The sequence below is a fragment of the Trichoplax adhaerens genome, genomic scaffold, assembly GCF_000150275.1.
Source record: "Trichoplax adhaerens TRIADscaffold_1 genomic scaffold, whole genome shotgun sequence".
Classification (NCBI taxonomy): domain Eukaryota; kingdom Metazoa; phylum Placozoa; class Uniplacotomia; order Trichoplacea; family Trichoplacidae; genus Trichoplax; species Trichoplax adhaerens.
In genome coordinates this window covers 5,986,490-6,058,578 of record NW_002060943.1, presented here as the reverse complement: position 1 = coordinate 6,058,578, position 72,089 = coordinate 5,986,490, and the positions used below count along the sequence as shown (strand labels likewise).

The following is a 72,089-nucleotide window of genomic DNA, read 5'->3' as shown; positions in this document are numbered from 1 at the left end:
ATTTATCTAACGTTTTCTCTCCTTATTGACATGAAGTAAATCGCATATATTTCACTAACAGCTACTAATAATCTTCCACATAGTCAGCGATTTCTACTACATGCAGTTTAGTACTGTACTGGATGTTATGCAGCATCTTCATTTTAAAATGCTAACTTTGGTCAATACTAATCTAATAATCCTAAATATATTGATATTTTCTTTCTAGCCAAAGCTGAATTCGTTGCCTTTGGTATTCAAAAATGTGTAAAAATTCTATTTTTACTCTTTAAAATTCAATATGATAATAGATAAACGTATTTACTAAATGTTTTTAATTATTTAACTTCGCACTGTTCATAATAGCCCAATAATTATATGGCTTGATTAATTTCGCAACATACGTGTCCCGATAGTAAGTTAACATAGTTTCTATTAATAGATTCTATTCACATCATACTTGATGTACGCTTTCGTACATGTCGATCATGTTTTCGATCTCTTTAATAACTGTAACTTCAGTACATGATGGTTGTAGATACCTTAACAATTCTTAATTTAGTAACAGATAGATCAAGATGGTAGCTGCAAAGTAGTTTAACTGGAGTGTATTATTCGACTTTATAGCGGTAAAAGTAAAAGTATAGCCTCTAAGTTGAAATCAAAAATGCGCTAGTACGAAAATCTTATGGATGTTTGGTATAATGTGTTCAGGAGTTAATTATTTATAATGATTAAATTAACAATTTGTCGAAAGAAAGGGATTAGAGAATAGTTTATAACTTTGTGAATATGCGTGTACTTATACTGTAGTTACTATCAGGAATGATACGTAGTATTATATACGATATTTGTGTATGTATATTAGTTGCCTAATGCTTACTTAAGAATTAACTGAATAAGCCATCTAACTATGCACATTTGCACAGTGATGCACAGTAATATACTGTATATTTTTATGTATTACCTGCTTGATATTTACTAAAAATTAAGTAAAGAAGTTATCTAAATCTGTTGTATAACAGTAAACATGATAATTTTCTTCGTAGTTCATATCCAGAAATATGTCATATGTACTCTGAAGCATTTACGCCCATATCGATTTAGTAGGCATTTTTTCTCAACTCTTATTACAGAACTGCATTAATTTATTTTATCGATGATCTGACATCATTTATCCTCTTCAGTTATCTTTGAAGTAGCCTTATTGTTTATAATATTAATATAAAACTATATTTTAAAGTTCGATCTAAAAGGTACATGATTCTAATTGCTAATTGCAGCTATAGAAAAAATTAGATTTCAATTCGTATATTCTAACTTACGAAGCAATGTAGTATCTTTTGCGAAAGTGCAAATAAATGTGATCCGTCAGTTATAATAACATAAAGGTGTAATAAATGTGGCTATAGTTTTAGATAATGATAGCTAATTGTAGCTTAATGTATTATATATATTGTAGTTAAATCTTAGAATTTATGAAATATCATTTATTCACGTCGATATTGATATTGTAAATAATACTTGTATCGTCGAAATGATCTGAAATAGGAGTGGCTATAAAAGTAAATTTAAGTTACAACACGTAATACTAAACATTGCTATAGGCTGGTATGATAGTTTCTCGTAGAATTCCGTACGAAATGATGAATTTAAAGGTAGAAAAATCTTTAGAAATTAGCTAGTAGGGTCAGCAGGGTATACTTTTATTATATGAATTCAAAATATCTTAACAGTAGCAATAAAAAGTAACATACAAATTATAAAAACCTACAAGAAAACGTATCTGTAGGTTACATAATGGTACACTAAGTACAATATATAAACTTAGCTAGAGCAATTATTAGATGTCAACTGACGAAATTGAAAAAAAGCATCGTAGCTAGCGAAATTTAAATCTTGTTAAATTAAAGCAGTTACAAAGAGAGTCTAAGCGATAAAAGCTTGATTGCAGACGAGGCTAAAGATTTAAGTAATGGTTAACCCTTTCAAACCATAAGATAGATTCGTCGATAACGATTGATGAAATAAATAAGTGCAGCATATTGCTATAGATAAAGTAGAAATGAAGGTACAGACTCTCTCAATAATACTTTTTATAGAATATGATCTAAGATATAATAGTATAGTGTCTAGTGATCCAAATTTTTAGTAAGAATGATTAATTTTACAGCCAGATTTTTAACTACAGGATAGTTTTTGTCCAACTTCGATCGAAGAGTTAGCTCAAATACTTGAAAAGAATATTCCAATGTTTGCATCATTGACCGTATCCATTTCGATATCTGGTTTAATATAGATAGAATAAGTTTAATGGATACGAAATACATATCTGTTTCAGTGACTCTATATTCTTGAAAGAACTTACTAGTGGTAGATAGTGCAATCATATTCGATAGATAAAAAACATGGTAAGCTATCATACGTATATAGGTTATAACTTGGTATCATGCTAGAAATAGTTATCTGACGCTGTATCTGTAGTAATCATGGACTAGCGATAGGAATAATAGCTAATTTCTAATTAATTAGAAATAAAATTTAAAACATTATCAATCATGATTACAAAACCAGGAAAAACATACTCTTAAAACGTTGTGCTAGCGATTTCTTGCTTCATGCGATTTCTTCTATCTAATTCAATACAATCCATTACAACATGATCTCTCCTAATATCGAATTTAGATGCAAATAAATAGTGTTGATGATTTTTATCAAATAGCCATCTTAAATCTCCTACTGAATAAGTACATTGACCCTTTCTCCACCAGCCGTAACAATGTGTTGATCCCCAATTAGTTAGGCGAGATTTTGATGAAACAGCTTTAGTTCGATATGATTGATTGAAATGTATTGAACCTGGAACACCGTCGATTCGCTGCAATGTTGCCCAGATATTTTCACTAGGTAGAAAAGTATCATTAAAGTAGTTTAAGATTGCTTTTGCTGTCATATTACTCATAACAAATTGACAAAATTCATACGTAGCCGCGATAAATGATCCGCCTTTATAAATTCTAACATTATTTAACGATATTGGGGATTTAAATCTAGTACTTGGTAAATATTGTCCACTTTTTGATAAATAGTAATGATATTGATATCTCGATTTTAAATGAGCAGCAACTAAAGTTTCAATATCATTTTGGCCATTTAGTGTTTTTAGATATTGGACTAATTCTCGATTTGTCATTAATGGATAATCATCGCCGGATAAATTAATCCAGTATTTCCAATTGTGATGATGAAGAAGAAGTGCTTCCATACAGTATAGATCAGCTTGTATTCGCGAATAGGTCGTTGGTATAACTGAAATTAAATTGAATACAATAATATTACGGAAACATTTAGCATAGTTCATCATTACTTGTGTAAACGCTGGCGATGATTTGTTATCTACATGGATACAGTAATAATTATGAGGCATATAAATACTGCGTAATAATCTTTCAACTTGTTCAGCATTCTTATGGACAGTTAAAGTAAATGCAATTGGATACTCTTTCTCTTCCTGACTTAGTGATATATTTGGATAAGATTGATAAATTGGATTTTGACAATATTGGGTTTCTTTAGCTAAAAGTTCATTCGATAGAAACGTTCTATTTTGATGCAAGCGAAATGCTTCCCGGACATAATTAATTTCTGATGCTGATCGATGAGATAGATCTTGACAATTTGGTTGTCGTTCCATAGTATTAAACATACTGCCATAGTAGGTTGGATTGGTTTGGAGGGGATAAAGTGGTAATTGAGGAATTTTATCTCTCGTCATGGTTTTGACCGTTATACCAGGAGTTGCATGGACATTTCGCCGCTGTCCATTATAGCTTAAGATAGTTAAATTGATTGGAGAAACTTGATGCGATTTATAGATCCAATCTTTAGCTTGGTCTATGAGTTGGCGATCAGTAAACATTTTATGTAATTGCATAAATAACATTAATAACAAAATGCTGCTAAGTATATTGACGGTACGAGATCTTTTGATTGTAAGAATCTTCATTTTTGGCTATCAGCAATTATTATCACCGATGATAGTATACGATAGCTAGGGACTTGAATAATTATTAAATTTTGACAATAGTAATAAAGAAGGCCAGAGTAAAGAGATACTAGTGTATTTAGCATATAGCAATGCTAAAGTTACGATCTTGTATAATAATTTATATCCAGAATAACATTACTGTAGAACCACTGGACGGTGTTTCTAACGTTTTTTTTTACCTTTCTGGGGTCATGTTCAACTCGCTCTTACTTAGGCTTAATTGACCTTATAGAGATTTACTTTTAATCCTTAGGATGACTAGCGTAGCGGATAAAAATCGTTGTACCTTTGTGTACATATACTCGCACATGTACTCTATCTGTTTAAACTTGTAACTTGATTAGTATCATTTTATTTATAGGAAGAAGCGCAACAGCTGGGAATAGATGGCTTTCAAATAAGTAGCGGTTAAATTGTTAACAGCGCCGGTCACTACAGCATGCATACTATTAGATCATGCTTAAACTACTAGGACTCAACAATGTATCCAATTCTGCATTTCAAGTTTCACGGCTTTCTTGAAGAAATAGAAATAGGAAGTTTTGTATGTATTTAATTAAAAATTTTCATAAACAGTGGACACCATGTGGATGACAATTCTGAAGGATTTTCGATATTAATGTGTTCACAATGGCAACTAGGGAGTCTTTTGTTGTTTGTCCTTAGTAATGTCTATTGGTCGGCTGATCTTCTACTTATTTATTAAGAAATGATGGACTACGATATCTATGCCCTAAAATAACTATTAATAAATGATACTATTTTAAGTTAAATAGTAAAATAATTGCTGTCTTATAAGAGCAGTTGCTGTCAATGTCCTTATTTTATTTCCAGCTATGGGCCGTAACCTAGTGTCTGTGCGTAGGAATCTTTTATTGAATAATGATCATTCGTTAATGTAATATCGATTCATGACTAAGAGTAAGCCGTTCGGAAGCTGTCTTTTCTTTGAAGCCTATTGAGTATACTTACTTATAAAAGTGAATAGAGGCTTTAGCCGCTTACTTTTACTTAGAGTACCGTATTTGTTTTAAGATATAATTTGCATGCGTTTAGTATATGTCGTCTAGGTCTCTTTCTACTAATGTATAATATGATGTAGTGGAAACAATACACAAAGGAACATTTTTACTGGCATTTGAATTAATCCAAATGAGCTACTAGATAGGTACAGTATTCAAGAATAAAACGAGGCTTCTAGCTGGTCTACGTGCTTCCAAGTCGTTTGTAGACGACATTTATCCGAGCATTTGGTGATTCTGCTATTACAGCACTAATAGCGCTTATATCGATAACGCTTTGTAAATCATTTGATATTTTAACTATCTGCTTTTACTAAAATAGAGCCTACATGCAATCTCTTTTGATATTTCTTCAATACTCCAAGCTATCATTTAAAGATTTGATATTTTATTTTGTTGGTTGATTATAAAATAAAATATAATATAAATCCCTTGTTTTGGTTCTCTCATACTAAACTGCAGATCAGACCAAACTAGAGCCAGTTTATAGTAAGGAATAGCTTTGTATAAAAACCGACATGATAGGCAGAAATCAGTTTTGAAACAGTTTTCAATGGGACTCTCGTTCATTTAGTTGAAGAGGCCATCGAAAATGTTATTTTCAAGTATGATAACGCTTCAATACCATGATCTAACTCTACCCGTCCTTTCTATGAGAACTGAACAATTGCTACGTAACAGATTGTATAAAATATTGAAATATGGACTATTTTTTCTTAATTTTATGCAGATCGATTGCGTGCCGTTTTTACGCTAGTGGATTATAATTATGTAAAGTAATGCTATAACGGATGTCGCGGTTTCAGCTAGTGACAGAGCTGCTGCATTTTGGACGATACTATTAGTCATCTTCTTACAAGTTTACGTCGCTCCTCTTAAAAGTGCATACTTATTCCTCAGCGCTTTTAAGTCTTCTAGATTGGATTGTTTTACTACTTACTAGTCGGTTCTGTTGTTAGCTACAATATTGATATCCATTGATGCAAATATTTATATTGTAATCATTTCAGTTGATGCAAAATCTCTCATGCAATTTGTTTGTTTACACCGTCATTGACTATGACTGAGTAGAGTTATGCAAGCAGGGTTGAGACCGTGTATGACTAGAATCTTGGATTAGATTATTTTACTACTTACTACTCAGTCCTATAGACAGTTACAATATTGATATCCATTGATGGAGTATCAAATGTCCATAATCGTTTGAGTAGATGGCTAGATGCAAACTCTCTTATGTAATTTGATTGCTTACACCATCGTTGACTGTGACTGAGTAAAGTAACGCAGGCTGAGACTGTGTATAACTATAATCTTGGGTTAGATGGTTTGACTACTTACTAGTCAGTCCTGTAGATAGTTACAGTATTGATATCCATGGATGGAGTATCAAATGTCCATAATCGTTTGAGTAGATGGCTAGATGCAAACTCTCTTATGCAATTTGATTGTTTACACCATCGTTGACTGTGACTGAGTAAAGTAACGCAAGAAGAGACTGTGTATAACTATAATCTTGGGTTAGATGGTTTGACTACTTACTAGTCAGTCCTGCAGATAGTTACAATCCATTGATGGAGTATCAAATGTCCATAATCGTTTGAGTAGATGGCTAGATGCAAAATCTCTCATGCAATTGGTTTGTTTACATTGTCATTGACTATGAGTAGAGTAATGCAAGCATAGACTGTGTACAGTATGACTACAATCTCGGACTGGATTATTTTACTACAGGATTTACTAGTCGGACCTGTAGACAACTACAATATTGATATCCATTGATGAAGTATCAAATGTTCATCATCATTGGAGTAGATGACTAGATGCAAAATCTCTCATGCAATTGGTTAGTTTACACCGTCGTTGACTGTGAGTGAGTAGAGTAATGTAAACAGAGACTGTGTATGACTAGAATCTTGGATTAGATTATTTTACTACAGGACTTACTAGTCGGACCTGTAGACAACTACAATATTGATATCCATTGATGGAGTATCAAATGTCCATAATCGTTTGAGTAAAATGACTAGATGCAAAATCTCTCATGCAATTGGTTCGTTTACACCGTCGTTGATTATGACTGAGTAGATTAATGCAAGCTGCGACTGTGTATGACTAGAATTTCGGATTAGATTATTTTACTACAGTACTTACTAATTGGACCTGTAGACAGCTTCAATATTGATATTCATTGATGGAGTATCAAATGTTCATCATCATTAGAGTAGATGACTAGAAGCAAAATGTCTGATGCAATTGGTTTGTTTACATTATCATTAATTATGAGTAGAGTAATGCAAGCAGATATTCATTGATGGAGTATCAAATGTTCATCATCATTGGAGTAGATGACTAGATGCAAAATCTCTCATGCAATTGGTTCGTTTACACCATCGTTGAATGTGACTGAGTAAAGTAATGCAAGCAGAGACTGTGTATGACTAGAATCTTGGATTAGATTATTTTACTACAGGACTTACTAGTCGGACCTGTAGACAGCTACAATATTGATATCCATTGATGGAGCATCAAATGTTCATCATCATTGGAGTAGATGACTAGAAGCAAAATCTCTCACGCAATTGGTTTGTTTACATTATCATTGACTATGAGTAGAGTAATGCAAGCAGAGGCTGTGCATGATTAGAATCTCGGACTGGATTATTTTACTACAGGATTTACTAGTCGGACCTGTAGACAACTACAATATTGATATCCATTGATGGAGTATCAAATGTTCATCATCATTGGAGTAGATGACTAGATGCAAAATCTGTCATGCAATTGGTTTGTTTACCTTGCTATTGATGAGTCGAGGAATGCCAGCAGAGACTGTGTATGATTAGAATCTCGGACTGGATTATTTTACTACAGGATTTACTAGTCGGACCTGTAGACAACTACAATGTTGATATCCATTGATGGAGTATCAAATGTTCATCATCATTGGAGTAGATGACTAGATGCAAAATCTGTCATGCAATTGGTTTGTTTACCTTGCTATTGATGAGTCGAGGAATGCAAGCAGAGACTGTGTATGATTAGAATCTCGGACTGGATTATTTTACTACAGGATTTACTAGTCGGACCTGTAGACAACTACAATGTTGATATCCATTGATGGAGTATCAAATGTTCATCATCATTGGAGTAGATGACTAGATGCAAAATCTGTCATGCAATTGGTTTGTTTACCTTGCTATTGATGAGTCGAGGAATGCAAGCAGAGACTGTGTATGATTAGAATCTCGGACTGGATTATTTTACTACAGGATTTACTAGTCGGACCTGTAGACAACTACAATGTTGATATCCATTGATGGAGTATCAAATGTTCATCATCATTGGAGTAGATGACTAGAAGCAAAATCTGTCATGCAATTGGTTTGTTTACCTTGCTATTGATGAGTCGAGGAATGCAAGCAAGGTTGAGACAGTGTGTTTCATGCAGATCATTTTGTCCAATGCACGACTATAATCACAACCGGTGTGACAGCGTCACTATCGTCTCGCCAAGGACTGTTTAGTCATTTGGTCATCATAGGAAAATCACGCGCAATGACTCAGTACAATACTTTACAATCAGTCCGGTACTGTAGTTGGAAGAGTACAATGTTCCAAAATCGTCCAAAATTTCATAGCTGTTCAGTAGAAAATGTTCTCGGTCGAATGGATTGTATACTACACTGTACAGTGTACAGTACTTACTATCATACTGTACTGTACTGTCCACTCTGTGTTCAGTATTACTGTATTACTGTATTACTGTGCGCTCACTTGCACCCGGCTAGTCTCCATCAAAGTTTCAAGGATGAAAGCATGGCAACCAACTTGCTAAGTTAATTTCGATCAACGATCACGCATTTCCTTATAGCTTATTGCAACAAGTAGTGGCATTACTCAGAGAGATTGGCAATAGTGGATGATTGCACCTTGACACGGATGTAGGATTGTGATGGTGTATTGTTGTAATAGTAGCCCATCAATTTCAGCAGTATTGTAGAATGATGTAATGGATGCTAGCAGCAGCTTGGCTAAGCGAGATCAATGACCTAATTCATTTTACCACCATTGACCAAACTATTGATATCTTGGTCATATCGACGATTAAACCATTGATTGAAGCTTAATTTCATAGTAACAATCTCTCGTTGATAACAATCATGGCTTCTTCGGTTGGCTACTCTGATTCTGAAAGTTCTGTTGCCAATCCAACAGTAACTACTGATCGTCCAACGCCTTACATACTTTTCGAACAAGGTATGCTAGATGAACTGATGACACCGATTCGCTCGTCAATTCGGACAAAAGTAAGTATTTTACTATTTCATGCCTGTTCAGAACATTGAAATGATGGCATCTCTCTTACGAAGCCTGTTTGTACTTGTACTTAAATAGACCACCTCTCTAGGATAGTGATTATCGTCAACAAAATTACGATCATTAATTCATTTTATTGTCAACTAACTGTACTGTCATTAACCTGCAGGCTACACTGCACACTCGTCGCTACATTTCAATTTGAGTTTTACACTCATGTTGGAACCATCTTGGACTACATCATGACGTCATAAAATGTAATAACCGATAAAAGTCATGATTAGACCAATAGCAACAGCATTAAATTGAACTGAGCCTTTTTCAGATCTAGTCATGATACATTCTTAGAGAATGAAAGGAAATAAAAGTACAGAGTGCACCAAAGCACGGATAATGTCCACTAGTAATAAAAGTATGATGTCATTCCTAAGAAAAAACAGCCCATAATCAATTTATATTACACTGTACTGTATGGATGATTGACCAAATATTCATATAGATGCAATAGCTTCAACAAACGGACAACTTAATTAGCATTACTATCTGTGTGGACGTACGTAAACATAAACTCATTCATTACTTTCGATGGTTATCAATTGTAATGGCAGTGATCATTCTATCAAAGATTTTGTATCATCAGTCCGAAGTACTTCCATTTCTTTCATAATTAAATCTGTAGCAGGCATCATACGGTATAAAGCTAAAGCTTGATGGTATATATACATCCATATACCATTATCGCTTAATGACTTTGTTTGCATAAAAATCAACACGAATAATGATGAAAATAGTATTGATATCTAACTAATCGGATATTATGAGCACAAGCATAAATTCATTTGGCATTATCAATTTGCAGTAGCAATCATTTATTAAATCCACCTTGATTACTTGTTTTTGTCGATTGCGATAGCTTTGCTGTGCCATGATTTAATCTAAATGAATTACAATGAAACTTCATTACGATGCCATTATCGAATGTAAAGCTTAAGTGAGGATAATAGACTCTGAACCAATGTTAACTGATCGTATGTTATTTGATTTACAGTATGTCTGTATGGCTGTTTCACGATGTTATATCATCATGGGATCCAACAATGCAGCACTCTACTGCTTTGGAAGAGCCAATGTACGATTCCGACAACTGCTGACGCATAAAGACATGAAAGGATGTGCATCTGTTGTCAAGATATCAGTTAATGAAGCCTATGCAGCCGTAGGCACCCGGTTAGTACTATAAATCTATTATTTTTAGCTACGACCACAAAGTTAAATTTGTGCAGTGTATTATGAAATTACTTACAGATCAGTGCAATTCATTGTAATATGCAATCGTCTAATTGCAAGTATTTACACATTTTTTGTTATACACATCTACTCTGACGTAATTGTAAGATGGTACAACAATTATTGATCATAAATAACATTTCTTTCCTTGCAGAGATGGCCTGATATACATTTGGCAGCTCAATTTGAACACCAAATTAAAACCAAAGGTAAGACCACAGTCTGGATATAACTCTACTGTATGCTGGTTCAACTTTTGAAGTGATTACATTATTAAAAGAAGACTAGTCTGCTGTGCCATGACTAAGAAATGAATACTATTAAACAAATGCATCCAGTAAGGGATTGAATCTGTCGATCTCTCTTTAATTCCTTTTTCACAACGTTAAAGCTATTATGCATAGAAAAAGAACATCAAGGAGCAACTATTACAGCATTATGCTGGGATCAACAAAGTACACGTGTATTTACTGGGGATGATAAGGGCAAGGTGTCGATTACTAAATTTCCTGTTGGAAAGGTAGGTTACTATAAATAGGCTGTCATAACGTTTAGCGTTAGATATTTACTTCTAATGCCCAGATTTAACTTGTTTCGTTACGATATAATGTCAATATTATTACGCATAAATCATTTCATAACTGATAAAAATATACTTTGAGGTATACGTCAGTTAATAATAAATTTCATCGTAATCTTAATCTAAATAAAATATTTTGCTTGGACATGACATGTAATGCTCCAGGCATCAAGATTATTATCATTAAGTTCCTCCGTGGCTATCATGCGCAACGAAAATTATATAGTCCAGCTAGATTTCCATTCAAATAAACTATTGGTATCCACAATAACTCAGTGCTATATCTGTAACCTTCTTAGGTAAGATCATTAATTCTAGTTTAAAGAGTTATGATCGCTCTAAACGAGGCGATATATTTTGGTAACAATTGCAAATAGGTAATAAATCAAAAGAGCAGCCACTTAAATTATTCGAGCAATCTGTAGGAGATTTGATGAAATAAAATTTCTTAGCTTTATCAAATATTAATTCATACAATCTATCTTACAGTGAACAAGCTGCCCAAGTAGGCAAAAAACCGCGGTAAGTAGTTCTCCAATAATGCATTGGTTTTAGACTCTGCATGATATCAAAATAAAAGTTTCTAGTGTCTACATTTTATATGGAACAATTACTCAATCTAGGAACGGAATGTACGGAGGCTGTTTCTGTCATGGTACTAATGACCGATCGCAAAATGCTACTCCATTTATTTATTGTGCCCGGCCTGGCTCGAGATTATGGAAGGTAGATTCTGCCCTAAAGCTCATACACATTACTGATTGGTAATTTTTATCCTTAGTATACAGATATTATTGTTGATTTTAGGTCGATTTTGAAGGAACGGTCTTATCAACACAGCAATATAAGAACTTATTAGCTGTACCACCATTACCTATCGTAGGCATCAAGTTAGTAGATTTTATCATCATAAATTAAAAGTATTTCAGTCAATTTTCATAAAAGCAACACTGACATTTAACCTATTTTTGCTAGTCGACATTTTCAAATACCAAAAGATTCTTCTAATGGGAATTGGAATCCACAGTCATTGAACTTTGCAAAATTACAACCGATTAGGTGCGAATTTTAGACGAATATACAGTAGCAATTATAACGATCTTACTCATCGATTTTAATTTCGGAATTTTATTATATTCGTCCGTTTGTAAAATTAACTACAATATCTTGCAACGATCAACGGAATTATTTTAGAAATCGTTTCATTATCACTTGGGCTGCTTCTATGCTATACGTCTTTGATCCACAATCTGTCAAAGTTATAGGATGGTATAACGCTTATGAAGGTAAATCCATTTTGTTTACTCATTAAATCTGCATTAAAATCTTAGAATAGAAGTGATTTTGTTAATAGGTATTATCGACGTAATTACTCTCGGCCGTGAAACCTATGTCTTATTATCGGACTCTAGCGAGCAGTTAAGCGTGGTTAAGCTTACCATGATATCAGCAGAAGATAGCATAAGTAAACTTATTGATAACTGTCTTTGGCAGCAGGCTGCTTGGGTAAATTGTTGATATAACAGTTCAGAGATTGAATATCACCAATATCTAAAATATCTATAGACAAGTTGAATTGAAACGCATTCAATTGTTTTATATATAGATTGCTTGCAAGTACAACGATAGGATAATGTTAGAATTCACTAGAGCTGTTTTGCCTGCCTCCAAGTTAGAAAACTTGAAGGATATGGTTAAGGATATAGATCCCTTAATATGTGAACAGCTTGAAGATTTATGTAAACTTGCACAGTCACAGAGCGAAAGGCGAATATTAGGCAGTTATACATCATATTACTCCGAGAGTGAACAAGAAGGCCTATATCCATCTCGTTATTTGGGCTTTAAACAGGAAGATACCGTATCAAACGATGAATCGGATAGTAGCGCAGCTCTACCATCGGAAGAAGAAAGTTTCATGTCAGATTCAAAATCAATTATAAGCGACTTATCATCACGAGCCGATGGGGAGTTTGATTTTGAAAATCGAGTAACTGGAGAATTTAAAAATGCGCTAGTGAGCAATAAAATGAAAGCTATCGGTAACAAGAATTATACTCATCAGGAACTCTTTGTTAGCTCTGCTACGGCTGCTGAGATACCACCTGCTTTAAATGATAGTGATAATGCATCAGTTACTACCCCAAAGCAAGTTATTACTACTGCAGATAATGATCAATCTATTAGCGACACTGGGGTTACAGAAAACTCCGTAACAGATGTTGATGGTGAAGTCAAAAGTTCTCCTAATGCGGTGAAGGACACAGCACCTACTGCGTTCAGTTCGGCAATTTTGGACAAGTCACCCAGTACCGTGTTTGACAATCCATCTGCTACCCCGGCGATTCTACAAACAACTGAAGATACACATAGTGATAAGAATGATAATCCATCCTGTAATACTACTGAAAATGTATTAGTTCTGGTAAAGGACACTCCTGGAGAATTTAGCAATCGAACAAACATTCAGTCTTTAAATGCCGATGATCAATCTGATGTAATTGTAGTCGAGAGGGTAAAACGAAAAGGAAGATCTACTCGCGTGACAATTGCTTCACCGAAGAAACTTACTCCTGTAAAACAAAAACGTCCTGGCAAAAAATCAAGGAATAAAGTAGTAGATGATAATGGTAACATCGAAGAAAATTTAAAGGAAGACCTTGCTCAGATTAATCTAGCCGCTGATAACAGCAGTACTACTATAAGAAAGATTAAGGAAACCGACAGCAACAAGGCTGATAGTAACCCTGAGATTATCGATGAAAATCTAAATGGTAACGCCGAATTGAAAGAGAGTAATAGAGAAACTAACGGATATGATAAAAGCGAACCTACAGTAAAGTTTTCCAATTCTTCTCCCGAAAACCAAAGTATTACCCCTGCTAATGATGTCCCCAGAGACGTTCAGCTCAAAAGAGAAGATAAAGAAAACGTAGACTGTACCGATAATGCTTTATCCCTCTTATCAGAAATCTACCATCCGAGCTCAAAATACCCTGCCGAGATTGCAAAATTTCATAGTCATACTATACAATTAAGGTAATTAGCGTTAGAGTACTGTTTAATGTTCTTAGCTTTAAATGATTGGCCATTGTATCATGACATTGCTCTTTATAATCTTAATCTTATAGGAAAAAATTAAAAAATCGTAATTTGCTATACAATTTTGAGGAAAGTTATTGCCATATTAGCGAATGGCTTACACAATTAGATGAAATCTACGAAATTTATGGGGAATCGTGCACAGACTACCGTCCTAATATGAATGAGTGCACAGTATCTACTAGAATGCCACTGGATCCAACCATTTTTGATTTGAAAGCAATTGAAGACATCAGATATCTAACTACTCTCGCATTTGACACTTGTGTTTACCATCAGCCCTTAGGTAGTCCTGTTAGTGATCAAGGTATCGACAAGAAATCGCTATTTCAGTATGTGTCATCGCCTAATGGTGACTGGAATAATGATAGTATCCAGGATTTTCAAGCTGCAGTGTTTTTATGTCGGTACTTTTATCTCTTGGACTTGAAGCACGTACGGGGCTCATTAGCTTTACGATTTAATCACAAAACCATTACATATCAGGCGCTTATCAATTGTTTGTGTAAAGGTAAGGATAAAATATCGCATCAGATTTATAGTGCTTCATCGTGAGGTAAAATTTTCAGTATTGATTAATCATATTTGTAGGTATAACAGTAAGACAAGAACTTTCGAAACAATTAAGGAACGCAGATGGAGAGGAATTAAACCTACTATATTTGATTTACAGGTGCGTCGCAGAAAAATTGATTATAATTATCAGTCATAGGACTCCTATGCTTGCTTTAAAATACGGATATCTGTAAAATTATCGCTCCATTTATTTTTAGTTTCTTACATATTGCATGTGTTTTTTATTTTTAGAAAAATTAAAGAAGATCCGATGATAATATCTGAACTATTATCTAGTGTACGATCAAATATTGATCTTTGGGAAATTGCTCAGTTATTTATGATGAGAATCTATGAAGTAGAATTTTATTCATTTCAAGAGAAAGAAGAGCAGATATCGACTGTTTACAAAGCATTTTCTCGCTACTGGACGAATATACCATTAAACTTAAAGTTGAGAAAGAAGGCACTTCGACGCTTTTGCAACGATCACGACAGCGTGGTATTCTTTTTCGAGGCGATGCTATACGTGGATGCAAAAAATAGTTCAGAAATTGCTTTGAAATGTCTGTGTAGTCATCCAAGGTCGGTGTTTAAGATTATCTTTAAATTTCATTAATATTATTTGATAATATACATCGCATGCCATTCATTCATAGGAGTGGAGCTCATCTTTACAGCTGGGGAGGACAAGAGTTCATCGATGAAATGTTAGATTTATGTTTAAATGTAATTAAGTCATCCCACACCAAACGAAGTTTACTTAAGGTCTGCAGAACTAGTGGGTAAGTATAGCTGCTAATGACTGCTTTCGAATAATTATTCAAAAATATAGAATTCACTAAGAAAACTTTTAGTCTAACTGGCATTTATTTACTTTATTAGATACTGGATTGGATATATTCGTTTATGCTTACATTTAGAAATGTTAGATGAAGCGGTAGCGTGTGCTACACAATTAGGAGATGCCAATTTGATCTATAATAAAATGGATAAGGCACTATTCAAGGAAGGTTAGAACAATAGATTTTAGAATGCATTTCACATCCGGTATAATTTCCTGTGATACGCAAACAATTAAAGTTCTTTCATGTTTTATAGCAATTTTCTGTACATCTCTAATACGCAAAAACTAAAATAGTTCAAAACTTTGTTGTTAAGATTTTTTAGTTGATAACTTAGAAAGTTGGTCACTATTCCTAAGAAAGTTGATCTTGTATCGAAAGCTCCACTTGCGAAATGAAGATGGGAAAGAAATCAAATCAGTCACATTGCACTGTTTAAGCTGCAATAAGCAGCTGCCAGAGAATATCACTTTGGATAATGGTATTTTTTGGTCTGTTAGTATAACCTGGGAAGATGCCATTTTACGGTTGTTAAATGTGCAAGGTTCACGTACTGCATTACAAATCCTTTCCGAACTGAAACTTGAAGGCAATTACTTGCCTTCTACATTTTTCGCTAAAATAATGGATATAGCCGTACTTGAAAAACAAGAGGAGTAAGCTATAAAAGTATTTTCTGAAATTGTTCATCAATTTTTTGATCTTGCATTTAAAACTGTATGAATCGTTACTACTAGATCTGCAGTTTACGAAATCCTTGAACATGTAGATGCATTTTATTGGCTCCAACAAAGTGAATCTTTACCGCACCATGTAAGCATGACTTACTAGTTTTTAATGACGATTTTATCCTGCCTAATTTATCGTTATTGGAGTAGTCTCATTTTAACCAATTTTTATATGATGATTAAGACTTTCTCAATTTAATAACTTCATACAAAATAGATACTCGCTATAAATGAGGTAGAGAAAGCTAGCAATCTTTCTAAGCAAGATTTAGAAGATCCGAATTTAATGGTTTGTATCGTGCAACTATGTTACTATACTTCGATCACTATTGCAATGTTAAATGTAAGTTGCAGAATAAAGATGATCATCCATATTGCAGGCTTACTACGAGGAAGCGGCAAAAATGTTTCGGTCACCTGAAAATATGGGTATGCGCACTTCTCATTAATTTTAAATTTTCATTCTAATTGCTAAAATATATCACTATTATTTTTAATAAAGCTTGTCAGTGGGGAACAACCGTAGATATACAAAGGTAACACAGCTAATAGAATAAAAAAACTAGTTTATTTCTTATTCATTTATCATCTAATTATAACGATCTTAGAAGAAAGTGAATTTCTGATAACTGTTATTTGCTGTTGCTTTTTGACTTTATATAGTCCCTGTCCTATATGCCAGGTTCCGTTAACTGAGGATGTTTCTACACATATAGAAGGACTAGCTGCCTTTGACTGTGGTATAATTATGCAACATTTCACTTACCTTATTTGATGGTATTGTTTGTAATTGTGCTTGCTCTAATACTTTATGTATAGGTCATGCTTTTCATAAGATATGTGTTCCTGAGTTAGGATGTCGAATTTGTTTGACAAAAAGTCTCTCAAATAAAGTTGGAGGATCTGTCCAAAGGCGAAATAATTTGGGCACTGTAGATATAAGAAAGACTATACTCGCAACAAAAAATAACGTAGGCATAATTGATGCTGAAAGAACCAGAAACACATTGGGAAATTTATAAATTATTTCGCCTTAATAATTTAAAACCTATCTTCTTTTAATGTATATACATACAGATATTCAATTTATTTACATAGATACATTTTATATTTGTAAGATTATAAAATATTGTGATATCTATTTGGCAACATCATGTTACTAACGTGCTAACGAGTTGTACAGTACTGTTTCACACTGATATCATACAGTACCGAGCGTTATTAATTCCTTAGCTATATATAGAGTGTTATTTTGCAAGTGATAGAAATTTATATTCATTCATAGATAGTCGATACGACAACGTTTACAAACTAAATCTGATCTAAAAAACCTTACATAATACGTCTGCAAAGACTTTAAATTTATCGCTTTTGTTTATATAAATATAATACTTGAATACAATTGAACGTAAATCTTGAATATATTTTAAATTCCATTGAAAAATCTATTTTATCATTCTAAATTTATGTATGATCCTTCGTCAATGTTCAATTTTTCTTTTCTGTCTAAATTTTATCGTTGTACCGCAGAATGTTCTTTCGTAGATAGACAATACTTGATATGACGCCAATATATTTTGGACAACTAGGGCTAGATGATGAAATATTTCGGTCATTATAATATTATTCTTTATATATGACCCCATTATATTCGCATATGCAGTTGCGAATATAGCTAGCATTTTCTTTGTAATTGATACTGTGTTTGATTTTTTCTGCTAATTATTGTATTCGCTGTGAATATTTTGGCTACATAATACATGTAGGTATGTTACCGAACCATTATTTGTGCACCCATACTTTTACAGCTTACTTGGTCAGGAAAATAGGTTCGTAAATTGTGTCTCAATTTACAGTCAATAATAATGGTTGAAATTTTTGTGTTGAAGTACTCAAACTGCTTCTTATACACGGCTTCATTTTCATAATTGAGAATCTATTTCAAGATAAGAATGGCTTAGTATCTGAATTACAATGAAATTGCTACCATGATTCGAGTCTATTAAAAACGGTGTCATGAATTTTATCAGATGAATATAGCTTATATATTCAATTTTGATGTACATTATGCAACATCTTGTACTAATTCGTATATGTAGAGTAGTTTTGTAATAAAGATGACTTTCGTAGTTTAATTTATCTGATTAAAGTAAAATATTTAAAACATGACAGATATATCGATACAGGAATAGCAAATTGCGCTACAAATAATCACTTTTATTAATGCGATATTGATTATGGTAATGTATCTGTGAAGGACCGCCATAATCAGCGATCGTACCAGTAAACTAATTTATTATATACGCATAAGAGTGTACCCGTACGTAATCACATCCTTTTGGTACAGTACATATACATATATATAAACAAAGTTCCACCAACGGAACAAAAACTCACTAATATAAAATTTATAAAATATGCAAAAACATATTGAAGTTGAAGAGTACTCTTATACGCGTTTTTTTTAGACGCACGTTAGAGTGAGTTAGAGTTGCCATGAGCGTATACAATTTTATATAACTTTATCCGGTATTAAAAGTTTTCATATTTAATGGAATAGTATCGCCTTTACCGATTAGAAATGGAGTAGCTGATGATTTTGCAATTTCATTTTACGATACAGTATTATACATCTCACTGTCAATCCTCGAGGTTAACTAGGTTTTTATATTTAATGGAGTGATATCGCATATACCGACTAGAAATTGAGTGGCTGATGATTTTGCTAGTCATTTTACAGTTCAGTATGTATATTAACCTATATATCACTATCAACGTACGGCCATATTCAACCCGAGCATGAAGTACTACATTTATGGTCAATGCCCGAAATGATGTTGCAATCTCACAAACTCATTTTCTTTATTTATATCAATCTATGCAGTGAAATGATCAAAATTTAATTTGTAAAAGTAATTATACCAAATTAATATTCAAGATATTCGCTATAATGTCTACTGCAATCCCGCATTGATTTCAAATGTCATTTAACTGAGAAGAAGTGTTGTTCAAGCCATAAGAACTTTCATTTAGTGAAGATCAATGGTGTAACCTGTGCATTAGATACTTTATACTTATATAGTCAGATACTGTCTATACTGTAGATCTACAAGATGCAAGAAAAATCTAAGGTTAGATACTAGGATCTAGTTATAGTATGAAGCTGTAGAACTTCGAGGTCTATGAATATAGTTTTCTACGCCAATGCAGTGGCAGCTAAAGTTGTGACCTGGGAATTTAGGGGAGATGCTGCCGGTTAGGCATGCTATAGCTTGTGACCATAATACAGTTCAGTGCTGTGCAAAATAATATTTATTAAATTATTTTCGTTGGCTCACACTTTCATAATGTTACATTAAAGTTGTCATCAAAATAAACTACAGTACAGTACGGTGCAATAGGGAGAAAATAAGCTTCAAGACAATTTAGTATAGAGCAATGGCTCAAGCTTTAACAGTAAAATAAAATTTTCCCAGCACTATTGATTAAACTGTTTAATTTATACCGTATCTGGCCTATCCTAAGGATGTGAAAACGATTTACAGTATTTATTTATTATTATCAAATTAATTAGTTCAATAATAACTGAATAGCTAGGGGAATTTTCTCAAACTGCACTGGTACAGACGTACAGACGCCACTTTCTTTTTGACACGTCCACTGACTAGAGGCCCTCTACTGTATACCATACTGCACACAGTGCACAGTACACTGTCCAGTATGCCACGTCATCCAAATCTACTGTACCGTTAACATCGACAAGTCGACGACAACTACTGTACAGTACAGTACTGTAAATACTACTACAGTACTGTTGTAGAACGTACTGTACACTGTACAGTACAATACCGTACAGTATTCGATCGCTAGAGTACAGTACATTACACTGTAAACTCAGCACAGTACTGTACCGTACTGTACCGTGGAAAATCTGCCTGCATCATCATCGGTACTGCGCGTGCGTGTAATCAAACGAGCCAATTGCATTTGGATGACGAGAGTAGAACACTTACGTCTATACTGAACTATATGCACAGCAGGGTAGTACAAGTACCTGGGTGAGAGGAATATTAATTGGTTTTAAAGCTCCGACGTTGTCATTTGGAGTTTGATATTCCACCCGTCGTATCATCATCATCGTTGTTAGTTTCGGTGAAGGAAAGACTGCCAAGGATTGATCAGTAAGTGAGCCATAACTGCTTAAAGTGATTATTATAGCATAAAACTTCAATAAAGAGAGATTCATTTTACTGGAAGGAGTTAAGTTAGTGATTAATTGGATTAAAGAGCGTGTAAATTTCGTGTACTACTACTGTAAAAGGAAGGAGAACACGCATAATGATGTCGCCAAGCATTTTTCAAATGATAGTTTAGCAAATCAATGAATCTAGATTTCAATAGTGTCTTCAATCGGATCATTTTTTTTTTACCCTTGATCCATGATATCATCAAAAAATGGATTTATCATTTTAATCCGATTGAATGCTATCAACAATTAAGACTGTACTGTAACGAGTGATCAATAACTTAACCATTCATTCCTGCTAATTTAATGACATTTATTGTATGTTGGGGACAATATCTTTACAGGAGAGATGAAGAAGTTAGTTAGCGTTATCCTATTGATTACGGTTGGACTTGTAATCTTAATCGATGCTGCTCCACCACGATTACCGGTGAAAGCCGATAAAGTTAAAGAAGTGCCTAAAGAAGATGTCACCAATATCGAGAAAACCAAGATAGATGTTGGCGTTGATAAATCCGTACAACTCGATTCAAAGATGGCTCATGATCAACAAAACATGGATCAACACAAGACTGATCAACGAAACATGGATCAACACAAGACTGATCAACAGAATACTGATCATCAAGAGCCAGAAGAAAATTATGACGATACCTTCCAATTTCTAAGAGATCAACCGGATTTAATCAACAAGTTCAAAGGTTTAGATGATGATGTTATTGGTCGAGATTTAGCTAATCCTGCTTTCCGCGATCTCGATGAGAAAATGCTGGATAGATTCGATGACCAAGAATATGATCAAGTCCGTCATCAACGTGATTTAGAACACCAAATTCAGGAAGCTAACGAACGCGAAGAACATCCAGAATCATTTCGCCTGCATCATAGTGATGATAATAGGTACACTATGGAAGAACTGAACGAAAAACTACAGGAGGTAAGTTGATTGCAGATATCTTCAACCGGTTGTAAATTTCAGTGGTCACTTTAGCTACGTTGACTCTTCTCCAATTAATTATTCACACCGGACACCATTCCTTGTACTATATGTTGGTACTGTATCGTCTTAATCGAAAGACTAAATTATAATTTCGCTATACAGGCAAACAAAAAATTACGTGAAACTGATGATGTAAGACACAAGGCATTCCTTCGATATGAATTAGAAAAGGAGTTATTAAGAAAGAAAGAACTAGAGAAAATGAATCCGGACCAAAAGAAAGTTGCCGAAGACAATTATGCAAAGCATTTGCGGGATATGCAAGATCATCCTAAATTGCATCATCCGGTATGATATCATCCTACCAATTAAAGAATAAATTTTAGACAATGTAGTCAGTAATGTTGTTAGTCCTCGCGACTACTAAGAGCATTAATAGACGCTGTTCTAACTTAAACGATATACTTAATGCCTATTTGCTCTAACTCATTATCTGATATTAATATTTTAAACCACCTACTTTACATACAGGGTAGCAAAGAACAACTACAGGAAGTGTGGGAAAAAGAAGATGGCTTCCAAAATCAAGAATTCAACCCTGATGCATTTTTTAGACTTCATGGTAAATAGCTATATATGCGCACCAAGTATTGTTTACACCTTGCACAAAATAGTGGATAAATTAATTACAAATAACCCATGTCCATTTCATCCTTTCAAAGATGCCTTGATATAAATATATCTAGTTAGGAAATAAGTGTATTGCGTGGATACGGCTATATAACTAGTAGAAAATCTCAGCCCTCTCTAATCAACACTTTTCGACATTTTAGATACGAACGGTGACGGACATTTAGATAACGTCGAATTAGAAGCCGTTCTCCGAAAAGAGGTTAGGCATCGTCTTGGTACTAATCTGAGTTCTGATGCTCAATTTATAATTGTTTCAAATCTTCTGAAACCTGATGATTTGTTAAATTAGGTTTCCAAATTAGTTGGTAATCATAAAGATGCATATGATGAAAGAGAATTAAAAGAAGAATTACAACGTATGAGGCAACATGTATCTACTGAGGTATCTAAGTAAACTATCTTTAGTAGTCTTCGTGCATAGGCATTTTAGCAATTTACATGTTATGTTTTCAAGAAGAATTTACAGCATTCCCTATAATAGTATGTGTGAAAGATAATATAATAAGTGTATTTGCTTTGGATATAGATCGATGTAAACAAAGACGGCTTAGTCTCGTTGGACGAATTTATCAAATCTACTAAGAAAGCGGAATTTAAAAAAGATGAAGGTTGGGAAACATTTAACGAAGACAAGGATTTTGAAAGAATGACCCCGGAGGAGTTAGAGGTAAATATTAAAATATGCTATTAATTACTTTATAGGAATTTTTGAGGGGCAAGTCTCAGTTGCGAAATTTTTTTAAGTAAAACATTTTTGATAACCTAAATTTTAGCGATATGAAAGAAAAGTTAGAGATGCTGCCCGTAACCAATTCGACAAAATAAAAATCCGTACCGGTGAAGAAACGGATCCTCGCCGATAATTTTAAATCAACATTTACTAAGTTTCATCATTGCACGCTAAAAATTTTTTACATACTACCAAGCTATGACAGAATATTGTCCCTCACATACAAAATATCCTAAAATAACATTATGATATTTTGCTAAATTGCGTTCTGCTTTTTGCAAATACTGTAATAAGCTACGGTGTGTTATTATGCCATGCCCGTGCAATGTAAAAGGTATTATTTACGAGAAGCGCATCTAATTTTTATCTCACTGTGTACTAAGGATTACACCTGACGTTGGTTTATAATTATATATCTGTAATTTTGAAGCGTTCATAATTTGAACATTGTATCATTTTACTACATCCTTTTAACTGTATTCTCTTTGGCCATCCTTAGAAATTAAGTAATAATCGTGAGCTAAGTGATTAGTGTTACTGTAGGATACTCGTTCGCGTATTCGAAATAAAGGCCAGATTGTACTGATGCGAAAGCCATTACAATTGCACTTTGGGTAATATAAATTCACAATTCAGACCACTATCTGTCGGTAGCTTTAAGAATTCTCTCAATTATAATGTATATGCACTGGTACTGTATGTTGCTTTAAATTGGAGTTATAAAAGTTTGACAGCGTTTAGTACAATCACAAGAAATGCGGGTATATTGCTGAAATGGTCACCAAAATGCAGCTCCTCTTTGATTTCAATAGCCTAAAATTGTTATTTCGGTATTACTGATTTTACACGGTATATCCACTTATCCATGGATAAAAGCAATTTTTTATGGTATCCATTACAATTTCCGTCTTAGTTCAAATTTCAAAATGAATTACTCGAAAGTCTTTTAACTTTTGGAATGCTGAATTGTATAGCAATGAAAGTAAGTATGTACGGATATGTTGATTGGCTAAATTGACTTTCCCATCGACGCTTATCACATTTGGTAGCTCATACGCGTATAAGTTGATTTCTAATTCTAAGTTTAAGCTGAAAATACAATAAGCGCATTTGACTTATTTACATTTATAGAGTCAGCCCTTAAAGCCATTTTTCTTGCTCTCTCATTTAATTAACGGCAACCTTATTATTATCAGCTTAACTATCACATAATAGTGTGAGCTAAATATAACCGATCCTCAAGATTGAGTATGCGATATACAGCACTCGTACATGTGTAAAAAATAAACTACGAGCAAAAAATTTGTCGCAAAATTATGCATAGATACGTGATATAAGACACTTTAATGTATGTCAACTGCATTACAGCTAAGAATAAAGTTAGTAATAGGGATGACGTATTTTTAGTACTTGAACTTCAGTTCTAGACTGCCAATAAAATTAATAAGTACTACAATGTATGCATGTTTAATTAATTATTGAGGCTTTTGATAGAACTTAGTTATTACAAAGTTCGATGTAATAAGCAATTCATGTAAGATCTAATAAAGCCGATTACATTACCAACAGGTTGCCTTATTATACATAAATCCGGATAGATCGTGAGCTAAGAAATAATAAGAATTTAAGACATAGGTTTACGATAATGATAATAATTAGAATTATGTTATTAAAATAGTTGTCAAGGGCAATTTGATGCCGTCGTTCTACTAGTTATCGATCAATCATTATACACGTTTGCAATTGGATCAACAAGAAGAATAAAATATAACAATTGCTTATACGCCTACAAATAGAAACTATTCATGAAAGCGATCACCATGATAAAACAATGAACCGGAGGTGGAATGATGTTATTGCAGTGATTTTGTTCTTAGAACTGACGTATTGCTTTGTCTTAAAAATAATGAATTCAGTTCGGCTAGAGGATTTAACAGTGTAGCCACACAGTGTCTAGCAGCAAAGAATACATAATAATACATTTTATTATATGTTCTTTAATCATGATGCTAGCATTAATTAAAAAGCAAGGTACAAAGATCTAGTAACAAACAGTTGCATATACGAGTATTACTATAACAAATAGTACGGAAAGTTTAGTAATATCATAGAATAGTACCGTAAAACTCTTTGGCAGTATTGGAAAGTTAAATTTCTAACTAAGATGAAAATTGCAACATTTCTTTTAATTAATGCTATATTTCTTGTACTGCCTCTACTAATTGAGTCACGACCACCAGCTAATAGGACTCAAAAGGTAGAACAACTTGCAGTTCAAGAGACGGCCAAATTGTTAAAAGAAGATAAAGAGCTAAGGGAAAAGATTAAATCGAACAAGAATGAAGATCTTGGTAAAGATGGTAAAATTAATCCCAATTTACAAGAGCTTAGTAGAAAAATGATAGATAGATTCGATGATCTTGAACAAGAAAAGATACGTGAACAAAGAAAATTACAAAATCAACTACGAAAAGCTGAGAAGCAACAAGAGAATCCAAATGTACCATTCCAGAATACGGATGGTGAGGATCCACATGAAGTAATTGAGAGAATCAAAGAAAGATTGGGAGAGGTTAGTGGGTAAATTTAAAAAGTGAGGAAATTGTTTTAATCATTTAAATTCAAATGATGAAGAAATAAACTATAAATTTCTTGCTGTCTCAAAGTTATGGCAACTATTTTAGTACTTATGACATCGTAGTTCATAATTTTCTACCGATAAATAAGTGTGTAATACTATATTATAAGAAGCAAAGAGAAGGACTCATAAAAGGATAAAAGTCTATATAATAGCTTTTCCCAATTTGGCAGTAATAAATCGTATCATAGTAGTTCAATTGACAGCTTATTAAGATCCATATATTTATTCAGTTTAGTAAGCTTTTAACATTTTCAGCTTTCTTCAAATCAACTTTCTTTAAATCAACTCTCTTATTATTTAATCTTTAAAAATAAGGTAACAGGTACTTAATTAGTGCATAATAGGGCGTGAATAAGATTAAATTTTAGTACCGTATTAAATAAAATGAATTGGCAACATTAAGCTAGTTTTGTACATATTTATGACTTGTCTCGTTAAAACTTTTTGCTACATCTTAGTAAATATAATATAATTTTAGAGTTTATGAGGGATATTTTTGATATTATTTTTGTGTGTAAACTTAAATACTCTTTAGTTTAGATTAATTTATATCACAATATTTCACCAAAATATGATTGATTGGTTTTAATATGATAAACTTACGATGAAGTTGGTAGGCATTAATAAATATTACTACACTTTTATTAAATTATCATTTATCTAATTTCAAGATCGCTGAAGGAATACGATTAGTTGAAGATGCCAAACATCAGGAGTTCATGCGGTATGAATACGAGAAATTGTTACTTGAAAAAAAAAATATAGAAGAAATGGTTAAAGAGCAATCGAAAGCTGCTGAAGATGACAAAAGTGGACACAGCAATTCTGAGGAAAAGGCGAAACTTCATCATCCGGTGATTATTCCTATCGCGTATATTTTCTATATTAATATAGAAAGTTTCCACTTTTCTTTACCTATCTAACTGGCCATTCTTTTGTTAAAATTTGAAATATTGTCATGGCGATAAGATGTCCTATTTCTCACTGTATTATTGCATTTTTACTTATAGTGATAGCATTTAAAGTTATAATTTTTATTACAACAGGGAAGTAAAGCTCAACTACAAGATGTTTGGGAAAAAGACGATGGCTTTAGTCAAGGAGATTTTTCACCTAGATCATTTTTCGCTGCTCATGGTAAGAGACCGTTGTAATTGCTTACGGGAGTATGTACTATATTTCTCGTAAATAAAAATTAAGCAATTACCCTGTTGAAAATTTAGAACTTATGATATATTTTTCTAAATATATTCGCTATCGTTACGCCCAATTTTACACTGAGTCATTCATCAAGCGGTATGATATTTTATGGTGTGAAGTCTCACTATGTCTATCTTTCCCGTATAGATTTAAATGGTGATGGACAATTAGATTTTGCGGAGTTAGACGCAATCATGCAACGAGAGGTATTATATATTAGTCATTCATAGTATTATTATTAACCGTATTATTGTTGCGAATGAATCTTAAGCAACTTATTTTTAAAACTTTTAAAAAATATTACTCTATCTATAATCTAGTTATAAATCTAGCTATTTCCTGTTATACGTGCACACTATTCATAATGTGATAGTATAATTACAATTAATTGTATAAGTTGAAGGACTTTTTTATAAATATTTTCGATAATGACTCGTATAATTGCTATATGGAATTCATATAAACACATACTTTATAACCACATATATATTGGTATATGAATATATAAATCGCAGTTCTTCATATCAGAGTCTATTACAACAATATATTTAAATTACGTTACAGTCGTTATGCGGTCTATAAACATATCAAAAAATGACTTTAAGCTTATTTTTCAGTCATAAATTTACTTTTCGGAGACTATAACGACTGTTAATAATTAGTTTTTTAAAGACGTATACAACGGATAAGAATTTAATTTATACAATAGAATGGATTAATTTATAAATTAATCAGATTGAGTTAAGTGTATATATAATATACTCAATCAGGAAAATTGTGAGTCAGTGATAAATTATTGTACAGTGGGTACAGTACCAAGCACATGTATTATACGTGAAATATAACGAGCGAGGCATCTACTAGTAATATGTAATAATTGATATTTAAAAAGCACTAAATGATTATACACGTGCCACATGTTACGTTCAGATTAATTATTTTAATGTGCTAAAAAGGAATGAAGCATCGGAATAGTATTGTACTTCCTTAAGTTCAGGTAGTTCAGTGAAGGACCATTAGTCTTTCAACAAATGCTGTGCATTTTCTATGCATCTATCGCAAGTTATACCATTTGGTGTATATTATATTTGCTGTGTAAATTTAAATACTGTAAATTGTATTATTTATGTAGAGCCATAAGCTTACCAAGAATGATGGTAGCAATGATGAAGTGAAAATGAGAAAAATTACAACCGGAATGCGCAATCACTTTGTCCGAGAGGTACCTTAATTATTATCGTCATGAATTAAAGACTGTAATTGTTTACATGGTCTAAAACAATAAATTTCTACGTAATCAGGAATTTTATGATAGCTAGATTTATAGCACCAGTTTTATAGTTTGGTGCTTAATATAGATAGGTTCACTTTTTATTCACAAAGAGAAAAGTGGCATGGTTTATTATTGTGACTCGCTAGTCAAATAATATTACGATGTGAAATTGTTATCTATACGCACAACTTTATTGTTTAGTTAAGCATGTAATTACTATCCAATTCGCATTTATAGCTTAAATGTGTATCTTGCTTACGTTCCATGTAAGCACATTAATCTACATAATGCCATGTTAGGCTAAGGTGCAGCATTGGGCAGCATTACATTTCAATTGCACACATAGATATATATAGAGATATTATAATTAATATACATAAAATACATAGAGAGAGATTTTAAGGGTATTATTTGCGATAGAAATAATAACTAAAAGTTTATGTAGAGTTTATAATTGTAAATCGGAAATAAAGAATATTGATAATAAAGCAATATTCCGATTTAGAAATGGCTGTTAAGATGAGATTTCAGTAAAATTTATAAGTTCGGTGAACTTCAGTACGGCCTGCGAAGGCATAGTATCGTTCAACATGACAGTAACTTCAATATTTCCGTTACGTTAACTAGATCGATACCAATAAAGATGCTTTAATCTCGTTGGATGAGTTTATTAAAGCTAGTGAATCGAAAGAATTCGAACACGATGAAGGATGGGACCCAGAGCGAGAGGATAATGAACATATGGATCCCGAAGAATTTATGGTAATAAAGTATAGTATACGCGTATATCCGAGCATTGATGTGTTAACATTCTCGTATATACGACTATAGCGATGTAAAAATTATGGAGTTGACTGAGCTGATTAATTAAAATTATGAATATACGAATATCATCAGCGACTTGCAGGATAAATTAATTTATTGCACATTGTCATGTCATAAATCATAAGTTAATGATCGTTTTAATGTATAAGAAAACCACATCAAGAGATTTCTCAAGGATCTATTTCACTTTATTATTGATCAATTTAGAGATACGAACAGAGAATTCGCGAGGCTGCGCACTTTGACATGGAAGACCCAGAAAACCGTGAATTTTTAAGGATGTAGTTGTATTTTAATATCTTTCTCAACAATTATTGTATGTGATATGAAGATAATTGCTGGACGTTTTCAGTTATTATCATCAGTCCAATTCAAACGGATTTATTTATTCCACTAGGCGTGTCTACATGATTTCATTTCCTTATTAGGAAGAAGTTGTTCTAGTAATAATGATCACTTGGCACACTGGATATTGTAACAGTATTTTGTATCCCGATGAAATTATCTATTTAATTTTCAGTGTGCTCAACGTCAATAATATATTTATATCAAATAAAATATTACATACACAAGAGATGGTAATAAACATATTTACTGATCTACAGGTGGTATAAATGGATCCATAGGCTACAGTGATATAATGTGATCGTTTTACCGATGTACTTTGTGTATCCCTACATCAAATGCCCAAATTATTAAGTCCTGGTCATCCTACCCGCATAAAGTGGCGGTATCAATCATTATGTTCTGCGCAGTACTGTATTGAAGAGATATTATTAGGTAGTACTTCGAAACCTAGTTAGGTCAGGTCAAATTTAAGCTAATATAGACGTTCAGGTTCCACTTTAATCTCCAATTTTTTCTCTATTGGACGATAAAATTATTCATTTAAATTGCATAGTATTGACTGTCAAAACATGAATATTGTATTCCTGTATGACCCAATGGAAGTAAATACAGTACAAAGGTTTCCAATTTCGATACAATTTCCAGTGTTGACTGGTATTTTAAAGTAGTTAATAACTCAGAATGATCGTTATTGAACAATATGCTGTAGCAATTTGTCACTCTGACCATCTTATATCTTAGTTTTCTTTTATACCCGCTTTGGGAGCATTTGATATGTTGGAAGATAGAAAGTAATGGAATAATTTGCACGACATGGCGTGCTGGGCAATCTCGTTGTTTGATTCCTGAGCTAATGACTACTTACGCAGAACACTCGTACAAGCGCAGTAGTACCGTGTAGCGGCTTATTATTCTATTACGTTTACCATTATTTTTTTCTTAGCATTCCCTCTATGCTTTTACTCAATATTTTATGAGGACATCAGTGGCGATCCATCTTTCCAACTGGCTTCGAAGATAAGAACTAGGGTGATCTCAGTATCAGGTCAACTGATATCCTGTAGCAGATTATCACTATCGGCCACATTTCAATATCAATGCGAAATACATGCCTAGTCAAAATGCCCAAAGTCTCAGAACCGTCTATTCTAGTACATTTTAAAGTGCACATCGTAGTTTTTTCTCCTTTTTTTCAATTGGAAATCATACGAGCTTAAAGGCCAGTAGCCTTACTTCAAACTATCAGTTTGCCTTCGAGACACTTGAACCCTTTCTAGAGGTCATAAAGACAAGGAGGTCATACAGGCAAGGAGGTCATCCAGCCATCCAGGTCACCTCAATACAGAGGGTTTCACAAGGGGCATTTGCTGCATTGTCAAATGATGAAGCAAATACAGTACAATCTACCGTCTACAGTACTGTAAGCTACAGTACTGTATACCGGAGTCTGTACATACAGTACAGTACTGTACACTGTACTGTACTCTGGGATGGTGGTGACAAGTATTTCTCGAGTGCTTGTAGCGCCATGCCATCACGCTCCAGCATGGTGACCTTTCTAGTCAGTGTCGTCATCGACCATAGAAAGAAACGTTTCGAACCAGCACCACAAACGGCTTGAATTCCCTGAGGCAGGGTGAACTCTTCACCGTACAGTACAGTACTGTACAGTACAGTACACTACAGTACTATACACTGTACAGTAGGATCCAGTACTGTACAGTATGATTGATAGCCTAGTGGCGATCGTACCGACTGTGAATGACCTGTTAATGGATGAACATTGTTCGCACACAGTCATACTGCAAACGACTTGAATTCCCTGAGGCAGAGTGAACTCTTCACCGTACAGTACAGTGCGCTACAGTACTATACACTGTACAGTAGGATCCAGCATGATTGATAGCCTAGTGGCGATCGTACCGACTGTGAATGACCTGTTAATGGGTGAACATTGTTCGCACATAGTCATACTGCAGTTATTGCCAATTTGGTAAAATTTGGGGGGGCCGTAGATGTTTATTTTCACCTTGACACCTAAGGCAGCGTTGGAAGGAAAAGATTTCAACATTTTGCATATTGGTGTAGATAGTAATCACTTGGTGTAGGCGAACGACTTTATTTGCAAATTAATTTGCAAACATTGCATTCAATCAGCATCGATCTCTACCTGGCTTGACGACGAGTACTCAGTGAGTCGAGACAAAGAACTTCTTTTTGCGATCAATGATAAAAATTGGACATAATTTCATCATTGTACGTTCCATGTCCTACAAACTGTAGTTTCATTCTAGTTGCTTTAATTAACTTCAATCAGAGTCATCACTTGCATGACAAGATACGCGTATCCAAATTCAATTTAGGCTATAAATTGATGAATTCATAGTCAACTTCGCATTGGTATATCGGATTTTAGCAGTTTTCAAGCGCGCTGGTTATTCAATTGACTTTACTCTGCAATAATTCCCCACGACAATTGAAAGACGATTGTGCATTAACATTTACAGTACAGCACAGTAAATTATCTGAAGCAACGACTATGTTCGACTTGAAGCAGAATGGAAACGAAAACATCACAGAAACGAATGCAAAGGCAGCAGTGGAAGCCAGTCTAGAAAAGGTAGCTGATAAATTATCGTAACGCTTTTCGTATGAGTCATTGAAGATTTTTTTTTTTCCTCCTCCCTCCCCCTTTATGCTGATACTAATTACCTTATTTATGCTATGTATAGTAATTCAGTTGATAATGATTGTATAATGGTAGTCATTGGCTAACTATTATACCCATTCTAATTATGTATCACTGGCGACTTGCAAAGCGAATAGATTCTACCGATCTGCTCTCGTTGAACTACTTAATTAGGCGTGCTGAATTTTTATAGGAGCTATATCGGCTATTGCACTTGGTAATTGCAATTAGATTTTGCAATGTTTTATGTCCAACTAGAATTGATAGACAAACGTAGAGCCAACACGATCACTTTGATATTACAGTATCGCGATAGTTGTTCGTCTAGCATGCTCTTTCATTGCATTTATTTGATCGCTTCGATGCCGCAATAACCAACGATACATTTGCTGCAACATGTTTGCAATGGGATGTAAAGTACAGTACTGTACAGTACGAAGCCTTCATTTTAAAGCTATTAATAGTAAACACCACTTAAGTAAATTGCGAATATTTTTATTTATTTATATCGACACTGCATAGCTGCTGTCTTTTATCGGCGTGTCCATTAGTGAATAGTTTGATGCTCTTCGACGATTTAAATTGAGGTCGTTTGCTGCTTGTTAAATTATACTGAATTAGAATTACATCCATTGAATATCTCCAAATTTAATCCTCATTAGGTAGCTCCGGATCAGTATAGCCGACTATTACATACAGTACAGTAGTTCTACGGCCATATAGATCCCATACTGAGTCAAACTAAAACATAAATACTTGGCCTATGGTATTACTACAGTGACAGTTACAAATAACAATGTAAACTAAAAAGCTAAAAAGTACAAGTACAGTATCACCAGTGAGGGATCGACTAGTATGCATATAATGCGATGCCTAATCTACTGTAGTCATTCAATGTCTTAACCAATTATTCTTGTTAAATGCAAGAAAGTTATGTTATTATTAGTTTTTAATCCTGCCTATTCGGTAGCATATTTTGATATCATCCCCATGAATTAATTAGAGTTAAATAAATAAATGGATAAACATACAGTGACTTCGATTGCAGGTCGTCTAGTAAAGCAGTATCACTACGGAACCCAAATTCCTGAGCAAGCATTGCAGTATAAAATTTTAAGCAGTAATAATATGGCTGTAAATTTGTTTTTCATGCTAATAGTGCAGCTAGCTATGCAAGTAGTTGTGTAAATTTTTATAATTATATAAATATAATTATGTATGCGAAAGCAGCTAAACAATTCATAAGCCACTTTGAGATGTTAATTTTTGTGTGACGGTAAACTAAATTAAAGCATCTTCTCATTTATAGGGAAATAATGATGAATCTTCAAAAATACCTGAAGTTAGATACTCAACCTATTATAACGGAAAAAAGGTCAACGTTTATAGGTACATTTTCCGTATTCTAATTAGTTCAAGTAATTGCGATTATACTCGTAAATGGTGTCGAGCTACCTGTACCACTGTGATATATTGAAATCTTATAAACCTTACGATGGCATAGTAGCTCGTTAGTCTATGGTGAGCGCAGTCCGTACATATACGCGTATATTATAGGCCTAACCCAAAAGTAATGACCTAAAAGCTATATATTATAGATTTGGTAATAACTCAGCTGTTAAGGAAATGGGCTTCCTTATCCATTTTCCTTAAACATTTATAAGTTACCAAGTGAACCACAAATGTCCATTACTATATTCCTTTCAATTATAAGTATATAGAATTGACACAATTCAATAGTCATACAGTTTTTAGACACTAAATAAATATAACGTAATATAGACAGATATACTGTACTCGGTTAGCGAACTTTAGATACCTATGCGTACACTCGTATAGTAAAACTTCTCACAATAGAACTATACTTGTTGTGAAGCGATTAATATCTAGTGCAACACGATCACTTCACTGCACTATTTAAGCAAGTAAAAATTTTGACTGCATTTACTCTTACCCTGTGCAGCAAGTTATTGTATCGAATTTGATATCCATGCAGTGCTACTGAAGTTGATAAGGTTTTATTTAGATTCTTTCTGGCCAATAATCACATGATGATTATGAGTATACGTACTGTAGTTAGTCAACATTTGAACTTGGCTGCAATGACTGATTTTCTAAAAATGGACGAACGAATTAATTAGCTTGATATGCATTACAATAATTTCCAACGTAATGTTGAATATATTTTATATTTGTAAAGTAGTCAGCTAAACCAACTAGGGCTATATGCAAGTACTGCATGATATGGTGTCGCTTAGTATCAATTCGAATACAATATTTTACGGTATAGCAGAGTTAGGTACTGTATATTATCGTAAATTGGCTGTTTGCGGGGATTGCAGAGCTGAAGGGATATGGATTTTTTTGCATCAATGCAATGCAGTATCTTGCAAATCACTTGTGTGGGAAATAGACCGTAGCTTATTTTCTTTCTTCCACTTTCAAGTGTCGTTGTTATACTGTATGCTGAAATGGTACTACTTTAATTTATTCCGCTGTATTTAGAGTATTTATTGAAGGTTCAATTGCCATATCGGACTAATACAGTAGTACAGTATACTGTACAGTAGTACAGTACATAGTTAATATATCAATATACAGTACAGTATATTGTACTGTACGTACAGTACTCCCAACTGTAATCCTTTCAGGTTGCAAATTCATTCATTCAGTAATTAATTAATTTAATTTAATTTAATTCATTTAATTTGAACTATGAACGTGCTTAAGTAGATCTTGGAATCAGAATAGAGTACAGTTAGTGTTACTAACGAAAGAGACTATCTTTCTCTCTACAGACTAAAAATTAGGAAACTTGCTGATCTTTCCAACTGTGCACTGTCTCATGCGTACAAACTGTTGCTCCGTGCTGCGGCTGCCAAGCCACGCAGGCGCAGCGCGGTATTGTGTAATAGGCATGACTGTCTCTTTTATTCAGTCAGTACAGTGTACAGTGTACAGTGTACAGTAGTCCCTGGCTTCCAGTTGCAATGTACTGTACTGTACTGTATTGGTACTGTAGAAGGGCGTGATTAATGTGCACCCAAAGCCAAAGGTCAAATCAGGGAGTCAACGAATTCACCGGTTAGTTACGACAGTGTACTGTATCAGACTGAGTCTACCGTATAGTACTTTCTATACTGGAGACTGGTTTTGAACGGTACTGTACAGTGTACAGTGTACAGTACATGAGCAGTGTTGACAGTACGGTACAGTGCACAGTACTGTACACTGTACTATACAGTGCTAACTTACAGAACTCAGTATGATCAGCTCAGATCAGACTTTTAATGATGGAGCATGATGGAGCTCGACTGATTTCCTAATCCTTCCTATTTGTAACCCCAATCCTGATTTCGAGTTAAATAACCGTGTGTATTCGAGCATGAAAGGATGAAAGCAAAAAAACGATCGAAAGTCATTCATCCCAAATGCAGTGATCATGAACAACGGAAGCCCCGTAACAAGACTGCCATGAACCAGTACTGCTGTTAATATTAGCCTGTCATAATACGCGTATAATGATATACTACAGTACAAGTAGTTTTTATGCTATGGTGTAAAAATATTTTTGGAGATTTATCGTCAATCATAAATCATACTTACAACTCACGCGCATTTTATACTTCGCGTACAGTATAGTATGTACTTGCACTGTGAGTTGCACATCTTACTTTATATCTAGAGCGACTAACACTAGTGTAATGTGATTTTTCGGTAGTTCTTAAAAATGTTTAGTCCTTTGGTTCTCCATTTCTTACACTCGTAAAATCAACGCAATCGGTCTCATAAGACAGATGGATAGTTAGTCTTGAAGAGAACTAACGTCGATATCAGTTTCAATCAATCGTGCCTACGGGATACTGCTGTGTTACATTTGCGGTTAAACCCCTGTTATTATTTTACTTTTTCGGAGTCCATTCAAAGTCATGGATCGTTACTGTACAGTACACTACAATACAGTAGTCAGCAGTTCGTTTTCTTGCTCTGCATTATCACGTATATTTACATTGGTCTCGAACAACTAAACACTCATTTGGGTTTCTAATTGAATTGTTAAAATTTAGGGTAGTTGTTCAACCACCGAACGATTGGAAAACTCTCCCATTTAATAAATTACCTGATTGGCTTCAGGATAATGAATTTCTAGTCAAAGGATATCGACCTCAGCTCCCTTCTGTCTCACTTTGTTTGCGTAGCATCTTTCGTATCCATACCGAAACTGGAAACATCTGGACTCATCTTTTAGGTTTTATTGGGCTACTGATATTTGCTATATACTGTTTTTCAGTGCCACTCAGCCAGAAAACATGGCAAGAACAAGCAGTCTTCGGGTAACCTATTGTATCTGCCTATTGTCAATATAATGATCAGTTTTAAAACTAGTCACAGTTTGTACAATACGTATATCGACTTTCATAATATATCACGAATATGTTCACTAATTACTTAAATGATTCTTAAATATCAAACTTTCTCAAATTTATTGCAATCAATTATCTTTGTATCGAATAATAAACAATAAACATTTAACTTGTTTGCGAAGAGCACACTATTTATTTAAACGTGTATTTTATCAATTCTAGAGCATTTTTTGCTGGAGCGATTACCTGCCTCCTGTTTTCGTCTTTCTTTCACACCATTTATTGCTATTCTTTTAGAGTTATGAAATCATCTGCTAAGTAAGTGTCTGCTCGAGCTATTATTCATTGTGTCTTGTTTATAGTATTGCACTATATAGTACGTCGTATTGCCTTATTGCTGATAGAACGCTTTAGTAAGCCTTCAATTCTATTTCGAAACTCTTTTTAACTCTTGTGCGTCTCAACAGATTAGATTATTTGGGAATTGCAACTTTGGTTGTCGGATCAAACGTGTCACTTATCTATTACGCATTTTACTGCTATACCATCCCCCTTATCATTTATGAGACTGTGGCGATCGTTTTAGGTACTGCAGCTGCCATCGTATCACTGTTCGATAAATTTTCTGAATCAAAATATCGTACTTTTAGGGCAGGTATGTTATTTCTTGTATGAAAAATATTACTGTAATTGTAAGTGTTCTATGAATATGAGATAATATTATTATGATCTGGAACATTTTACAGCATTGTTTGGCGGCGTAGGAGGTTCTGGAGTCGTTCCATTGCTTCATTACTGTGGTATCACTGGATTTTATAGAGCTATAGAAATAGGAGGTATACCATGGTTTCTAGCTAGTGGCTTGAGCTATTTGGTTGGAGTAACTTTATACGCCACTCGCACACCTGAGCGCTTTTTTCCTGGACGATGCGATATCGTAGTAAGCATAACAGTTGGTCTCGCTTTTTGGATTTTAAATGTTCGTTTGCAAGCAATTTGACTTAATATTTGCAACTTTATATTTAGTTTCAGAGTCATCAACTTTTTCACGTCTTCGTGGTAGTAGGTGCAATTCTCACCTATTGTTCTTTAAATAGCTATGCTGACTATCATCAACTTGTTGGTCATAACTGCTCAGTGGTTCATAGTATTTTTAAAAATGGTAATTATTAATACGGCGATTAGAACGCCTATTTTATCTTATCTTCGATGTAAGAATTTAATGTGAGAAACATGTTATTCCAAGAAAAGTTTGTCATTTTATTTCTTCTTAAAAGTGTAGGAAATATTGATAAATTTTTAGTTTTTATCTGCAAAAGGCTTAATAGCATTCGTATACTGTATTGTATATGAACTAAAGTCATATCTAAAAGTTTATTGTAGCGTAGTTACGAGCTTTTCGATATTTTTCTCTTACTATATAGTTATAATACTGCAAATATACTGTGTATACTAAATGCAGTAACTCTGTCATTGAATACGTTTTCAGCCTTAGCAATCAAGTTGTCATTTACATCAAATGGGACTCTTTACGGTGCATACACATATTTTTCGTAATGTACAAACACAACTGCTATATTGTCATTCAATATGTAGGTTTTGTGACACAGTTGCGAAGATCATAATTATTTCTTCTTACACGTTAGTAGAGAAAAGTCAAAATGTCATACATAACGATCTCGACTAAAACCACCTTTAAATAATTAAAAGATCTGTTCTACCATTGCATTAGCCCAAGGTTGATCTTGCGATTGAAATATTTGAGTCAACTAAATTTAAATAATTTAGCGCTGTTTTGAACTGCAATAAAGGCAAATTAAATATCGATTGGTTCATATGAATAGCTTTCTATCGTGATAATCCATACTAGAGAAATTAACAAAATCCGCTTGTCGCTTGAACCTAAAAGCCTTAGTGAAAGTTATACTTACTGTAGCTATCGTAATTATTGCATGAACTTATATAACATTGTAAACCAGTACGCGCATCGAGAAATTATGAAATGATTGAAAAATAAAGTTTTGTTTACGCATAGTTTTATTTTCGACTTTGATATGAGTATAACGTCATGCCATTATGGTAATGTTAATCTGTACGTATAGATATAAAAAATGGTATTATCAAAGCAATCCGGTAAAGTATAACATTATAAGACAAATATTATAAGTAACTTCTTATTTACGAATGACGCAGAAAACCTGAAGTCACCATGTACGAGATATACTGTATAACCAGCCTTCAGTCATACTCTTTGATTAATACCATGAATGATTCTCAAGTTTTATCAGTTCTCTTAATAGTTAAGGAATCCTCATTAGATCAGCAAGAGTAGGCAAACAATAATCAGGTAGCATTTCCGGCGATTTTTTTCTTAATGCTTCAACTTCATCTGCCGTAGAAACACCGGAATATACTAGAATAGTTTTGAAACCACACTTTATTCCAAAGGCTATATCAGTATCGATCCTGCAGTGCATAAAACGAATCAAGTTACAAAATGTAAATTTAAATCATTTTATTCACGTATTAATCGCTATTCCCGTTCATGAGTCAATTCTGTAAAATAGTACGATTACTATTTTATACCTGTCGCCAATCATACAAGACGATTCTGGATTAATAGAATGCCTGCAATTGAGAGGTAATAGATAATATTATAACGTTTGCGGTATAACGATTGATTAGATTTGATATAGCCTACAAATGGAGGATCTCACAACATTTGCAAATCGCTTAATGAATTGGTATCGTATATGCATGTAGCACTAATAATATTTGTATATTTTTATTAGGGAAACGATCTTACTTAGACAAGATACAATCATAAATATTTCGGTTCGGCTTTCCAATTAGAATACGATCTTGGCGCCTGGAAGCTACTCTCAAGATAGCACCGATACTGCCGGTACCTACCATAAAGCGTGAATAAAATGAAGTACTACAATCGACAAATTTGTTATCCTAGGTATTTTTACGAATGTTATAATTGTAATCTATATATCTTGAGAGTACTCACCAGGAATAACTATGTTAGACCCTCTAACTGGTAATCGATCATCTTCATTGGTGACTATTAAAAGACAAGATTCTTTTGCCAAGTAACTGGTGGCTTTAATCATTTTCATGTAGTTAACATGTATATCTAGTCCTTGAACAACAGCTCCAATCTTATAGAAACAAGTTTAAGTATTTAAATCCACAATGTGGTTACAATTGGCTAAGAATATTTTGAACAAAGTTTAGATAGCGGTAAAGTAGAAATTACGTCGTCATCCAACGAAACGCTTCCTATACAGGTATCAAGGTTACCATGAAAGGGATCAGGCTACTTCAACAATTATAAAATATTCATATCGATTGTTAACAAATTTCATGACGCGGTAGACAGGAAACTTGAGGTACGAAAGTACTTTTGATACACGTTTATGTTATGCTAGTAAAATTTCGTATAAAGGCTAACCCCAGTGCCAGTATGAGAGATATCTAAAGCGTCAAATTCTTCCGCCATCGATTCCGAGCCTAGAAGGTATACCTTTCCGGTAAAGTTTAATTTATTCTTTATATACCATGCTGTGACCTTGGCCGTTCCATAAATTTCATCCTAAAAAGTCAACATCGCTGTAAAATTTGTACACTGTATTGCGAATGTGTGATAATTTAGATTGTAACTCGTATATAGATAAGATGCAAGGATGTCAGTGCTCAATTTACAATTCGACCATTTTAAGTGAATACTTTGTATGGAGAGGTATGCTTTGTAGTAATTACGTATTCAGAATGTAACACACATGGTTAAGGCAATAGTGTGCAAGGATATGTTTTACTTAATTCATTCCGAAGTTTAGAGCAGAACGTACAGGATATGCTTCAATTCCAAATCGTTGAAATTTCTTCATGTAACTAGCAACTGATTTGGAGCTATTATTGGATACAAAAAATATTCTTTTTCCCTGTTGTTTACAAAGTAATTTATGCTCAGAATCATTGATCAGTTAATATAATTACAGTGTAAGTATACAAAATGGTGAATACAATTATAGAATATGCAATATTATTATTCTCTAAATAGTGAAGTTATTTATAGTACTGTATACTCGCATATACGCGTACAATCTATACATTACACGTGCATAAAGTAATACAGTAATCCTTCCGGAAAAGACTGCTAAAAAATAATAAAGCATCGGACAACAATGGCAATGATGTACATTCTTTCTACCTTAGCTCTTAATTTGTTGACTGTTTCAACTGCTCCTGCTATAGCCTCATTACCAAGCCAAATAACTCCTGAAGATGATTAAAAAGGAGATTTAGCTGGAAATAGCATTAGCCATGATACAAAGACGAGTATGTTACCAAGCTGTACTTTATAAGTGCTGGCATGATAGCGGTCGAGTGTCAAGAATTGGCAGTGCCAATTGCTTACATAATATTTTCATAAATATAATCGCAAGAAATTTAAAGTCTTATGATACGCCATCGCCTTACCATCACAGTCAAAGAAAAAGGTATCAATTCCAGAAAGGAATTCGTCAGTTTGCTCGCCTTGCATAAGTCTTCCCTTACTATCCGTCATAGTAAGCACAAACGTTACTGGGTTCACGATTGCGACGTCAGGCAGTTAAAATGTTTATTAAAAATTGAATGAGTCAATTATTTCTGAAATATGAACCAATGTAATTCGAACTGATACACCACTAGAAATTATTTACAGGGCGTACATAAGCATTACGGGAATTTCCTCAGCTGTCCATGTTTTTGATTATAATTACTGTACGTATGCATATATCTATCAATATGTCATATATAGGAGCAGAATACCCAACTGTAAGATCATCCAAAACATTGACAGTTATTTAAGGAAATATCAGCTTGAAGTCAGTACGAAATGTATCACATTGCAAATTAGAGTACAGTCGCAACAAAGCTGATACGTAAATAGAAATCTATGATCTTCTAGAACCAATGAAATTGGCGAACTTGCCAACTGATACGCAGATAGAAATTAATCATTTGCTATGCGCGTATCTACTCTATAGCCTCTAAAATTTGCGAATTTTAGACATCATCTTCCTCTTACCTTTATTCCGTGACTCTGCCTACAGTATATGCTGTCCATGTGCACTTGCGCAGTACTTTGCTGTACGCATTGTACCGGAGCCAGTCTGGGAGGTGTTGAAGCTGGTGTTCAGTAACGAAATCACATGCTGACTTACTGAGTACTGTATCATACTGTACTGTTACACGAATGTACAGTACTGCGCAGTGCACATACGCTGGGTGTCTGGTCTGTTACGTAAAGCGATTGCTCGATTTTGTAATTGGCTTGCTTGTCTAAAATTAAGTAATATTATATTGGAAATCTATTCTATTTACTAAGTTCTGCTTCAAAATAGTAAAATAGCTATATAAAGAGATGAATATTCTTAAATTAGTACAAGTAATCAAGAAAAAATAGATACAGAAGATCCATACTAAGTAACTAATTTTTCAATATTTTGGCCTCCTAGGGTAGAAAAGTCTGTCTGTCTGAAGAGTCTTCTGTCAGCTTAAGAAGACACTACCTGTTAATCCTGTAGTGCATGGCTTATGGTATAAAAGTCTGTCTGTCTGAAGAGTCTCCTGTCAGCCCTGTTAATCCTGTAGTACTGTACAGTGTACAGTACTGTACAGCAGTACAGTTACAGTACTTGGCTTGTACAGTACAATGTACACTGTACAGTACTGCTGTAGCAAAAGAATCCGAGTGCAATGTACTGTAGCGGTTCTGCTCAGTACTGTAAAGCGGTTAGGCGACGACTAATATACATGCGCACATTCCTTCTTCTTCCTCCTCTTTCACGTTGCATAGAAAATGGTGAGTCTGAGAATTTTCATCTAGTTTTGAATCTCTCCAGAATCAGTCATAATCACTTAAATGTCTTCCGTAATTTTACATTCTTTACTTGAAAAAATAGCTCTACTTGAAAGATAGTCAGTTTTTTTTTGTTTTAACAAAGATAGAAGCATCTAAAATGGATTAATTTAGTGTTCATTCAGACGGATGGTAATGGTCAGTCTTTACTGTTTTTAGGTTGCTCGTCAAAAGAAAACTCGAAAGTTGCGAGGGCACGTTAGTGCTGGACATGGCCGTGTTGGTATGTACTATAGTTCCTAATCTTTTGATTTTAACGTCGTCCCTGTAATATATTGTGCAAATTCGAACAGTAGAAACGAATTTGCTATGTTTCGGTGAATGAACTTGCTTGTTACATGTCAATCGAATTGAGCGATAGAAAATATATATTTATCATAGTTCCATGGAAGACTTTTTTCTGTCTTCGTATCATACTGTATATTTGGATTATTGAGCTATTCAAGTGAGATTTTCATCGTATATTATATCAGCTACTTTACTATAAATGCCATTTAGCGATGTTTATAGGAAATAAATCAGCTTGACATCTATTACTGTCATTGACCAGTAGATCGTAAACCGTAGCAACGGATTATCTTTGCTGTATTGCAACTGAGCAATGTACGCTCAATATTGAATGATCCTATCTTTCGTAGAAGTCGTTAATTTTAAATTCTCTGTAATCTTAGGCAAGCACAGAAAGCATCCTGGTGGTAGAGGTAATGCTGGTGGTTTGTTGCACCGTAGGGCAAACTTTGACAAATAGTAAGTATAAAGCGCTTTATTATATGTAGCATCACTCCTTTGACTCCCACATAGCAGATGATGCACAAATGTAACTTATATAGTACGATTAGTTGTGATTATTGTTAAAGGACTGTAGCGATAAGTTGCTCTACGTATTACTGTTGCGAGTACTGTAATAAATGTTGAACTGAAACGTTCCACATCATTCCACTCTCTTTTGGATAAGCGAATTTGAAGTACTCAGATCGGAATCGTTTTTGTATTTCAGCCATCCAGGTTATTTCGGTAAATGCGGTATGCGATACTTTCACTTGACGAGAAATAAGTACCATTGCCCAACCATCAATGTGGATAAACTGTGGACTCTCGTTAGCGAACAGACAAGAACGCACTATGCTGAGAAAACTGAAAAGGCCCCAGTCATTGATGTTGTTCGTGCTGTGAGTATTACCGCAATTACTATGGATACCTTTTGCATGAGTTGCTTTTCTTTCGATAGTTTTTACTATGTTTGATAACTGTTGTATAATTTCTTGTTCTAGGGTTACTATAAGGTTTTAGGTAAAGGATTATTACCGAAGCAAGCTGTCGTTGTTAAGGCCAAATTTTTTAGTCGAACTGCTGAAAAGAAAATCAAAGATGTGGGTGGCAGTTGTGTGTTAGTTGCTTAAATTTGTAAAATATAAGATAATAAAAATCGTTCACATTGGCTGTATCTTGAAGGTATATTCATCAGTTGTCTTTCTTGACATTTATTGCAACAATTGACAAGTGTAAATGTCATGGATACTTTTCTAACAAGTTAGGATTCGTTTATATAATACCGTAACATTTTGTGATAAGATTTGGGAAATTGAATCAGGCATTCGTTGCTCGAACTAACTCTCGCTTGTAGTAGCAGGCCATTGTAGAATTTTAAACTCTTATTCTTACTCTGCTGCGATGTACCCTAGTTTATGATAACATGCAGCTTGCAACTAATCTGATCTATTTCATAAGCAAATTGCCAGTGAGTTATGTCGTAACTTATACTACTACTGTACTTTATTCTAGCAACAAAGGCATGTGAATAAAAAGCATTGTATAATTTTGCGAAGTTTTTCAGTTCCTGAGCACACTAGCGTCTTATGAATGTTCGTCTATATTTCCTTCATTTCACTTCATTAGTTGATGCTATCATAATTCGTAAGTATACGGATGCGGGCTCAATATATTGAAGATACAAATGTACAGTAGTATAGTGATTCAGTAACCCACGTGTATACCTGGTATACACGCCTGAAATTAATCGAGACTTACCTGAGAATGCGAAGTTATACTTACGTATATCTATAGTTTAGTGAAGGTTAAAAGTGCATTGTGGTATAGACGAGCTATATCACATGCTATCAGTATTTATAGTCATAAATTAGGGATTACGAAGGTTACAAGACAACTATCCTAGCAAAGACTCGATAATGTTGGTCACAGGACTATACGCTAACAGTTAGGATAAACTTGATGAGAGATGAGGTAACCATGTTCAATTGTTCATTCAGGGCGTAATTCACGGACATGTGTCCTTAAAAAAATGGGTTTGTAAATTCGATTAAGATGATAGAGTATTCATACCTAACCTGGAAATTTTTTAATTGCTACCAATGAACAGAACTTACTTAAGTATATCCATAGCTATTATTAAAATATCAGACAGATAAATATGCGATATACGTTTGTACGATCGAAAATATATTGCTTTTTATTGCTGCACACATTTCTATTTATCCCACAATAATTTAATATAAAAAAAATCTTCATATTCTATTAATTAATCAAGTAAAAGAATATATCCTTAATTCATTATTCGAAACACGCCAATATGTAATAGCTTAAGACAACCAGCGGCCTAAACATATTACAATATTCGAATGCATTCATCTTCATACCGACAGTAATCTGAGTGCCTGCTATATTTGCAAGCATGGCGGTATGTAGAACATTAATTTTAATTCAAGGACATTAAACGTTACTAGAAAGCAGATATTACGGTTTTACGTTACTCCCGGTTATAAGAAATTCCTATAATACATATAATACTACAATAGTCTGTTGTATTAAGGGCTACTGGAATCCTGATCGTATCTAGGCTAAAATTGTCAATCTATTAAAAATGCTGATTGGCAGATTTTACGAATGTGATACTAGGGCTATATTTTACGTCAGTTTCTATTAATTAATAGAAGATAGATTGCGATTCATTCTTCATACTGTACTACAGTAAAGGATATAAGTCCAGAATAATTGTTTATTATGTATCTATGTCTAAAGACTATTGTCTATAGTATATGTAGACTAAGCTAGAGCAAAATTCAGAGTAATTACTGCATAATTACAGTATTTAGTGATGAATAAAATATAAATTAAAACGTAGAGCAAAAAATAAATTTGCCACCTTATAATAACCTTTAACTGTACGCTCTCATCAGTGAGTAGATACCACAAATATGACCGTAAGATATGATTTTTGTTGAATAATAACCGATAATTTTTGACAATGTATAAATCATTCTTATGTAATTATATTATCATCCTGTAATTTAATTAAACTGAGGTTACTTTACTTAATCTTCGGCTACTCCCGCTTTGACGGATACCCGTGCCATTCCTTTCCACTATTTCAATCCATACTCCGTTTTTTGGCTGTAATACTAGGCCAACTCTTTGCTTAACAGCACGATTTGCAACTAGACGAATATCGTAGCGTTGAATAATCTTGGCTACCACCAATGTAACAACACCCATTGCAAATATCTGTCCAAGGCATTTCCTGGAGCCAGCTGAGAAAGGCAGGTAAGCAAATGGGTGCCTATCTCTTATTTTCTCCGGTGTAAAACGTAGCGGATCGTAAGTCATTGGGTCCGGCCACCATTCCGCTTGATGATGAACGGATATTACTGGAACTTCAACAGGACAACCAGTTGGCAATTTTACATCTTCAATTTTGATATCTTTATCGAGGCAACGACCACTTAAAAATGGCACAGGTGGATAAAGACGAAGCGCCTCCTTAACGCACATGATAGTATACTTCAAGGATGTGATGTCTTCCCATTCTAGCTTATTCAGATGTTGTAAGTAAGCATTGACCTCATCGCGAACTTTCCTTTGATGGCTTCGATGTTTCCCAAGACAGTACAACGACCAGGTAATTCCATTGGATAGCGTATCATAACCGGAAAAAATAAAAGAATTAATTTCATCCCTGATATCATTTACTAATAGTTTTTGACCATCGCTATCTTTGACAGACAATAAGATATCTAAAAAATCGTTCTTATAACTACGGTCTTGCGATTTATCATTCCTTCTCATTTCTTTTTGGCGTTCATGGATTGCATCTTCAGTATATTTGTGAACAAGATCACATACGGAATAAAATTCTCGACCATTTCGTGTCATCCAATATAGCCATTCATTGGTGATAGATGGATTTAGTATGCGTTCGTGAACAAGAGAGCTCATTTTTTCGAAGGCTTTAACGAATGGATGTTTACCTTCCACTACCTGACATGCATAGCGACCGGAGAAAGCGCAACGCATGATAATATCGAAAGATAGCATTTTGATATCGCCATACATATCAAATGTACGTTTCATGCGACTATACACATTCCAATGATCTGTCATAATCTTAACGCAATCGTGTATAACAGGTGCACTCTTGGATAAAAAGGTTAAATTGAAGGCTCCGCCAATAAGGCGCCGCTTTTGCTGCCATTTTTGTCCATTTTCTGTCAGTAATCCATTGCCAAGCCAAGGCTTCAAGTAGCTGACAAAAATGCCGTCTTTGTCTTGTGATGCACTTAGGACTGCTTTAATAATATCAGGATGTATGCATTGCATCGTTGGTCGAAACGGACCTAACCAGAATCGATAACATTTCGGAAATTCTTTAGCTAGTTGATGTAAGTCATCAATGGTCTGTTCGTCTGTACCATGTAAACAGTTGAGATTGCCATTCACCCAACTAGCAGGCGGTCCAGGGAAATCACGCAAAGCCCTACCGAAGGCGTAATACTTGGCGATGCTTTCCAATGCCAGCCCAATTAAACAAAATAATATGGTTACTGCGGCAAAAAATATATACCAATACATGTTGTATTCAATGGAGAGAAAATACGCCAAGTTTAATTCGTTCCTTACGCTAATGTAGTGTGTATTCAAGTAGTAAAGACTGTAATAATAATAATAATATTAATTTCCTTCAATGATTTAGAATCAATTCTACGTAGTTGTTAGTATTCTTGTAAAATTCGCGTGTGCTAATTCCAATCACTGCTGTCCTATTTGTTATACCGTATGCTCATAGACTATACATACACTTACACCTACATGTAGCCAATTCAACAAAGAAAAGTATACTATAGAAGTAAAGCGTTATAATTTGGATGGTTGGTAAGTACAGTACGTAGGTTGTTTTCTTCTCCTTTTTCGATCTCCGTCTGAAGTCAAGATTTAGTGTTTAAAGTCAAAAATTTGAAAAGCAACCAAGTAATACTAACAACTTGTAGGAGATACTACGTTTCTTGCAAGACGATGGATGAAATTTATAATTTTTAATGTTGTAGGATAGTGGGCTTCCTAGTCCATTCGTTACTGTCGTCTCGACCTACTACAATAGTTATAGTGTAGTTGATAGCACAAAGGATTATCTCCCAATTTTTCGATACGCTTAGTAGGAAAATAAACAGCTTAAAACCGCTTTTAATTGTGCTAATAGCGTCAATAGTGAAATTTGTTGATCTATTACTACTATTCTGATAGCTACCACAATACTTGGCAATATTGTTCGACTTTAGTATTAGAAAACTATGAAAGCAATCAGTTGACGAAAAGGAGTAACGTCGTCTGTCTTGGTATTCATCGAGTCTACAAGCTTGATTTCATTCACCGTTACCACCTATTTAGAACTTTAGTTGATAGTAGAATATAGTCTGAAGGAAAAATTTCATTCCTACATTGGTCGCTGTCCATGCGTCGAGGTTATTTCATAATAAATAAACTAATTAGGAGTGAATATTCAATCCAATTACAGTAATAAACTGTTACTAATAATTATAACTACTCTACAATCCAAATTGAGTCGCACGCTATTTGGCGTTTTTGATAACTGCAGTACAGTACAGTATACCCTATCGATGGAATCAACGATTTACAGTCTCATCCTGTATTTTTGTAGACTTGATAGCAGACTATTCAATTGCGATAGTCGTGATCGAGTACTATAGATATCGCCATTAGTAAAAAGATTGAATACTTTTTTGATTAATTATGCATGATAAGGCATTGTTTGGTTGTTTTAATCTAACAGATTTCTTTGTTTCTGATGACAATGATATCTAATGTGACTGACAGCTTTTGGTCTAGAATAATACGATGACAGAGATCAGTGCATAACGATCTCTACCAGCGTTGCTATTGCAGTATTACACCGCAGCTATACAATAAGGGAGGATGGCCTACAAATTGGCGACAATCGATCATGCTGCATAGCTGTTGTAAAAAGAAAAGTGCTTATGGCGCAGTTACAGACCAACAACAACTACTTGTAGGACAGTAGTTGACTGCGAGAGTATAGAATGATTATCCTGTATGCTGCATCCTCGTACAGCGGGAGCAGATTTCCTTTGATAATAAGCGTTCATCAAGTCAGCATTTTTTAATAATCCATACTACAGGGAATATAAAACACAAGTTATTACTACTTGCAAAGGATCAACACCAATGTACGACTCCCGTCTATCATACGTATAAAATCGGCTGTATCGATATCAATAAATAACTCGTTGATTGCATGTACTGTACTGTATACAGTATGTCATATATACAGTATACAGTACATACTGTACAGTATGTGCGTCCATGAAATACGAATCTACTGTACTGTACATGTCATGTAGGGGAGTCATATATTAATGTTGATCCCTTGCAAAGCACAACCGGATGTGCAAGATCGACTAGTATCAAGGTTTCCTGCTTTCCAGCAATAGTACTGTATTACTGGAAATAAATGAAAGTCGATAGATTAGCGTTTTCCTTTTTCACCAACTGTAGCCTCAAATCATGTAACGGTACTGTCAATAACAGCATGATCGTAGATACGTACAATAATTGTTGTTATGGCAATTGTAATTAATGAGTCTGCTTGGCTGGACTGTGCTTGTCGTCAAGAATACAGTACATACTATTCTTTCTTACGTATTTTATCAGTAATTATATACACCTAATCTCGGTCTGGTTTAGGTCTGAAACCTTTACGAATTCAATACCGAAAGCCAGCTGAGCCAACACTATAAATTTGAAATCAAACCAAAGTAAACCCCAAAATGTTTACCATTTTCAGCCAAACCTACTCTTTGAAAATGGTTCATATTAGAGTTCTGTACACAATGTAGCACGCGCTCTTACTGTACATTGCACTCGTGAACATACACTACAGTATAATACTGTGTACTTACGGCATAGTGCAGTATATTGTACAGTGCGAATAGTGTACTCTACTGTACAGTAATGTAATATTACAAATGTGCAGGATGAGGGATATCTACTCTCATTTTATTTGTATTTTAATAGAAAGAGAGGAGGCAAGAAGACTGTGAGTGAGGAGAGGAGAGCTCAGGGCTGAATAATATCGTAGACTGAGCGTACTTATACGGTAACAGGTAGTACTGTAATGACAAGTGGCACATCTGTATCGTCAATGTACAGTCTATTACACGTACGTGATATAATCTACGGACGTTATGATAGTTTATTATGCTATATGTATGACTGGAACTCTTTCTAAAGTTGTCAAGTTTAGTCCATGGACTTTTCGGTTTACAGATGTCGCTGTTTTAGCCTAAATAAATCCTAGCCGCAGTCTCGCGGAAAGGAAGAAGTGCAGTACAGTGTACAGTCCAGTCCTGCTACAGTCTACAGTACTGTATACTGCATACAATGTACTGTACAGGATTTGCTACCGGTCTTAACGTACCGGACCCACATTACGCTACTAGTACTACGAGTATCAAGGCAAGATCAATCCTGTCATGCTGGAAATAAACATAGTACTTTTACTGCTCTATGATTAGAATTGCATTTGTTGTAGCCTTCTGTAAAAAATAACTACTTCAATTTATCTCAGAAATATTGTTGTGCCATCGATTGAGCGGAGTAAGTAATTGCTGCATCGCCTAAATACGCCTAAAAGTAAGTCAAATGAGAGCAAAAGCTGGAGCAGCATTGCTCGTGTTACGGAGATTCCAGCTACGTTGGGTTGGCAACAGCTACCTTATGGCTCCTCTTCAACGAAGTAAGTGTGAAAATCGACCCATCGGTAATCAACACTAAATTAGTGATATAATCCACTGCTATTTATGAGCTGCATCCTTTCATCTTTACGTAAAGTATCACGTAAATCAGTCATCAATGCAACATGATTGCACTCATTATAAATACTCTACTATGCTCTTTCTGGTCTATCATATTAAAATACTGTACTGCACTCGTGCATACAGTACTGTATCTGCCATGCTGTGCTGCTTTTCCAGTCCTAGCTGCCCTCTACTTCGTACGAACTTGTTCAATCTACATTCAGTACTATCGATAGTAAAAATGCACGCCTATATGCATGCACATCTTCGTCTCATAGTCAAATTTTCGATTAAGTTTCCTTACATTTAGTATTTTAAATATTCAACAATCAATCCTGTTTTATCTGCAATGGTAGACCTATGGATTCGTATACAAGCAAATCATAAAGTGAGAGCTGGAAATACAACGGATGAATTTGCCTCAAGAGGTCATGCAAATGCACAACAGAAACGTTACCAACATCAGATCTCCTTTTCAACCAAAAATATTCCTAATAAAGATAGTGTAGTGGATATCCTTACTAAATATAAGGTACCATATGATAAAGGCCACGCTACCATCATTACAACTTGTCCTAAAGTATGTGAGCATGCTGGCAGCAACGAAAAATGCGTATATATTAACAAAGTAACTGGTTCGTTAATATGCAAGAGATGCGAAAAAAGAGGCGAATGGCAAGATACTAGAGGTTCATCTAAATGAATATTTTAGACTATTGCACGCTTAGATGTATCCATGATTCACGCATTAATTATTTGGCGATCAATTGGTGACAAATAAATTGTTCTATCATTCATAATTATAATTGTAGATTGGTATAGCGGAAAAAAAAAGGTTAATGAAAGTGAAGTAAAAGTCAGTAAAACAGAGGATATGACATCAGAATGGGAGACCTGTACTCCGTTTGAGGAGTGTGAAAAGGATATTAAGGAGCAAATAGTCAAGAAATACGGCATTCAGGTCGACTTGGGCAATATAGTTATAATGTACGCATTGAAGGTATCGAATGAATGTTATTTTATTACACTATTAGAGCCTACAAGAAGATTACTGCAAGAAATTTCAGCTTCGAGTCAAAAAATTGAAGGTATTTGCCATCACTAATAAGCTATAATGATCCGTATGAGGTGCTGTAAGCGTGATGATCATGCAGTCTTTATCGCTCTAATTTGTTACATGGAAATCTTGAAGCTATCATCAGCGGATGAAGAACAATATTACTTCCTTTGTCCCTGGTTTGACTTTTCTAATACAGTATGTGGAATTAAAGTGTTACTACCTGAAAGGACAGACGTTTCGTCTTTGGAGACTCTTGCAAAGTAGCTATTAACCCGATAATAACATTTTACATAATTTGTACCAGCTTTCTAAAGTAAACTGTATTAGTCTCACTCTAAAACATTAAATCTCTAGAACTTCTACTGTTGGACTCTTTGGCTATGATAATATACAAAAAGAGAATGACGAAGTAATATTTAGTTACATCATCAGTGTATAGTAGCTTTGAGTAGCTTTGTTGAGTCGCGTTTCCTAAATACTGACGATAATGAAACTAATTCTTAGGTGGTATTAACTGCAAATGAATTTGATGCCATGGCCATTAATCAAGGCACTGGAGTACCGGCGGTATCCTTACCTAACGGAAACGTTCTTCTACCTGTTGATCTTGTTCCACTATTCGAACAATTTAAGCGTATTACTATTTGGCTTGGCAATTCGGTCAAAGATAAACGTATGGAATTGCAATTTGCCAATAAATTGCAAAGAGAACGTTGCTATTTTTTACCGTACGTCAGCTAATTCATCGCTCTAAATAAAGTACAAGTTAGACTCATGTCTTACCTGTAGTTTGTGTTATATAACAGATCTACCTTAAAAGGTGAATTTCCGACAGCATTGGAAGCTTTAAATCGGGTAAGAGGTATTTTTGCATCTTCACAATTCAACTGATTTCTTAGAATATTAATATACCTTCATTCTTACATACTAGGGAGTGGACTTGAAGAAAGTTTTAAATTCCGCTCATGTCGTAGCACATAATCGAATTGTGACCTTTACTGATGTTAGTATCGATATTGTATCGAAATTGTACATTATACAGCATTTTTATTACCCAAGCGAATGAAATATTATAATCTCTGTATTTAATGAGGCATTTCTTGAATTATAGTTAAGACAAGATGTATATAATGAATTCGCTAATAGGGAACAAATTATCGGTGTACCAGTAAGTTGTGTAGTTATATCTTGCATCATTATCTAGATTACGATTGCATTTAACTTTTAGCACAGTAGCTACTACACTGTATATCTCACATAGGTGTTGTCCTTGGAAATAAGTAATGCATCGATATCTAATTGATACAGTAGCAAGTAATAAAAGTACATTATATTCTCTCATAACAGTGGCAGCGCCATCCTGAACTAACGAAAATCCTGAAAGGCCATAGAAGAGGGGAAATGACAATTTTTACTGGGCCTACTGGTTCTGGTAAAACTACTTTTATCAGCGAGATTTCAATAGACCTGTGCAATCAAGGGGTATTGTAATAATTAATAGTCATTACAAATAAATCAATTACTTGTGTCCATGTTATTAAATATACTGTATTTATGACTTGCTTATAGGTCAATACATTATTTGGAAGTTTCGAAATTCGTAATGTACGGATTATGAAGACCATGATGCGGCAGTTTTCAGGGTAACAACATGACTGTAAACGCCGAATACCGTTAGAGAGTTAAGATTTTAACAAGTTATTTTATCTCTCTTTTAAAATATAAATACGCAGTATAAATTTCGAGGAAAAAAACAAATTAGGTAAGTTCGAAAAGTACGCTACACAGTTTGAAAAATTACCGCTGTATTTCATGCATTTCTACGGCTCCCAGGATATTAAGCGCGTCATTCAAGTAAGTGGATGATGACAGAATATTATCACTATCATGCATTCGAAATGACTTTACGATTTTATCACATAGACTATGGAGCACGCCGCTTATATCTTCGACATTGAACATATTATAGTAGATAACTTACAGTTTTTACTGAATGTTGATACCAGGTATGTTGTGATTAAAATTCTTAGATCAACGAGTATAATTTTATTATTATACTGGAATTTGATATTGTGAAATGAACTAACTATAAGATAATGTTATTCCATAGAGATGACTTCGCATTCAGACAACAAAATTTAGCCTTAAGTTTGTTCCGAAGATTTGCCTCGGAAAAAAATGTGCATGTAACTCTAGTAGTTCATCCGCGTAAGGTACCATTAGCTAGTTATTATATGTTTCATATGTATTCATCTAGAATATCTGGAATTACATTTAGTTGAATTGCGAATAGTAAGAATATGTACTCAATAACTACTAGGAAAATGACGACACAGATTTGCAAATGGCGTCCATCGGTGGATCAGCGAAAGCCAGTCAGGAAGCTGATAACGTCATGATCTTACAAAATATTCGATACAAAGGAAAATCAATACAGGTTAAACAGCACGATATTTTCAGAATGTGTAAAAACTATAGTTGTGTATATCTTCCCTCTCAATGAAAGGTAATATATAATAGATTAGATTTAATACAATGGAATGACGTTGTGTCTAGGTATTAAAAAATCGCTTTGACGGTGACTTGGGCTCCTACAAGATCATGTTTTCTAAGGAAAATTTATGTATGGGTTCCCGATCTAAAAACTTCACGGCAAAGGCATTAGATGCTGCTATAGCTAGTGAAGAAATGTCGACACCGGATGCGAAAAAATCATCGAAAAAGACTACTACAACAGAAACAGGTGAAGAAAAGTCTTTACAGGATGCAAAAAAACCAACAAGAAAAGTTGTCAAAGGTGTGCAAGTTAAAAAGCTGAAACTAACTGGCAAAAATTAATGATATGGAAAATACAAATTATCTAATCTAGAAGATAATCTGAAGATATGCGTATCTCCTTGCCTTTTTGGCCGTAAATCATGACTGTTAAGTCTGTCATTAGATCCTTTGTATTCATGTCTGCCTGGTTAAGTATGGTTATATAATTCTGGATGACTTTCCTTAGCTTATTATATTACTATTAAAATGTGCAGAACTGTACTATAGAACTGGACAAAACTACTGTATATTGAATATTTTTCAATGAAAGCGTGAATGATATCAAGTTAATATTTTAAATTTTATGAAAACGTAAATAACATCATTCGTATTAACTGCCTCATTAGTACCAGTATTATATATAACTCGAGTTCAACCGGAATTATAACTATAAAATAAATTATATTTCATTTAGATTCGCAACTATTTTGTACTACTGTAACTGTATATCACTGGCAATCCTTTAATGATCTAGAAAATGTGGTAATAGCTCACTGACACACAACAAAGCTTAACAGGAATATGTTTATTATATTACACGTGTATGACAGGATAATTTAATAAAATCCATATTTACATCATCGACTGATCTTGTACTGTGATTCTAGATTCTTTCTAACGTCCGATAGTTTTATATCTGATTAATTTGCAATTATTCATATACATATATAACAGTGTAATAAGTTGTATCCCAAAGTATGTTCGATAGCCACTTTCGCATAAATTGTACAGCGCATATTTCATATTGAACGTAAATAGAACCGATATAAAATGTTATAATCGGTGCTATTGGTTAGTGTGGTGTTATTATTCTTTATTACTTAGACTTATCAAGCTTCATTTTCTTTTTAGCTTTCTTTCCAGCTTGATCTTTTTTCTTATCCTTCTTTCTCTTTAAACTGCCGTTGTTTCTGTTATCGTCATTACCGCCATTAGAAATGATGATTTCCGAAGGGGAATCAGTCGTCTTTCCCTTAGTATCTCGAACATTTCCTTCATTAGGAATACTTCCCGTCTTATGACTAAGATAGAAAGGATAAGCCCATTAGTATTGTTATATATCATAGAAGCAGGAATTGAAACGGTTATATCCTACAAAGTAGAGATACTACTGTATGAGAAATTGCTACAACTATTGCATTTCAAGAGAAATAGGCCTGAAATTAGAGTACATTACAATCCTTCAATTGTTGACACTGTAGCAAGCGAGAACTACAACATCACCCATTTTGATGTAGACTGAAGTGCTAATTTTTGATCAAAGTGTATAGACCACAAGAGAAAATCTCTTTTATTGGTCTTAATCAAACTAAGTTATAATCAACAGCTATGATTTATGAACTATTGACATCACCTTTGATGGAGCTTGCCACCAATGGATAAGAGTCCATCTTCAGTATAAACAGTTTTGACTAAAAATGCTACATTTTTACCTACTTGCAGTTGCAAGCCGATCAACTTTTTCTTTTTAAGATGAATAGAGGCATTAATACATTGATGTACCAACAAACCAAAATAATCGGCACCAATCCTAGTTACAACTCCAATCAATGTACTGCCTACGGTAGGCTTGAAAACGACATACTCAACTTGAACTTTGACCACCAACACAGGTAATTCATCCACGACTTTAGCTTGATCTTGCAACAAATGGACATTACCAAATGCTAATACTACACCTGCTAATTGATGGCAGTAAACTAAATTCTTCTCTTTCAATGTAGCTGTAATACCATCGTAAACATTACTTAAAAAGCGATACGGGAGTAAAATCTCTTCTACCCGTTGCTGAACATTAAGGCAAGTATATTGTCCATTGCATAACTTTTTAGCTTCGCCAAAATCCGGTGCATGTACTCGATAGTCATTGGTCTCCTCACATTCGTCAGCCATTTTATCTTACTACTAACCGAAGAGATAATGGGAAGCAGCTACACACAGTAATCTAACATATAAATCGAAAAATGTTTCTGTCTAGATAGTCAAAGAATATGATCTTGGGATTGCTCTATCTTTTAGCTCAGCTTTGCACACCGATGGCAGAATTTGTCCATGGGTGCATTGATTGCTTCAGCGTGGAGAGGCGACTGACACTACTTGCAACGAAAGTACAACTACGCATGTGCTGTATGTTACAGTGTACTGTATACTGTACAGTGTACAGTGCATAGTACAGTACAGTAACAGCTGTACAGAGTGCTGGACAGTATCGAGCGATTCAGTGGATTGTACAGTACAGGACAAGTGTCCATTATACAATATACAGTACAGTATTACACAACCACCATGATCGTACTACAGTATAATGTGCAGTACAGTTAGCACATCGACTGTTCACTATATACAACATACAGCTATTTTACAAACCTTAAATGTTATTTAGCATACATACCTAGACCTTTACATTGATCTGATATCTTATCACCATTCTTACTTCGTATTACTATTACTATTGCATTGATAGTCTGTACAGACATTGAATTGAAAAATCAAATTCACAATTTACAGCTAATCATCAGCGAAGTAAAGCTACGAAACAATGGATTGAGACGTCTTTGACTTCCATACGCGTATAATCGTGAAGTATAGTTTCACATGCGGAATAAGTAATATGAAGAGAAAGCTAATTCTGCCACGCAATACTTCATTTCTATTTTCTTCACACTATTGTAATTGTTGTGTTGTCGCGTACTTGCTGTACGCCTCAATACGAGCTCGAGGACTCGTTGTACATAGTTGCACAAAGATCTCGGAGAGTGTCCGATACTGCATCCCAAATTTAACTATTTCTCAGTCTCCGAAATTTCAAACTGTTACTCTAAACGATTAGCAACTACAGTATTATTAAAGTACATTAATTCAATAACACCATCTACTGGTATCGGATTGACCATCAATCGTATAATCACGTACAGTACAGTACGTTACTAATGCAGATAAGCAATCCTGTATACTAGGTACAGCAGAATGCAGGAGATAGAGTATAAATATTATGAAACATGAAAACCCGATACGAGCTAATTCAAATTTGATAATTAGTTTCCTGAACTATTTCTCACAAACAGTATTATCAGGATAAATCATAAAAGTGCAGAAGTATAATTTAGATTTATTTAATTTAATTTGTGATAATATTTTTCCATTTATAAAATGCAGTTGTCAAAGTTTGCGTAAATTCTTTTAGATTATCATGCTCATGCATAACTTGTCTAAATTGCATTAACATACATAGCAATCCCATCATGGTCTACACAAGGTTCGTACATATAAATTAGATAAAACGCTTCATACATATGCAATATCACAGCACATACAATTCGATAAATCCTGGAATTACCACAATCACAATGAAATCGAGTATTTATTTGTGTTACCAACCTACTGTGATATATCTAGCAAAGCCTGAAGTGTCACACGGTTAAATTAAAATAATAATCTTCATCAAGTATTTCCATTAGAAGTAGCAAAAAGCACATATAACATTATACTAATATTATGATCAAATGATTTCTATCCATCCATGAACATTTCTGTCAATCTACATTATGTGCACACAATCCGTCAAATCCCATCACGAATTTATTGATCAAATGGTGACCCGTGCATACGTACAATCCATCAAATCTTCATCGACGAAATTTAAAGCTATCATTAATTTGATGCTCTAAGTGTAAATCAACAAAAGAATTGCTAGAGTACGCTGCATAATAGAATAAGAATTAGTTTATATTCACTTTCAAATATTTTATTTATAATCGTATTTGTCGTATTTGCTGAAGGTATTGACGCGATTTCGTGGTAATTCCCCAAAAATATCGGTACTTTTCTTACTGATGCTATTTGCGATAGCCTTCATACTTTCGGCTATATTATCATGCCTTTCTGGTAACGGCTAAAAATAGATAAATTGGTCACTATCGCCTTCATATTTCAAAAGTGACTGCTATGTTACTAAGAATATATTTAGCTATAACTGCATTATTACGTACTTCAATGTCAATAGGCTTCTTCTGACTGCGTTCTAATAAACCTATATTTATTGGCAAGGAATTCGCACAAGGCCGGCTTATAGAACGCAATCGAGTAGCTGGTAGCCCAACAACTACATTTTCAACTTCTTCGGACAAACTATTATCTGTAAAAAAAGAACATAGAATGAGTAAGCTACTGATTCAATTTCATAATATTTCTCTGAAATCACAACTCTCTTTTATAGTGACTCCACAAACCGTCGCTATGGCTATTACTGTTGCTAGATAAATCATCCGATTCGCATTGCATAGGCTTTTCGATGGTAGTATCATCTTCATCCATTGCAAACAATGCATCAGCTACAGTTGTTATAAATTCATGAAATTAGTTTACAGTTAAATTTATTTATCAATATCTTAAAAATGAACATACGATCTTCGTCCTGGTAACCACTAGTATTCATTTCAGGTACATTATTTTGACGACCGGCAGATCTCTGTAGAAATTTATAGTAAAATAAGAAATTCTAACGTACCCGTCACTAAAATCTCAAAAGTTCTTACCCTCGACATCTGAGATAAATAGGAACTAGTTTTGTCATCATTCCAAGGCTTTTTTTGCTTCCATTGAGATCGATTGGCTATATTATCTATATTATGATGATTATGACTATTGTCTTCGGTTATATCATCAGCTACTGGTAACTCATCGCCATCATCTTCTAACATTGCATCTGAAATATTGCTTTCAATATCTTCACCAGTGGCATTAATGACAACTCTATGAAAATGAAAAATTACGGTAAAGAACTTGTTTAGTAAGTGTTTGTACAGAAAACTCTTAATAAATTTTCAGGAAATAGCTATGACTAAATTCTCACTTTCGCAGAGAGGCTTCATGGCTTTTTATCAGCACCTTCAATGCAGTGTATTCTGCTTTCTGTTTTGCAATATAAGAGCTGCAATGTACAGTTAATAAGTCAATAAGATAGCATCGCTTGTAAATTATCAATTACTTGAGCAAATCTATAGATATCAACGTTTAAATACTTGCATGCTTGCAAGTTACGAAATACTATCATTGTAATAACTTTACACTACAAGTCTATCGATAGCATTTGCAACTACATACTTGATTCTTTCCTTCATAGCATGTTCCTCGACTTCCAAGTACTTTTGTGAAATTTTATCAATAGAATTGAATACAGATCGAATTTTTTCTCCAAAAAGGACAGCTCTTGAATCTATAATGTGTGAATAATACTTGGTAAGATTATCTATACGAATACTATTTTACTACTACCGACGCGATTCTTGAATATTATACGATATTGTAGCTATATCAATAAATCTGATCCAAAATTTACATAATGTATATACTCGTATATACTGTGCATAAAATTTTCTGCTTAAATTATCTAGTATACGAATTGATTTAAATCGGAATAAGTATGCTGTAACATACTGTAGATATCTTAAAAGTTTCTCGTACGTAACATTTTACTCGCATAAGTAATCAGAAGCTAAAGCAAATTAAGCAAGCATTATTCGAAATAACTACTATGGCAGATTCTTTACTATTGTAATTACAGTCCTCTATATAGTTTCATTATTAGTCCTTATCCATAATAAATCTGAACAGTTGAAACGTCATAACAAAAGAGTAAGAATATGCGATTTAATGCGTATCCAGTAAATAATAGAATTATAAATTTAATCTTTACATCATTAATCGAGAATTTGCAGAACTCTACCCACTGAATCCTATTTTAATAGTTTCTGGGTCATGTGCAAATATATTTTATTTTAAGTAGGTGCTCAATACCTATTTCTACTGTAGACCGTACACAAAATACGAATACAACGTACTGGTAAAAAGTTTAACTATTTCAGGTATTAATATAGTAAATGACAACTGTAATGTATGATGCAGATAGTTAGCGAGCTATATGTATAGCGGTATAAGTTATAAGATAAATGTAATCCTATCGTAACATTTTAGTTAGTTTAAAGACCATGTGTTATACGACTGGGAAAGGACTTACGGGTATACGAGAGATTTATTACAAGAAAAATAATAATTTCACATAGAATCGTTAAATCTATATACTCCAAACTTACCGTTTGGTTCTGTTCCGTTTCTAAGGCCAATTTTAATACGAAACGCCGGACAAAATCTCATCTTATCCGACTTTGTGGCAGCGACCTCATCGAAAGGCTAGTATAAATAAAAAACAATATTTCGGATCATAAGTAGAGTAAAGGCAAATGAAAAAGTGCAAATGAGGAAAAAGTTTCGTACGGGTACAATCCTAAACATAATAGTGCAGTATTACTCGTTTCGTGTTAATTTTTAATTTGTACAACACCCAAAGAAGTATTCACTTTATTTATCTAGTAAAAGTGACCCAACTTTTAATTTGAGAGATAGCAGTGTACTTTAATTTAGGTAATTCCAAACATTTAATATACATTTACACTTCAACCAGATAGCATTACTTTTCAATTGAATAAAAAAGCTCACAATTCGCCGCAGAGATCAACACAGTCTTGTACTATATTGGTTGCGCTAAACAATCTCGTAGTTGATAGAGGTTTACATTTTACCTATTCTATTAGCTACAAATTATCATCAAATAATATCATACCTGTAATTCTCGAGTGGCAAGTACCATATCTAAGCCAATGCGAGAGTGAATTGCATGTGTATCTGTATTGCAATTGACGCAACTACATATGATCCATTCCTTAACGGCTCTTTGCCGAACTAGAAATTTATGTTCCTGTAAAGCCATTTGAAAATAACATCGGTGATCAAGATTGAAAATATCTTTTATCTAGGAGTTCCGTATTATTAAGTAAACTCATTATTGCAGTACTTTTATCCTTTAAGAAGACAATGTAAGACAATTTCCGAACCATATTACTGTACAGTACAGTAAGGCACTCAGTGTTATATCTATATAGATCTGATACGTATCGTCTGTAAAGTTCATAGAAAATGATCAACGGAAGCAAACATTGGGAGTAAGCGTAGATGCACCGCCGTACTGTACTTTACGTAGGTGGTCCACAACAAAATATTTTTCTTGCAGTAGTTGCGGATGCACATTTAAGTAAACACAATCTCTCATTCTATATCACCAGTTCGCAGTTACACCTAGTCATTTACAGTTCGCTGCTACAAAATCTACCGTACACGAAGAATACAGCATGAATGACGAGAGTATACAAAATGTTGCTACAACTAACGATTAAGGCAGAAAACTTACGAAAGAGTACTGTATACATAGTACTCGTAGTTCATAAGATATCGTAATTTAACCCCTCTGCGGAGTCTAGCTCTAAGGCCTTCTGATCGAACTGTACGCTCGAAGTTCGGTTATCTAATTGATGTACTATAATGTCCTGATACAACTACGCATAACCTTTATCGCAACAGGAGTAATAATACCAACGTCGTCGTCTACTAGTAGCGATTTTATAGTTTGTAAAATCTTAATCTTCAAATACTGTGATAGAATAACTGCACTGCACAGACTACACAGATAATCATAATGTCTCTGGCCATACGACCATGTACATTGTACAGTACTGTACTTCTTTTATACGTAATAATGCATCCATCATTCACGATCGCATAGGAAGGATGTTTATTAGCTGGCATGCCGCTACCTCTACCCGATGCAGCTTATTCTGGATGCAACAACTTGTATTGAAATTGTAGCAATAATAATGTCTGACTGATAAGATCCAATCTCGATGTATTATAGAAACGTTAAAACAATACGTACTAAGTTGTACATTTTTAAAAGTGCAATCGAACGAGAAGTCAAGAATAGAATCTTTGCATCAGTGGGCATACAGTATAAGAAATACTCAAGGCCCGCATACGATAAGACTTACGATTGACCTATATACATTTACTTCAACAATTTCCAAAATATTCTGTGAATGGCAGTACTTTAAATCCGTGGGATATCAATCTATTTGGTCAAGTGTCCAACAGCGTAGCAATGAAAAGTTATCTATCATAGCATAATATTTATTTATCATTCGCTACGTCTGCCGGTTTACATTAAAGCAAATGCAGTACTGTACAGTACAATCATTGTCAGCTTTGAATGCTAATACAACGTCGATTCCACCTCTGGGAAAGAAGATAACAGACGGAAGAAAATTCATGCGAGTTTGGGTTCTAGGTGTTAAATCGTCATTTCTCAATCGCAGTACGAACCTCTTTTTATCACCTGTATTGAGTAAAAGCAAGTACACAGTACGGACATACAGTATAGTCATCCGAAAGGAGAAAGTAGGAATATGGAAATTGGTCTAAGCTTGATATCCATGCAAGAGTATTTGCAGTAACATGTTGGACTGACACTATGACACATTTTCAAAGCAAAGTTGGACTAGCCAACGGCAAATCCATCTGCAATGTACATTTACTTTTGCATACCTGATTGATACCTCCCAAGTTTAATTTTATTTGATCCAGTGGTTGATTGAAGAACTTATCTTTATGCTTTAACTTCTCCATTGTATCAATAGCTTGCTTTTCTCGCCAATGGATAGTAATATTCAAACACTGACAAGTTAGCTTTTTGGCCATCTTGAATTGCTACTTTCCTACCGTCTACAATGAATTAATCAAAATACGTGTCTACAACGAGGTCATTAACTCGCTTTCCCCCACTTCACGTCCAACGACGTCAATGGCAAAATTGCTTAAGCCCAGCGGCGGAAATGTCAAGGGTAGTACCAACAAGAGTACGGGCACTTTGAAAGCAACCAATAAAGGTAAAATAGACTGCTGAAATGGGTAATCAACTCGTTGAACTACTATCAGCTAGCGATTGGAAGGCAATTGAAGGTATTCGAGGGGCTAACTTTGCCAACCAATGGACAAAATGATCTCAGTGAAATTTGCAGTGAAAAAAAAAAATTTTCAATTGCAGTTACGTCGTCGACTGCCCGCTAAGTCCCATATATAAGAACAAGTCTTAAAAATTTGGGGGGGGGGGTTTTATACTGACTGTATTCCCCCTATACTGTACTGTAGTATAGTACTGGTCCGTCTACACTGTACGGTACTGTACTGTACTGTAGAACACCGGTGTCTTTGTGTACAGTACTGTACAGTACTGCTGACGGTGGGGATTTCCTTGCAGTTTACAGTACAGTACTGTAGGAACTTACTGTAACATTGCGCCCGCGCAGTGTCACAGCGCATCCATCACAAAGCATGTGACTCTCATACGACCATCACTCACCTCTAAACGATGTCGCTGAGAGTCGGTCAGCTTAGTGAAATCATACTGAATTTGCGCAGTGGAGCTGTACAATACTGCCTCGATCGATGACCAGCAGGCTTAATGAAGCAGATTGCCAAGCGATGCAATCCATCAATCAATACATTGGCTCATTAAAATCAATTTATTAGTCATGATTATTTTGAGTCTTGCTAAAGAAGAAAAAAACAATGTTATACGCGTACAGTATTATCATTGTCATGTCTACTGGGTCCCAAGCAAGGACTACTGCAAACGGCAATCCTTTTTTTTCTAGTAGTCCATGACCGCTAGACTTGAAATGGACTGGAGAGAATGCGATACCCAGATACCCAGTAGTCTAGAAATTCCAAAATGAAATCCTTTCGTCATGACAAGAACTTATCGGAGATGCAGTATGCCAATAACTTTGAATAACCTGCCAAATAAGATGACATTATATTGGCCATCTTTCAATGATGTAGTTTATATTCAAGATGTTACAGTTAATGTTTAGTGCATGCCCTGGACACGAATCATATATTATAATCCGTCAATGTTATTGATAAATATTATTGCTATTAATTGAGCGTCTACTCCTTCAAGATTTATCTTGGCATGGAAGGTCATCCTTATTGGCATAGTAGTTCAACTTGTAAGGACAGACACCCAACAGAGCCAGTAAGAAAGATAAAATTGAGCAAAGGCAACATACATCTAGTTTCAGAATCTTTGAATAATTCAATTTTTATTGCTTGAACAATCTTGGTAATAAAGATATTGTACGAATACGTATATCAATAAATGTCAATGATGAAGAAATTAATAAATAATTGATTATTTTCATCAATACACGTACATCTGTTAGATAACTCGACTGAAAGTCAAGAAAGTAGACTAGTACTGTACATTACTCTTGGGTACAATATTACAATCCTTTTAACAATAATAATAATCACAATAACGATGAAACACTTGAGTCAAAGCCCACATATTATTTATTTTTTAATCGTACGATTTGGCATGTTGACCAAGAAGTGAAATGGCTTAATGCCGCTATTTGGCAACTAGTTGACTTATTCTATATAATAAACTAGGCACAAATAAGCAATCGTAACAAGATTTGATCATTTACTCAATTTTTTTCATAAAAAAAAAAAGACAAATATAAGACCGCGGCTGAACGGGAATATTAATGCAAGCAATAAAGATAACATGAAACAGTGCTAGAAGCCTATAATAGAAATAAAATTCTAAGAGATTGAAGTATACAAAGGCAGGTAAAGATGATTACCACCTTTCAAGGAATTTGTTGATCAACTACAGTACTAATACTTTCAAAAATGATAAAACGCATCGAAGCGGTGAACGATGCACAATTGAATAGTCATTTACACTTAGTCACTGTAGTGGCGTAAAAATTCTGTATCCTACATCTTTCTTACAGATATTTTAATTTAATCTATATATAAATTGATGTTGTATAGAGTAAAAAACAAAAACAAAGATTCATCAATACATTATCTACTGTACACATACAAACGTATATATGCTGCACTTATGTGTACATGTAACCACATACAAATAATCTTAGGTATTTACTATTAAAGTAATAATTTAATTTAAATTATTTTTTTACATCAAAATTAAAATGGTGCCTTCGTCTCGATGATTTAGCGATCAATGTAATAATAACATACGTATATTTGGCAATAGAACATTAGAGTAGAAATATAATTACGGTAATATTATTATTTATTATCATGCTTCAATACTAGCACTTGATGGAAGCGGTAATGTACCATTAATTTCAGTAGTATTTTCGGGAATAGGTGGTAAAATTTCTGATTCATATATATCATCATCGGGCACATCCACAATACTACGCACTGTTGTGATAGTCGTTAATGATTCACGTCTTGAATCATGACTAGCATTCAATCGATCAATGTAAGCTTGTAATGTTGGCGGTGGTTGAACCACACGATTAGCACCATCTCGGTTTAATTTTTTGTTGCCGTTGCCGCGTGAATCTTTCCTTCTTTCTCGACCATGCACCGGACTGACTCTTTTCGTACCTGCTCTAGGATGTGTGGTTGTTTTATTTGTGGCACTTAGCGTTGAATCAGTAGATGATATTCTATCGAATCCTGAACTTGACCAATCTGGTCGTTCGGACTCATTAGCTAATGTAGCATCGATTGCCTTAATTTTCATCTTTTTAGGCAATTTAGCTTGTGCTTGAGCGTGATTGTAGTACAACGAGAAATTATTAACGATAACAGGTACCGGCAGAGCAATGGTTAATACTCCAAAGATGGCGCATACTGAACCAACAATCTTACCCATCGTAGTTTTAGGTGCGATATCACCATAGCCAACTGTAGTCATTGTAGCGATAGCCCACCAGAAGCCTTCAGGTATACTATAGAATTTATTATGATATGAACCTTTCTCGGTGTAATAGATTATTGTAGAAAAGAAGAGAACTTGAATAGTCACGAATATAACCAGTAAGAGTAACTCTTTCCAACTACTGCGCAAAGTATGATACAGAATTTTTAATCCAGTTAAATGCTTCGATAATTTAATTATTCTAAATAGACGTACTAATCTGAAAAAGCGAATAACTTCAGAAAACGTTAGTACTGATTCTGGTATCGAAATATACGCTGGTGAGGTAGACGTTGAATTATTAGTAATATTGCTAGCCAGTGATTCTATCGATGTGCGTGATACCGTTGCGGCTGCAGCAGTAGCATTACGAATGATGGCACCTTGGATGACACGAGATAGCGCTAAATTGATATAGAAGGGGATCAATGCTAACAAATCGATTAGGTTCATAAAACTCCTGAAAAAGTATCTAGGATCTGGACAAACGGCAAAGTGTACTATGAATTCGAGAGTGAAAAATGCATTGCAAATATAATCCACAACCAGTATTGATAATGAAGGGAATAGCTGCTTTTGTATACGACTTGCATTTGTAGTAAGGATGCTAATATTTTCCTCATATGTAATATTTGTATCCGGTTGCATGGTTTCCAAGCAGAAAACGAGGATGGAAACGAGAATTAAAAACAGTGAAAAGATGGCTAAAATCTAAAAACGAGAAAAAATACATAAATAAGGATTAAAGCATATTTTAAATTTAGCGTAAAATAAACGAAAATGAGACAGGAACTATCACGAAATTGGCCGAAATATGGATTCCCTCATGTGAAATTATCCAAGACTATTTCCTCTTACAAATATCGATAGCTAATTGTATTTGTTTTACTATTTGTACAGAATGTTTTAAATTATCGAATAACACGCTGTCTTACGGTAACGTGGCAACATACTGCAGTCTTGCGAATGTTGCTTCAGATATACCTATACATTAGCTTACTCCTTTAAAATATCCTGAAATTATTATTCATTAAGCGATAGAATAGAATCGTAAAGGAAATAAAGAGATTAGTCTCCAACGGTGAAATTTTTAAGAAATCACTTTCTTTCGACGTTTAGCGATGAGTACTGTACGGCGTAGGGTTATTATTTTCGTTCTTATCCTTTGATGCGGTACTTGTTGCAAGTTTTAATTACTTCAAATTTTTACTCTACGCAAATCTCCCTTACTCTTACTGACTCTCTACAGTGGCCTATGTACTTCTTTTTATATATATTTTTTGATGCCGTACTTTGTAATGAGTTTAAGTACCTCTAACATTTCACTCCATGTAAACCGACTCGTACTCCTGCTTACTCTTGAAGCTGTACGAATATCATAAAACATCACTAACTAAATAAATAAATGCCTACAGCAAGAACAGCAGAGAACTATTACAGCACCAGATTCTGTTTGCTAAAGGCGTCTGCTTTGTCTTGTATTCTAAAATAATCAACAATTTTGCAATGAATCATTCCGTATACAATATAAAACTTTTAATTTGATATTAATGCCTTTGGGTATAAAATGAATAAATCTATACAGAAATTTACAGTTCTTTATTTTATGCAACAACAGCCCTTTTATAGAGATAGCGAGGAATTCCTTTCTACCCAACAAAATGAAATATCCATTCCGAATACCAAAGACTGCAGCGGACTTTTGACTGTTTATTAAAGGATAGAATATACATGGTGCTGTCGAAAATATTGCTATAAAAATCTTAATTAAAGAAAAAGGGAAATTTACGTTGATGCGGTAGACGGGAAATGCTGACGATATAGGCGTAAGACTAGTTATAGCCCTGCACGAATTATGCTAAGCCGCTTGGGTCGGTAAAGTTGCAACCATATAAATGCAGACTAGCTAGTTTTATGTGTATGATGTTGTCATGCAGGAATTTTAGTTGCCAATTCAAAAATCCTATCAATACCACTTACAAGGCCCATTTTGACCGGTCTATCTGCTCTTTGTCTCTCTCAAAATGTATTTTTTATAGTTATTATTACGGATAAATGATACCGCAGAATCTAGATCTACTTAAATAAGATTGGATTCGAATTCCATAACAAGAAAATAATTGACTTTGCTTTGGAAACGCTAGATTTGAACATTAAAATAAGCCCGATTTGAAATACATAGAAATGGTGACTGTAATTAAAATTTTCAATCCTTGAAATAGATCTGCCCTTTTAATACAATCTAATCGCATTTAAAACTGTAAGCTAATTGTACGGTTGTCTAGTCAATTTGGAAGGAGAAGGGGGACAAAGAAATAAATCTTCCTTATATAGTACTATGATAATGTAATCGATCGAACTTACTTTAGCAGACCGTGATGAGTATGGGTCATCGACGAGCTTCCATAACTTAGGCTTTAATTTCTGCCATCGCGTTTGACGTCTATTTTGTATACGATCAAAGAAGGTTTCTTCAACATCTCTTTCTTCCAAATCATCGGTTTCGTAAAATTCAATATTTCTTAGTGTATCTTTAGCGTCGCGATGCTCACGATAACTTAACCAACAACATGCCTCAATTTGATTTTCGTCGATACCCCAATAATTTAATTCTTCTTCAAAGAGCGGACCGCATACATTAGACGGTTTATGTAATTTACCAGTACGATAATAATTTAAAATTGCAGCAAATACATGAGGATGACGATCAAAAAAATATTCATTTTTCTCTGGATCATAATCTGTAGTATTCTTTGAATTAGTATCACATAGCCAAGACAATCGTGTATCAGGCAATTTCTTTAATGTTGCCCAATAAGTTTCATGGCGTGTACCGCCACAATTGATAGTAATGCGCTCTTTAGCCGAAGCCGATACCGACGCCTTAAATGATGGCCTTCCAATGCTACCATCATCACCCGAATCAACTTCTCTGACAGAAGTTGAGGCCTCATCGCCGTGATAAGTTAGTTTACTATCACGATGCGAGAAGCCTTTCGAGCCGCGCTTCATAGTGTCTAACTTCTATCGGTAATGTTGCAATTGCTTGCTGTTTGATTTCGATCAATAATATTGTTATAAAAGTAACCTTAGTAATGGAGATCCCACAATAATAACGTATAACTTACTGAGAACTCTTTTTTCATCCCCGTAGATAACTTTCTACCACTTCTAGATCTACTTTATTCGATTTTTTCCACGTCTTATCCTCGTTAACAAGTATAATATAAGATAGTTGATTTTCTGAGAAATGTGTCGTTTCAGTCTAAGAATGATGACAATGAGAAAGAAATCGGAATAGAAATTAATTTTCTCTTTTTCAACATAATTATTTCTAAACTTTTTAATAACTTTTCTTATAGTCGTCACAGACTTTAGGATTTTATTTTTTCAACCTCAATTTTAAAACTTTACTTTTAATTTAGCTCAATTGCCGAGAATATTATCGATATATGAATAGGCTCTGAAACGCCGCTCCTACAAATATAATATTACGTGATTACTTTTATCGTATTTTAAAGTACAGTTAATTTGCCACTAACTACACCTGTGTATCAAATTAAGCTGCAATGATTATAGATGATGAGAAAGATATAATTTCATTTTGCTGTTCTAAACTATGCCTCTTGATCGCGGTAGTGAAGCGAAAAAATTAATTTTGTCTGCTAGATATGATGGCAAATTTTTCGTATGCTTCATCAATAGAAAAGTTAAATTGTTCATACCTTTCTAGAAATTAGAATGACTCTCTTTTTCTGTGATCGACATCCATAGGATAGTCACTGAACACTATTTAAGGAGAAAAAGAAAGGAAAAAGTCAAAAATTTTAATGGCAATAAATAGCAGAGTGTATACTAATGCTGAAGAAAAAGCATGGAGATGCAGCAACTATTTCTTGGCTTCTATAACCAAAAATAATGCCAACAGAAAATTTTGTATTATTAATTACTGCTTTCAATATCCATTAGCTATTGACTGCTATATCGCGTTTCATAACAGCTATTTGTCTTTAACATTAATGCCATGGTTTTTTTTATTTCTCACTATTTATTATAGCATCAAAAAGTCTTCCATCGTCAAGGTAAATATCGATATCTATCTCACATATTTTTTTGTTTATAGAGAATGAAACTGAAGTTGTTAAGCTCTAGGGTATATTAATAAGAAGAACGGAAAAAAGGAGATGATTTAGTAGTCTGCGATATAAAATTCAAAAATCTTGAAAGACTATCGTCTAAAAACTTTCAGTGCAACCAATCGCCATGACAGAACAAGACAAGGAAATAATTTAATCATCAACAAAATATGAAGTCTATCATGAAAGACTCCATTCATAATTTAACATCGATTAAAAAATTGATTTTTTTATTTGGTTAAAATAAGCAAGAAATACTAAACGTAAAAATTTTTAACTTTATACGTTTAATTTTCAATCTTAAAAAGTAGTTTCTACCTGATTTTCTTTGACGCTTTACCAAGATATTAATAGTGAATAGTTTAAGAAATTTTATTGCTAAGTAATTTTTCTTTCCTTCGATGCCTTCTTTTAAATTTAATTTTTTCTTGATACTGGTCCAATGATGATTATTTTTTTATTGAATGACTGGTTGAAAATTAATAATAATACTTTGATGAAATGGATAGGAAAACAGACCTAGGCTCTCTTTCCCTCTCGCTAACTATGCGTATCGATTTTTTGCGGCAGTTGACTTATTCTTTCCCAACTTTTTCTTGTGATCAAATGATATGTACGCGGTAATTTGCTATATCAGGGCTTATGTTAAGTGTTGAAAAGATACGATGAAATAAAAAAATGGAGAAAATGGATGGTAATAATACACTATAGCATAACAAACCCAACTAAATAAAACTTTAAACAAATTTAGCTGTTGAATATCGTCTCAGTCGTCGATTAAGATTTCTTTTTCCCGTTGCTATGGGCAACAATGATGAAATCATTGTTCAATTGTAGTTTGCTAAATAATAAGCTTGAACAAGATTGGCCAACAACAAATTGATAACGCATGCCCTCCAATAGGACAGGATGCAATGACAATACATTTTGCAGATACATAATTTACCGTTTATAATGAGATGACGTAAATGATAAAGGTACACCTGCCTGGCAGACAGCAATAGCTTACACTACCGTGTCCTTACTTCATACTATCATCCTATTATTCTATTTATACTATATATTGCTCCATATCACGTATTACATTTCTATTTAGGTGTAAAATCGCAAAATCTATTCTAATTGATACAACATTTCGATGATATATATATATATAGTATTCTATTATACCGTAGAAAGGGGTAGAAATGATAGAGCTTTGTTAATTTTGAAAGATTAAATTTTTTATAAAATAGTCAATTCATCACCTACGGGGTAGAAAGAAATACCGCTCCAAATAATGAATACCGAAATTAAAAATTACTTATCAGTCTTCTCAATGATTTTATACTCTATCAAGAGCAATCTTTTACAAGCTCGATAGCTTGATGAATAGTGACTCATTTATAGATACCTGCCGCTTTCTGGCTTGTTTTCACAATCAATGCAATAAGTTGCTACGCGGGCGACCAAGCCTCGTTATAGATTCTATATTCAATATAGGGAGATCAGAGATAAAATGGTACAATTATATACGCTATAGAAGCGCTTTTTTTTCAGTACTGTATTCATCGTCTTATCCTATTCTCTCGTGATCACAATGTGAATGGCCGATTGATGTTTTACAAGCCATTATTAAATGGTAAAATTCGTGGGCGTAAGCAAAGTTGTTGTAGCAAGGTGTGATGTACTTGAAAACGATTTCTACATTTTAGAGTTATTAGTATGTCCTTTACACTATATAGTAGCATTGCGTCCTCGTGACAGGATTATATGTCAAGATGTTATCAAAATAATCTCATACCACGTACTTTTCTGTCTGAGTAACACATTCTGAATATAAAGAGCAGTTAGTCTAGTTTCCACTTCCACTGGTCAGCTCAAGTTATTGATAGTGATATTTCTATGCGATAAGTAAGCAACTTATGAATCATGATAATGTGCAACTCCATCTTGCTTCATTTCGTTCACTTTGTCTTCTTTATGATATAATCTTATTACATACATCAACAG

General features: G+C 34.1%; 12 protein-coding genes across 12 annotated transcripts; 6 read left to right on the top strand and 6 right to left on the bottom strand.

The window, feature by feature from the left end:
• Positions 1 to 2,617: 2,617 nt before the first annotated feature.
• Positions 2,618 to 3,520, bottom strand: TRIADDRAFT_14428 (uncharacterized protein; the record flags this gene model as incomplete). Its single annotated transcript, XM_002107901.1, has 1 exon — positions 2,618 to 3,520. A coding segment is annotated over one exon (903 nt), but the record flags the coding sequence as incomplete, so codon positions are not given.
• Positions 3,521 to 9,209: 5,689 nt separating this feature from the next.
• TRIADDRAFT_51944 (uncharacterized protein) lies at positions 9,210 to 17,238 on the top strand (the record flags this gene model as incomplete). The annotated part of the gene is made up of 22 exons (XM_002108680.1): positions 9,210 to 9,356; positions 10,415 to 10,593; positions 10,808 to 10,862; positions 11,045 to 11,173; positions 11,399 to 11,532; positions 11,723 to 11,755; positions 11,857 to 11,959; positions 12,041 to 12,123; positions 12,428 to 12,519; positions 12,588 to 12,739; positions 12,840 to 14,272; positions 14,365 to 14,846; positions 14,927 to 15,008; positions 15,143 to 15,475; positions 15,550 to 15,675; positions 15,776 to 15,903; positions 16,052 to 16,391; positions 16,473 to 16,548; positions 16,681 to 16,806; positions 16,844 to 16,892; positions 16,966 to 16,999; positions 17,127 to 17,238. 22 exons carry the CDS (start codon positions 9,210 to 9,212, stop codon positions 17,236 to 17,238), a joined length of 4,428 nt encoding a protein of 1,475 aa, XP_002108716.1.
• A 3,820-nt stretch (positions 17,239 to 21,058) lies between these two features.
• On the top strand, positions 21,059 to 23,650 carry TRIADDRAFT_63505 (uncharacterized protein; the record flags this gene model as incomplete). Its single annotated transcript, XM_002108679.1, has 7 exons — positions 21,059 to 21,646; positions 21,812 to 21,997; positions 22,181 to 22,271; positions 22,483 to 22,541; positions 22,632 to 22,724; positions 22,869 to 23,009; positions 23,116 to 23,650. The coding sequence occupies 7 exons, from the start codon at positions 21,059 to 21,061 to the stop codon at positions 23,203 to 23,205; spliced, it is 1,248 nt and encodes a 415-aa protein (XP_002108715.1). The 3' UTR covers positions 23,206 to 23,650.
• A 1,586-nt stretch (positions 23,651 to 25,236) lies between these two features.
• On the top strand, positions 25,237 to 29,296 carry TRIADDRAFT_51942 (uncharacterized protein; the record flags this gene model as incomplete). The annotated part of the gene is made up of 7 exons (XM_002108678.1): positions 25,237 to 25,644; positions 26,385 to 26,567; positions 26,760 to 26,850; positions 27,061 to 27,119; positions 28,046 to 28,135; positions 28,814 to 28,948; positions 29,219 to 29,296. The coding sequence occupies 7 exons, from the start codon at positions 25,237 to 25,239 to the stop codon at positions 29,294 to 29,296; spliced, it is 1,044 nt and encodes a 347-aa protein (XP_002108714.1).
• A 2,602-nt stretch (positions 29,297 to 31,898) lies between these two features.
• TRIADDRAFT_51941 (uncharacterized protein) lies at positions 31,899 to 38,037 on the top strand (the record flags this gene model as incomplete). The annotated part of the gene is made up of 8 exons (XM_002108677.1): positions 31,899 to 31,979; positions 33,358 to 33,437; positions 36,116 to 36,382; positions 36,635 to 36,730; positions 36,880 to 37,067; positions 37,159 to 37,352; positions 37,439 to 37,574; positions 38,009 to 38,037. 8 exons carry the CDS (start codon positions 31,899 to 31,901, stop codon positions 38,035 to 38,037), a joined length of 1,071 nt encoding a protein of 356 aa, XP_002108713.1.
• A 675-nt stretch (positions 38,038 to 38,712) lies between these two features.
• On the bottom strand, positions 38,713 to 40,988 carry TRIADDRAFT_51940 (uncharacterized protein; the record flags this gene model as incomplete). The annotated part of the gene is made up of 8 exons (XM_002107900.1): positions 38,713 to 38,878; positions 38,999 to 39,040; positions 39,219 to 39,321; positions 39,429 to 39,579; positions 39,873 to 40,013; positions 40,270 to 40,362; positions 40,632 to 40,699; positions 40,901 to 40,988. 8 exons carry the CDS (start codon positions 40,986 to 40,988, stop codon positions 38,713 to 38,715), a joined length of 852 nt encoding a protein of 283 aa, XP_002107936.1.
• Positions 40,989 to 42,241: 1,253 nt separating this feature from the next.
• On the top strand, positions 42,242 to 43,767 carry TRIADDRAFT_35260 (L27a). Its single transcript, XM_002108676.1, has 5 exons — positions 42,242 to 42,269; positions 42,486 to 42,549; positions 42,998 to 43,073; positions 43,324 to 43,495; positions 43,598 to 43,767. Exons 1-5 carry the CDS (start codon positions 42,267 to 42,269, stop codon positions 43,724 to 43,726), a joined length of 444 nt encoding a protein of 147 aa, XP_002108712.1. The 5' UTR covers positions 42,242 to 42,266; the 3' UTR covers positions 43,727 to 43,767.
• A 1,868-nt stretch (positions 43,768 to 45,635) lies between these two features.
• Positions 45,636 to 47,189, bottom strand: TRIADDRAFT_51938 (uncharacterized protein; the record flags this gene model as incomplete). The annotated part of the gene is made up of 1 exon (XM_002107899.1): positions 45,636 to 47,189. The coding sequence occupies one exon, from the start codon at positions 47,187 to 47,189 to the stop codon at positions 45,636 to 45,638; it is 1,554 nt and encodes a 517-aa protein (XP_002107935.1).
• Positions 47,190 to 52,013: 4,824 nt separating this feature from the next.
• TRIADDRAFT_18685 (uncharacterized protein) lies at positions 52,014 to 54,347 on the top strand (the record flags this gene model as incomplete). Its single annotated transcript, XM_002108675.1, has 11 exons — positions 52,014 to 52,237; positions 52,316 to 52,364; positions 52,441 to 52,512; positions 52,621 to 52,677; positions 52,857 to 52,991; positions 53,079 to 53,152; positions 53,243 to 53,363; positions 53,433 to 53,515; positions 53,620 to 53,722; positions 53,830 to 53,946; positions 54,066 to 54,347. Coding segments are annotated over 11 exons (1,317 nt in total), but the record flags the coding sequence as incomplete, so codon positions are not given.
• Positions 54,348 to 55,143: 796 nt separating this feature from the next.
• Positions 55,144 to 56,219, bottom strand: TRIADDRAFT_51936 (uncharacterized protein; the record flags this gene model as incomplete). Its single annotated transcript, XM_002107898.1, has 2 exons — positions 55,144 to 55,348; positions 55,681 to 56,219. The coding sequence occupies 2 exons, from the start codon at positions 56,217 to 56,219 to the stop codon at positions 55,144 to 55,146; spliced, it is 744 nt and encodes a 247-aa protein (XP_002107934.1).
• Positions 56,220 to 58,071: 1,852 nt separating this feature from the next.
• Positions 58,072 to 61,092, bottom strand: TRIADDRAFT_63504 (uncharacterized protein; the record flags this gene model as incomplete). The annotated part of the gene is made up of 9 exons (XM_002107897.1): positions 58,072 to 58,218; positions 58,316 to 58,461; positions 58,556 to 58,657; positions 58,731 to 58,794; positions 58,862 to 59,078; positions 59,179 to 59,256; positions 59,430 to 59,541; positions 60,419 to 60,515; positions 60,946 to 61,092. The coding sequence occupies 9 exons, from the start codon at positions 61,090 to 61,092 to the stop codon at positions 58,072 to 58,074; spliced, it is 1,110 nt and encodes a 369-aa protein (XP_002107933.1).
• Positions 61,093 to 65,778: 4,686 nt separating this feature from the next.
• TRIADDRAFT_1922 (uncharacterized protein) lies at positions 65,779 to 68,838 on the bottom strand (the record flags this gene model as incomplete). The annotated part of the gene is made up of 3 exons (XM_002107896.1): positions 65,779 to 66,215; positions 66,345 to 66,672; positions 68,326 to 68,838. Coding segments are annotated over 3 exons (1,278 nt in total), but the record flags the coding sequence as incomplete, so codon positions are not given.
• Between the last annotated feature and the right edge of the window lie 3,251 nt (positions 68,839 to 72,089).

Coding starts and splice junctions, on each gene's coding strand:
- TRIADDRAFT_35260 (XM_002108676.1), top strand. Junction 43,074..43,323: donor AGGGCAAACTTTGACAAATA/GTAAGTATAAAG, acceptor TTTGTATTTCAG/CCATCCAGGTTATTTCGGTA. Junction 43,496..43,597: donor TCATTGATGTTGTTCGTGCT/GTGAGTATTACC, acceptor TTCTTGTTCTAG/GGTTACTATAAGGTTTTAGG.